At 49.5% G+C, this 60,948-nt stretch overlaps 2 protein-coding genes and 1 long non-coding RNA gene across 3 annotated transcripts; 2 read left to right on the top strand and 1 right to left on the bottom strand.

Annotated features, from left to right (window-relative positions):
• Window positions 1-10,301: 10,301 nt before the first annotated feature.
• On the bottom strand, window positions 10,302-20,923 carry LOC124085968 (uncharacterized). Its single transcript, XR_006849649.2, has 3 exons — window positions 20,727-20,923; window positions 15,938-16,031; window positions 10,302-11,743 (listed from the first exon to the last, which is right to left on the bottom strand). It is a non-coding gene; the product is annotated as an uncharacterized LOC124085968 (long non-coding RNA).
• Window positions 20,924-21,871: 948 nt separating this feature from the next.
• Window positions 21,872-25,093, top strand: Sox12 (SRY-box transcription factor 12). The gene has a single exon (XM_046433879.1). It carries the CDS (start codon window positions 22,247-22,249, stop codon window positions 23,204-23,206), a length of 960 nt encoding a protein of 319 aa, XP_046289835.1. The 5' UTR covers window positions 21,872-22,246; the 3' UTR covers window positions 23,207-25,093.
• A 13,895-nt stretch (window positions 25,094-38,988) lies between these two features.
• Nrsn2 (neurensin 2) lies at window positions 38,989-45,338 on the top strand. The gene is made up of 3 exons (XM_046433816.2): window positions 38,989-39,094; window positions 41,708-41,902; window positions 43,800-45,338. Exons 2-3 carry the CDS (start codon window positions 41,714-41,716, stop codon window positions 44,223-44,225), a joined length of 615 nt encoding a protein of 204 aa, XP_046289772.1. The 5' UTR covers window positions 38,989-39,094; window positions 41,708-41,713; the 3' UTR covers window positions 44,226-45,338.
• The last annotated feature ends 15,610 nt before the right edge of the window (window positions 45,339-60,948 follow it).

The raw sequence follows: 60,948 nt of genomic DNA, 5'->3' as shown, positions 1-60,948 counted from the left end.
TTTTTTTGGTTGGTTGGTTGGTTTGGTTTGGTTTCTTTGGTTTGAATTCAAGTTTTTTGCTTTGCTTTGGTGCGTGTGTGTGTGTGTGTGTGTGTGTGTGTATGTCTGGACCCCAGGGTGACACACACACACACACACACACACACAGTGGGCAAGCCTGTTCTTCCACTGAGCTCCACCCCCAGCCCTAGGGGTGTGTTTTTAAGATATCCTCTGAGATAGCTTGTGGAGAATGAATGGGTCAGAGGAGAGTCCCAGTGGAAATGGCGTACACTTTACCCAGTAAGAATAAGGGGATACCTTGGAGCTGGAAGGTGGAGATGGACGGAGAAGCCGCAAGAAAAAGAGATGTTTAAAGATTTATGTCAGTTAGACCTAGAGTTCTATGTGTCATGGACTGAAAAAAATGTTAAATACCAAGGCTGACCCCAGTTTTTCATCTTGTGCAATTAGATAGTGGGGTCTTTGCCTGAGATAGTGGGCAGAGGAGAAAACCTAGGTTTGGGATGAAGGTCTTGAGTTTGATTTTGGACTTGAGTTTAAGGTCTCCATAGAGGATGTCTAAGAGGAGGTGTGAAGTAAGAGGCTGGATACATGCAAATCTTAAATTCCCAGAAGATTTCTGGGCTTAAGAAGTAAACAGGAAAAAAAAAAAAAAAAAAAGAAGTAAACAGGAATCGCACAGCAGTAGCTTTTAAACTGTGGCACCATGTCCCCTGGTGAGATAGGCATCTCGTGTTGCAGCCCTCATTCACATGCATGTGTGTATTGATATCTAAATCTGAAATCAGTTTCTTGGAGCAGTATTTATGCTGCCACGTCACCTAAAGGGTTATGGGAGAAAGCTAACACCAGCCAGGCTCATCCCTTGAGCACCTCTGACACGGGAGGGTTTTCCCTGTGGAAAAGGATATGATGACAACATAAGGGACAGCCAGGAAGGGAGAAGGACAACAAGAGAGTGTAGCGACAACACAAACCCAGGGAGGACAGTTGCAAGTGGGAGGGGTTGACAACTGTGTGGAGGGTTGTGAAGGTCAAGTAAAATTGACTTTGAGAAAGGTCAAGATCAGTACTCCAGAGTGTGTGCTGGACTGAGTAATGGGAGGTTCTCCGTGAGGGCCTTTAAAAGCAGAATGACAGCCAGTTGTGGTGGCACACACCTGTAATCCCTGAGGCTTGATAGGCTGAGGCAAGAGGATCACAAATTCAAAACCAGCCTCAGCAAAAGCGAGGCGCTAAGCAACTCAGTGAGACCCTGTCTCTAAATAAAATACAACATAGGACTGGGGATGGGGCTCAGTGGACAAGTGCCCTTGAGTTCAATTCCTGGTACCAAAAAAAAAAGTAGAGTGATAGGGGAAGGAAGCAATTTAGGAGCACATGAACTTCCTTATATGTTAGTTTTTGTTACTACAACAAAATGCCTGAGGCTGAAACTCTATAATAGAGAAAAGAGGTATATTTATTTCACAAGTTTTGAAAGCTAAAAGTCCAGGATCAGGTGGCCCCAGCTACTCAGCCTCTGGCAAGATCCTCATAACAGATGGCATCATGGTAGAAGTGCATGTGAGAGACAGAGATCACATGGCGAGACAGGAAGCCAAAAAGACTTAGGGAACAGTCTCCTTCATTTTATAACTGTTATCCCAAGGACCAACGGAGGTTGCAGAAGAACTACATTAATCTCTTCCCAGGGCGGTACCCACGTGACCTAACCACTTTCTACTTGGCCCTATCTCTACTACCCTGGGGACCAAGCTTTCAGCACATGAACCTTTAAGAGAGACTCAAACCATATCTAAACCGTAGCATTCCTAAAATATCACTTTGATCATGTGTTACTCCTGCGTCATGTTCTCTGGGATTCTTTCTTGCTCTGAGAACACAGGCCTGGTACCCATTCCCTCCACAGGAGGCTACACTCCTTTCAGGCCTTTTTTTTTTTTTTTTTTGGTCCTGGGGATTGAACCCAGGAGCACTTTACCACTGAGCCACATCCCCAGCCTCGCTGAGTTGCTGAGTCTGGCCTCAAACTTGTGATCCCCACCTCAGTATCCCAAGTCATTGGGATTATAGGTCCGCACCACCTCGCCAGGCTCCTTTCCAACCTTGTTCTCAGCCAGAGTGCCCACCACATCCCTTCAAGTCCTCCAGGTATGGCTGACCAGGAAAACCAGGAAATCAGGTTGGGAATGTGCAGTGGGACAAGACCAAGCTAAGGGCGAGCGGCGATTAGACTAGACCATATTGAGCCGGGACAGGAGTTCAATGGAGGGCACCAAGCATATGCAAAGCACTGGATTCATACAGACTCTCTGGCTTGTCAGTGTAACTAAGAAGATTTAGGGGAGGATGTGAAAATAAACAGAGATGGTTTATGGAGGAGAATGCAAACTTTGCAGAGTTTTAAAATAAAACAGAAGAACATCTTCAGAAACGAGTTTGGCACTCTCTTATCAAAATTTAAAATCCACAAGATCTTTAACACAGTAATATCATTTATATGAAATGAATCTATAGTTATACTTGGATGTGTGCACAAAGAATACGTACGATGGCGCTGGGGTAGGGCTTTGTGGTAGAGCACTTGCCTAGCATACTAAGGCCCTGGGTTTGACCTCCAGCACAGGGGGGGGAAAGTGTATGTGCTAGAATGTTCACAGCAGTATACTCAGAGAATAAAGATCTAGAAATAACATTGACTGTCAATAAGGAACTGTTGGATTAGCTATGGCATATAAAAAGTTTTGGGGCTGGGGATATAGAGTACTTGCCTCACATGCACAAGGCCGTGGGTTCAATCCCAGCACCACACACACACAGAAAAAAAAAAAAAGAAAAGAAAAGAAAAGAAAGAAAGAAAGAAAAAAAGAAAAATAAATAAAGTGAGCTACTATTTACATTTTGAAATGATGGAATAAATATATATTCTTACATATAGAATACTCTGGAAAGATATTAATAAAATTGATAATTATGTCTTCTGAGACCTAGATATTTGGAGTTTGGGGTGAAGGGTAAACTCACTTCCCACTGTATATGTCCTTTTTTCTTTGTTTTTTAAACTCTTTCATAAGTCCTACCAGCAAAAAAAAAAAAAAAAAAAACAATAAAAGCAAACACAAAATCCAAGACTTAGAAACTCCCACAATTTTTTTTTTCAAGGATGGGAATCCATTTTCTCTATCTTTAAAGATAAGAACTTTGATGGAAAAGTTTATGAAACTATAAGCAGCCAACTCACGGGTCTCCCTGCTTTCAAACTAGGTCTCTTTCAATCCAGGGAAATGGATCCCTAAATGAAACTTGATCACATGACTTGATTGCCTTCAAAACCTTTGTGTCCTCCCTGGGCCTCCTCTCTGGTCAGAACTCACCCCCTCACTCTGGGTGGCTTCCATCTGCTCTAGCCAGTCATTCCTGCAATTGGACCTCCCTCCCCCACACTCATGGTTAACCCTTGCCCGCCCAGGGGCTCAGCTCTAATGCCAGCTTCTAGAGTCTTCTCTAGTCTTCTGGACCAGTACCCCTCCTGCTGTCCCCTGGCTCCCTGGCCCTCCCTCCATCCAGCAGTTCTTGCAGGTGTAATGATGTGTGTATTTATGCCATGCTTTGACATCTGCCTCTGCCTCTCAACATTGAGCTCGTTGAGGGAGGGATCAGGTCTCTTTTCCTCATGCAGTTAGTACTGTGCCTGGCACATAGCAAAAGCCCAATAAGTATTTATTGCATGAATCATCTAAAGATTACTTGGCTGGTAATACAGATCAGTGGGCCAGGCACAGTGGTGCATGCCTGTAGTCTCAGATACTCAGCATACCAAGGCAGGAGGTTCGCAGGTTAGAGGCCAGCCTAGGAAACTTAACATGACCTTGTCTCAAAAAAAATAAATAAATAAATAAAAAGGATTGGGAATGTAGCTCAGTAGTAGAGAGCCCCTGGGTTCAATCCCCAATATACAGATGAGGTCATGCATCTAGTTTAAGGACCCTCGGTGTGCCCTTTACACACCCACCATGGACGCTGTAAACTGAAGGGCCTATTTACTCATCTCTAGAAAGCAAATCACTGAATTAGTCTTCCCACCTTTGATAAGGGTGTCCTTCAGCTCAGAGGTCAGGCCCTCAGTTAACCAGCTCATCCTCCTCTATTTCTCCTGCTGTCCCCTGGGTATAAAATCACTGAAACTCAACCTTCATGTCCCTGACACTTTGAGGCACAGGAGAGAAGCAACAGTCTCCTGGGTTCTATTTGCCGGAGTATGAAGCCAGGCTTCCAGACTCCCTGAGGCAAGAGTGGCCCTGCCCTGAGTCACCCACCATCCCTCCCCACAGGGCGAGGATTCTGCAGACACAAGAAGAACTGTCCATCCAGAGTCTGTGCCCACCCTGTCTGAGACCCTAACCCCCTTCCAAAAGGCCTTCCTGGTTCATCTCACCTGAAGGCAGTCTGTTACTCCAGATGGACACCTTATAGCTCTGAGCCTTAGGCCTCATGGCAGCTGTTGACAAGAAATAACTTGGATGTGGCAACAGGGGTGTCCACTCACACATGCTAGCTCCCTCACTGACAGAACAGGAAGCAGCTGGACAAGGGCCAGATGCAGGATAACTCTCCTTGGGCCAACACATTCTGGCACAGAACTCCAGGGTCCTAGAATTCTAATTTGAACCTGGCCTTCTAGGGTGTTATGAAGGTATATCCATCAAGAAGAAGAATAGAACGTATCTCACTGAACACCTGCTAATCCAGTCAGGGGTTAGGGGGTTGAGGGGTTCTCTTGAGAGTGGTCTGTCATGAAAGCCAGTTTGGCTCAATCTCTTGCATATCCCCCTGTGAGCCCTTAAGGGAGAGGTTCCACTAATAAAAGTCTTCACCATTTACAGGGGAGAAGAGACCCAACCCTGCACCTCTTAATCTGCAGACTGTGAATTGAATAAATCTTTATTCTTTATAAATTACCCAGTCTGTGGTATTCAGATATAGTAACAGAAAAGGGACCACCTAAGTCTCCAACTATACACTTGTCCTTAGCATCCCAGTGCCCCTCTCTGGTTCCGTCATTCCTTGGCTCAAACCACATAACCTTTCTGGGTCTCACTCTACTCAGCAAGAATATGGGTCTTGTTAGTGTACAGACAGATGAGGATGGTGGGAAAATGAGGTTAAGAAAATAATTCTTGGGCTGGGGATGTGGCTCAAGCGGTAGCGCGCTCGCCTGGCATGTGTGCGGCCCGGGTTCGATCCTCAGCACCACATACAAATGAAGATGTTGTGTCCGCCAATAACTAAAAAAATAAATAAATATTAAAATTCTCTCTCTCTCTCTCTCTCTCTCAAAAAAAAAAAAAGAAAGAAAAAGAAAATAATTCTATGAAATGGACCCACTGTGTTGACCCCTACATGCTTTCTTGACCAAAAGCAGTTTACCTGCAGCCCTGCCTGGTTCTAAGTGGACAGGATATGTCACATTCTTCAGCAAACTACCTGTTATCTGCAAGGAAATGCAGGCAGGAAATAACATTGATAAGAGAAACCCAAGTTACTTTGAAGGGAGAGAAAGTTGTGACCCTTTTCACAGACCAGATTCTGGAAGATAAGGGTAATTCCTCCTAACCATAAAACCTGTAAAAATGATTAAGAATCCAATTAGAGGGCTGGGGTTGCAGCTCAGTGGTAGAGCACTTGCCTGGCAAGTGTGAGGCACTGGGTTCGATTCTCAGCACCACAAACAAATAAATAAAATAAAGGTCCATCAACAACTAAAAAATATTTTTTAAAAAGAATCCAATTAGAACTGCTTAGTATGGGCCAAAGTGACACAGAGTTGTCATGGCAGTGGGGACTTGAAAGCCTGATGTCATCTTGCTGTCAGTCTAAAGTCAAGAGGTGGACTTGGGCAGGACTCTATGGAAATTTCTCTGGGATCCCCAATAAAACTGGAGTGCAGGAGAGACATGGTCTCTCTCTCCTCTCTGAGAGGACTTATTTTCTCCCTTTAAAGTATCCCCTTTCCTTTTCCTATCCTTTCAATAAAACTCCTGTTACTCTGAGCAACATGTCTGAAATCTTTCTGATTTGATCACAAGAATCAGGACTTGAAGGGGGGTCTTCATGCTGCCTCAGTTCCTCAGAAGGCCCCAGCTCTGTAACGGTCTCATCAGGACTAGTGAGAAGATGAAATAAAACAATTCATGTAAAGGGCCTGGCAGAAGGCCAGGTCTTCTGCCTATAGTAGCTCCCATCATTATTTTATTATTTATTTTATGTCTTTGGTTATTACCTCCCATGATTTTCTCTGACATCCAAACAGGTCTTTTGTAGGCTTTCCACACCACTTCTGCCTCCTAACAACCATGACATCTCTCCCATTTTCTCTGCCTAGACAAATCCTACCCCTTCTTCAATTATAATGGCTACTGTGGATTGCACACTGTTCCAGGCGTTGTATTAAGAAACTTAGTGCATTAGCTCAACGCAGTTCTGACACCAACTCAATGAAGTGGGTACCATTTGTTACTGCCCAAGCACAAAGACTTGGGGATCTAGTTGAAACACTGGCGCTGAGCAGAGCCAGAGGGCTGTTAGGCAGGGAGGAGCCTGATTGCAGTCAGGCCTCCCAAACACCAGGAGAGACTCTAGGGCTGCTGGTCGTCCCCACCGCCTTCCAAGGCACCAGCTACCCCTCCTCCGCCGAGCCCCTACATCCAAGGCTGTCAGACCCCGTTAGCCTTAGGGGTCAACTGGACTTTCAGCCACAAAGGGAGGGCAACTGGTCTCAGCCCACGTCATGTCGCCCACTTCATGGATCTTCCCACTCTCTCCCCTCTTCCTTCCTTCATTTCTTCTTCACTGTAAGTACTGGACACCTAATCAGGGCCTGGCTTTGTGGTCAAAGTGTTACCAGTGGAGAGGTTGGGGGAATGGGGTTACAGGTCATCATTCTCCTTCGGAGAAGAAGCCCCTTTCCGTTCGGCTGTTTTTTGGGAGAGCATGCAGGCCGGGTTTGAGACCTGCTTCAGAGGTGGCATTGCTAGGTTGGTTTAGTCCAAAGCAGGCCAAGTCCCCTTAACTCCCAGCCCCCACGCCTCTGCCACCGGCCGTCGAATCCAGGCCGCCCTGCCCCCTCCGGAAGGGGGAGTTGGGGGCGAGCGCCGAAATCTGAGCGCTTCTTTCAAGCCTCGGTTGCCATAGAAACCGGCCGCACAGCCTCGGCGGTCCATTACACCACCCTCCAGCGTCGCAGCCAATAGGCTCCAAGCTCCATCCCGGCGCTCCGGAAGGTCACCAATCAGCAGGCTTGGCTGAGAGCCCTGCCCTCGGCCCAGGGACACCACCAATGAGCATCGACCCTGCCCTCCCTCAATCCTCAGTGTAGCAAGGAGGCGCGGTGCTCTGGCTCGCTCTCCCTCTCCCTCCCTGTCTCCTCCCTTTCCCCTCTCTCTCCCCTTTCTCTCCTCTTTCCTCTCCTCCCTCTCTCCTCTTTATCTCCTCCTCTCTCTCCCTTTGCAAGGAATTCTCCAAATTAGAAGGAACTACCAGTAACGCCTTTGTCAGTTGCAGCCTGCATAATCTTTGGTTGGTAGTTTATATAAGAGCAAAATTGTTTCAATTATACAATATATGTATTCTATTAAGGCAAGTTTAGGCAAGGCAATGAGTATGTAGGCAAAGGAATTGTTATAATCTGTTCGATGTGAATTTCTTTCATTATAGGTATTCTCTTTAATTTTTTTGTTGTTGTTGTTGTAGATGGACACAATGTCTTCATTTTTCTTTATTTTTTATGTGGTGCTGAGTATCCAACCCAAGGCCTCTCGCATGCTAGGCAAGTGCTCTACCACTGAGATGCAGCACCAGCCCTGGTATTTTCATTTAGTTTAAAATGAACGATGGAATTGGTCATCTTTCCTTGTTTGTATTTCAGATACAAATTAGAGATCCTGAATTTTTTGACCCTGAGTTCTTAAGACATTAACCTAATTAATTCGTAGCTGACTTGTATTGAACAATTTAACTCCTGGATTCAGAACATATTAAAGCTGTTGAAATTTTTCTTAAACCATGGAAGGAATCTTTTTTTTTTTTCAGTTGCAGTTTTGCTGTGTTGCTCAGGCTGGCTTGAACTCAAAATCCTCCTGCCTCAATCTTCCTGGGATTTTAGGCATAAAAAAACCTTCTTGGGAAAAAAAAAAAAACCTTCTGTTTAAGAAATTCTGTTTTTGAGGTAGGCTGCATTATATCTTTGTCATTCTGAAGTGTAGATAAAGCAAATATGCTTTTGAAACCTTATTCTATTAAAAAAAACAGTTTTAGATTTACGAAAATTGCTAATTACAAAGTTCCCATATACCCTACCCTCCCTCTTTCCCCTATTACCAATATCATGCATTAATATGGTACATTTCCATTAAGAAACCAATAATGATACATTATTAGAATGCATAATTCACCCTTAATGTCCTAATGTCCTTTTTTCTATCCCAGGATCCATCCAGCATGACATACACCTCACATTTAGTTGTCTCCTTAACTTCCTCTTGGCCATGGCAATTTCTCATCCAAGTGACCTATCTTTGTGTGTGTGTGTGTGTGTGTGTGTGTGTGTGTGTGATTGAGGATTGAGCCCACAGGAGCTGTACTTCTAAGGTACATCCCCAGCTCTTTTTATTTTCAAGACATCCTCCCCCTAAATTGCTGAGGCTGGCTTGGAACTTGTGACCCTCCTGCTGCAGCCCCCCCAGTAGATGAGATTACAGATGTGGGAATGCAGGCCTGCTTATATTTACAACTCTAATCCATTATTTTTTTTTTTTGAAAGAGAGAGTGCGAGAGATACAGGTAGAGAGAGAGAAGTTTTTAATATTTATTTTTTAGTATTTGGCGGACACAACATCTTTGTATGTGGTGCTGAGGACCGAACCCGGGCCGCACGCACACCAGGCGAGCGCGCTACCGCTTGAGCCACATCCCCAGCCCTCTAATCCATTATCACATGGGCCATTCTAAGCCTCTTCCCACTTGCATATCAGTGAACTCCCATCCCAACAGTGGAAATGGTGAGTCCCATCACCCACCAGCCATTTGATCATTTGTTTATTTCCAGTACATATGCTGAGCAGTGTCGAAATCGTTAATGCATGCCCATGGGAAATTTTATCAAGCACAGCCTTGTATATACTTTCTTTGGCCTCTGGTGTTGCAGATGCCACTCATTTCTAATGTCACTCAGGTCAGCACCTTCTCCTCCACACCCTTCAGTGATATTGTTTCACACATTTGTAACAGAGTTTAGATTTTGGAGGGGTGCGCTCTGTCACTGAGCTGCAGCCCCAGCCTGTTTTGTCACATTCTGCATTCAATCTTGGAATTCTCCAGATGCATTAAATGATTTTCTAAAAATTTTACATCTTTTAAATGTTAAGATTCATCTCTTTGTGCTGTAAAACTGAATGAATGACTAATGCATACATAGCCACAATTATAATATCTTACAGAAGTTTCACTACCCTAAAAAAAAGTCCCCTGAGCTTCACTTATTCAACTCTCTCCCCCAAGAATAACATATCTTTTTACTATTCTCTCTAGTCTTTTTTTTGACAGGGCCTTGTTCCAGCAATACTCCTTCCTCAGCCTCTCAAGCTGTCACATAGCTGTGACTATAGGCAGATGCCACTTTGCCTTGCTTTTTTTTTAGACAGAGTATTTTTGTTGTTCTTCTTGGTGTAGTTGTCATCCATGCCACCGTGATGTAGGGCCTAAGCTTTCTCATTTTGAAGTAAGAAAACTGAGGCAAATAAGTAGAATTAACTCCCTAGAAACTCATAATATTGAACAAACCAGTGGAAAGTTCACATCTGTGGAAGCCTTGTGCTTCTCTGAGTCTCCAGCTACATCTCGTGTATGGCCACCCAGTATTGGACCAGGGTTTTTTAAATTTTGGAATTCCATAGAAACGTTTTTTTTTTTAATTCTTCCCCCACTAATAAAATAAAATAAAATGTTGTTGTTGTTTTTTAATTTGGAGACAGATAAAAGATTATCACCTTTTTATTTTGCCAACCATAGACCAAAAAACCCCTCCATCTTCCATAAGTGCTAATAGAAATATAGCACAAGCCACAAGTGGAAGTTAAAAATTTCCAGAGTGGCTGGGGATGAAACATGGGGGTTCAATGTTTGTTTAGCATGTGCAAAGGCCTGGGTTCAAGCCCCAGTGCAGCAGGAAAAATTAATAAACAAAAATTCCCAGGTGCCCCATTTTAAAAAGTAAAACAAAGAGAAACAAACAAATGAAATTTAATTTTCATATATTTTATTTGCTTTATTAATCATTACTTGCTAATGACTACTATTAATTACATGTAAGTTCAGTAAACGTGATATATATCCAAAATATATTCTCAACGTGTAATCAATAGAAATATATAAACAGAACTTATTTTTTATTTATTTATTTATTTTTGTACCGGGAATTGAACTCAGGGGCACTTAACCATTGAGCCCCATCCCCAGCCCATTTTGTATTTTATCTAGAGACAGGGTCTCACTGAGTTGCTTTGCCCCTCACCGTTGCTGAGGGTGACTTTGAACTCGTGATTCCCCTGCCTCAGCCTCTGGAGCTGCTGGGATTACAGGCGTGCGCCACGGCTCCTGGTTATGTTACTTTTTTTTTAATAATAATATGTGAAAGCCAATGTGTATTCTGCACTACAGCATCATTTCAATTCATACTAGCCACATTTCAAGTGCTCAGTAGCTACCTATGAGGGCTAAGGGTGTAACTCACAGAAAGAGTGCTTCCCTAATGGTGCATGAGACCTGGATTCAATCCCCAGTGCTGCATATAAATAAATATAGCTATTTATTTATATAAATAGTTCTATACTATCATTTAATAAAAAGAAAGGGTCTTATAACACACTTATTATCATAGCCTCTGAATTTGTTTAAATGAAGAAATTTAGATGAATTTAAGAGAAAGAGAGAGAGGGAGAGAGAGAAAAGAGAGACGGACCAACCGACCTTGTCTTTTCATTCTGAATGTCTCTGAGGAAAACACTGGTTCACTTGTTTGAAGATGGGTCCTTCTGGAGTTAGACATAGTTGGAGGTGGGGGGGAGTCTAGCTCACCTGAGTTGGTGTCTTCTTTCCTTCCCTGAACAGATATATTTTTTTCTACCAGGGATTGAACCCAGGGATGCTTAACCACCGAAGCACACCCCCAGCCCTTTTAATTTTCATTTATTTATTTTTTTAAAAATAATTTTTAGTTGTAGTTGACACTGTACCATTATTTTATTCATTTATTTTTATGTGGTGCTGAGGATCGAACCCAGGGCCTCGAACGTGCTAGGCAAGTGCTCTACCGCTGAGCCACAATCCCAGCCCCCCAGCCCTTTTTATATTTCACGTTGAGACAGAGTCTATACCAGTCTATGCCAAGTTGCTCAGGACCTCACTAAGTTGCTGAGGCTGGCTTTGAACTTGTGATCCTCCTGCCTTAGCCTTCCGAACCGCTGGGATTACACGTGTATACCACCGTACCCAGAGACTGAACAGATATTGAGAGCCTACATAGTGCCAAGCTCCACTAGGTGCTGGGAATACAATGGTGAGAGTGGAAACCGGGTGAGTCCTCTGGCCTTGTGGCACAACTGAAGTGGTAACTGCAGGAGTCCCTTGATGCTCTGCAGTGGGTACCCGGTGGGGCTGCACAGGCCTTGACAGGGTGCACTGTCTGCAGAGAATTACAGAGAATAATAAAAGTGATTGAAAGTTAGTCTGCTTTTTATTATCACCATGCAACCACAATTCTAAACCATGTTGGTGATAAAATACTCCTCCCCAAAGAAGATCAAGTTGTTGGTCTAGCTTGAGTTTTAATGATATATTTGTAAGCTTTAAATCAGAACACTTTAATTACTTATGCAGTAATAAGCCTTCTACAAGGAAGTTAATTCAAAGCATTCCCAGTTATACAGTCAGCCCTAACACCCAGGGAGCCAGAATCAACTGTCTGCATTCATTTTGAGAGTAAGTCCCCAACAGTTCAGAATTGTTCAGGCCGTCTCCTGCACAGTCGTGTCTCCATCGCCTTTGGTACCACACATGTCTGTGTTTAAACAACAGATCCAAAACAATGACAGCACAGTGACTTTTGAAAGAGCAGAACTTGAGTTGCCAATACTGTCATTTCATGTGACCACTTGGAAATTTGCTATTTAAAATTTTAAAACAGGGCTGGGGTTGTGGCTCAGTGGTAGAGCGCTTGCCTAGCATGCATGAGGCACTGGGTTCAATTTTCAGCACCACATACCAATAAATAAAATAAAGATCCATCAACAACTAAAAATATTAAAAAATAAATAAATAAATAAAATTTTAAAACAGTGAAAAGACAAACTCGAAAATGTGGTAACTATGACTTAGTAAGATCATACTATACTATTACTGTTTAGTAAACTTATGCTCTACTATCAAATTGGAATATATTTAATATTGAAATTGGCTCTTATTACTTATTTTGCAGTGCTAGGGACCGAACCCAGAACCCTGAGTTACTACCCCCGCCCAGCTCATTGATTGACTGATTGATTGATTGTGGTACTAGGGATTGAACCCAGGGGCACTCTACCATCCAGCTGCATCTCTAGCCTTGTTTGAGGTAGGTTCTCACCAAATTTCCCAGGCTAGCCTCAAACTTGCAATCCTCCTGCCTCAGGCTCCTGAGAAGCTGGGATTACAGGGTTGTGCTACCTGCCTGTCTGGTACGGCTCTTTCATTTTGTTTTTGTTTTGCTGGGAATTTAGCCCAGGGCCTTGTGTGCATGCTAGGTAAGCACTCAGCCACACCCCCAGCCCTAGTGTGTGTGTGTGTGTGTGTTCCACTGGAGACTGAATTCCGAGCTTCACACATTATGCTAGGCAAGTACTCCATCTCTAAGCTATATCCCCAGGCTGCATCTCTTATTTTTCAATTGATATTTTTCTCACTTGCTTTTAAAGTATAACATAATTAATGAATTATTATTGCAACAGGCCACCATGTGTGTATGTTTTACAATTTCTTCAAATAAATACATTAAGGTAATTGAAAAGTATTGATCTATTAGCTCTGTTCTGCTTTTTGCACTGTAATATTTATTTTTACTGGCAAGAGTCTATATACCAGGCTGGGGCTGTAGCTCAGTGGCAAAGTGCTCACATAGCATGTGTGAGGCCCTGGGTTCGATCCTCACCACCACATAAAAATAAATAAATAAATAAATAAATAAATATATCGTGTACGACTACAACTAAAAAAAAAAAAGTCTATATACCAAGTTCAATAAAAGGGTTCCATGTATATTTCTTTTCTGGTCATTATCACTAGTATTAATTCACTGTATTTCATGGCTGTTCCTGAAAATAATATTATTTAGAGGAGGTGGATGTTAAAAAAAATTATCTGCCCAGGTGTCAAATGAGCACACATTCTAAAGAAATATGGAAAGCCTGGCACAGCACCAGGAGCCTGTGAACCCATCTACAGGGGAGGCTGAGGCAGGAAGATGGCTTGAGCCCAGTAGTTCATGGCCAGACTATGGCAACATAGTGAAAGTATAGAGAGGGAGCAGGGCTACCCCAGCTACTCAGGAAGCTGAGACAGGAGGATCCCAAGTTCAAGGCCAGCCTGGGCAACTTACTTAGCAAGACCTTGTCTCAAAAAAAGGACTGGTGATGTACCTAAGTGTGGATTCAACACCCTGTACCATACCAAAAAAAAAAAAAAAATAGGAAGAGGAAAGAAGGGAAGGCGGGCAGGAAGGAAGGAAGATGTAAGTTGGAAAGCTTTAAGGAGGCATGCTGGGCTGGGCGTGCCTGTGGTAGAGGCCAGGTTCAGCATACAATGCCAGACACTGTCCTCGGGTTAGAGCAATAAAAAAAAAAAAAAAAAAAAGTCAAAACTCTCACCCTCTTAGAGCAGACACTCTAGTGGAGAGAAGACAGGCAGCAAGCAGCAAACAAAGAAAATAATTCAGAATATGACAAGTACTATGAAGAAAAAAGAGTGGTGAGAGAATTATACAGGGAAAAATGAAGACATCTGATAATATCAAAAGGGGTTCAGAGGTGGATGAACACTGAGAAAGCAAAGAGGAGATACTGCATGAAGTATGATATCCTTTTGCTAAAACTAAAGACAACACTTTAAAAAAAATTTTTTTTAGTTGTTGATAGACCTTTATTTTTATTTATCTATATGTGGTGCTGAGAATCAAACCCAGTGCCTCAAATATGCCAGGCAAGTGCATTACCACTGAGCCCCAGCCCCAGCTCCAAGACAACACATTTTTAAGAAAGTGTGTGTGTGTGTGTGTATGTGTGTATAATTTTTATTTTTGTACAGGGGGTACTCTACTACTGAGCCATATCCCCAGCCCTATTTAGTATATTTTTTAGAGCTAGGGTCTCACTGAATTGTTTAGTGCCTTGCTTTTGCTGAGGCTGGTTTTGAACTTGTGATCCTCCTGCCTCAGCCTCCTGAGCTGCTAGGATTACAGGCCTATGCCATGGCACCAGGCTAAGAAAGTGTATATTTTTAGTGAGAGGGAAAAGATGGGGGAGGGGAATTGATTTCCATGCATATATGAGTTTGTGGAGATGAAATCAACTACTATGTATAACTATCAAGCTCTAATAATAATAAGTGTATATTTTTAAAGTAAGTGAAAGAGGAAATTGGTTTTTTTTTTTTTTTTTTAGAGAGAGAGAGAGGAGAGGGAGAGGGGGGGAGAGAGAGAGAGAGAGAGAGTTTTTTTAATATTTATTTTTCAGTTTTCGGTGGACACAACATCTTTATTTTATGTGGTGCTAAGGATCGAACCCAGGGCCCTGCGCATGCCAGGAGAGCACGTTACCACTTAAGCCACATCCCCAGCCCCAAAAGAGGAAATTGTAACCTCATAAACTGCTGGCTAGAATTTAAGATGATGCAGTTGCTTTGGCAGGTGCTCAAAAGGCTAAACAGAGTTACCATATGACCTAGCAATTGCACTCCTAGGTATATACCCAAAGGAAATGAAAACGTGTGACACACAAAAACTTGCATATGAATATTCATAGCAACATTATTCACAATGGCTGTAACGTAGAAACAACACAAATGTTCATTAACTGGCTAACTGGTAAAGAAACTGTGGTATATCCACACAATGAAATATTATTTGGCAAGAAAAGGGAATTCAGTTCTGATATATACTACAACACCATAAATCCAGAAAAGAGGATGTTAAATGAAAGCAGTCAGTCCCAAAAGGCGACAACTTGCATGATTCTGTTTACATGAAATGTTCAGAATAAGCAAATCCATAGAGACAGATAGTAGATTAGTGGTTGCCTAGAGCTGGGATTAGAAGGGCTGCAGAGCAGATGGGGGAGTGACTGCTAATGATGAAAGATGAAAATATTCTAAAATCTACTGTGATGGTTACACAACTCTGTAAATATACTAAAAGCCACTGAATGATGCACTGTAAGTGGGTGAACACTGTGGTATGTAAATTATATCTCAATAAAGCTGTTATGTTCTTTAAAGATGTTAAAGAAGATTTGGGGTAGACATTGCCTCAGGTAAGGGGAGGCAGATGGCAAGACAGGAAAGGAGTTAATGGGAGAAGGAAAGTTACGATGATGTTTCAGTTCTTGTATCGAGTGTCTGATTTATATTTATTATATTATGTATAAAATGAGCCAGTCATGGCCAACAATGAGAACATATCAGAGACTGAGCAATTCTGTGTTCCTGAGAGGAAGATGGGGGAACAGCAGCAGAGAGTGGCCAGAGCAGATCTCTCTGGGGAGCCTGTTTGAGCTGAGTCTAAAATGAGGAGGTGCGCGAGCCGGGTAGGAATGAGGTGGAAAGTTTTCCAGGCAAGGGAGACAGCACGTACCAGGGCCCTGAATAGGCCAAGCCTGGTGTGTCTGGGATCCTCCAGTTTAAATGTGTACGTGTTGAGGCTGCGGAGTCTCTTCAGTGCATTTATCCTAAAGAAATAACAGACAAGGGCACAAAAATGTGTACATAAGGGTGCTCTCTGACCTATTGTTTATAACAGTCAAAAAGGAGGAAAACCATCTAAATCCCTTTGAAGAAGGGACTGACTGCATCCCTCAAATAAACACTAGGTGGACCTGGAAACAAACCTAGCCACAAAATGGAAAGAGAAGAGCTGTGAGGAGAGCAGGTTACTGCAAACCACAACAGCATCAGCCACTGGTGTAAAACAACTATACATGTACCGTGGGTTATAAGCATTCACATTTCTGGCAATTTTCATTAATGTTTATTTAAAATATGCCCTTGCGGCTGGAGTTGCGGCTCAGCGGTCAAGTGCTCACCTTGCATGTGCAAGGCCCTGGGTTCCATCCTCAGCACCATGTAAAAATGAATAAAATAAGAGTATTGTGTTCAACTACAACTAAGAAATAAATAAAATAGTGCCCTTTTTCTCGAGTACAGATATTTTCTCAGATGTTCACTTTTACTTTATATAAATCAGTATAGTCTGACTTTATTTACTAAAATACAGCATTGTAAAAAATAACTTTTCTTTTGTTTTTTTAATGTGGTGCTGAGGATCGAACCCAGTGCCTCACACATGCAAGGCAAGTGTACTACCACTGAGCCACAACCCCAGCCCCTAAAATATAGCATTTTTGCAATAACAAAAAATAAAGACACTTCTACATAGATAAAATATGAATCAAGCTTTAATACAAAGTTTTCATATTTGTCAAAGCACTTTAAAATGGCTTGGAGAACAAATTCACTATACACACACACACACACACACACACACACACACACACACACACACATATATGAGAATTACAGGAAAACCCAGTGAGGAGTTTCTAGCCATATGGAAAAATGAACAAGTTATCATTTTAAAAAATTTTTTAGTTGTAGATGGACACAATACCTTTAATTTATTTATTTATTTTCATGTGGTGCTGAGGATCAAACCCCACTAAGTGCCTCATACTTTCGAGGCAAGTGCTCTGCCACTGAGCCACAATTCCAGCCCCAAGCTACCGTTTTAATTGGAAGTTATGGAAACAAAATGAAGACACCTAAACAAAAGATGTGCCAAAAGAAAAAAATAACTGGAAAAAAATACCAAATTGGGCTGGGCATGGTGGCACACACCTGTAATCCCAGCTATTTGGGAGGCTGAGGCAGGAGGAGTGCAAATTCAAGGCCAGCCTGGGCAACTGAATGAGACTGTCTCAATAAAAGCTTGGGGGTATATTTCAGTGTTAAGAATGCTTGCCTGGGGGCTGGGGATGTGACTCAAGCGGTAGTGCGATCGATCGTCTGGCATGCCTGTGGCCTGGGTTCGATCCTCAGCACCACATACCAACAAAGATGTTGTGTCTGCCGATAACTAAATAAATATTTAAAAAAAAAAAAGAATGCTTGCCTAAAAAATAAATAAATAAATAAATAAAAAGAGTGCTTGCCTACCATGTGAGAGGACCTGGATTCAATCCCCGGTAACCCCCAAAACGAAAACAAACAAAAAAAACCCCAATTATTAATAAGTGGGGCCCGGGCTGGCTAGTGGCTCAGTGGTACAGTGCTTGCCTAGCACGTGTGAGCACTGGGTTCAATCCTCAGCACACATAAAAATAAATAAATAAAATAAAGGTATCACGTCCATCTACAACTAAAAGAATATTCAAGAAAAAAAAAAATAATAAAGTGGGTATTTCTTGGCATTAAGACAATGGATCCCACCAAATTCTTTTTCCCCTAAATTTGGAGAAGCCACAAAATGCTTCCTATAAATGAATGTTCCTAAAGGTGAATGTTCTGAACTTAATAAGGAAAAACAAACAATTATTTGCTGAGGTTGCTAAGTTTTATGGTAAGAACAAACTAGCTATCCATGAAAATTGTGAAGAAGGAAAAGAAATTCATGCTAGTTTTGCTTCTACACCTCAAACTGCAAAAATTACACCCACAGTGCATAAGTGCTTGATGATAAAGGAAAAGGTATTAAGTTTGTGTATTTAACAAATACACAGGAAAAAATATAAATGCAGGGTTTGGTACTAACCACAGTTTTAAGCATTTGCTGGGAGTCTTGAGGGGTATCCCCTAGGATAAGTGGGTTCTACTATATCTACTGGCTACATAATATATTATTCACAAACTTAGAGGCTTAACAAAGCAAACACCATCTCAGTTTCTGTAGATCATCAATCTGGAAAGAGTTTAGCTGGGTGTTCCAGCTAAGGGTCTCCCAGGAGGCCACAGTGAAGATGCCGGCCAGGGCCGAAGTCCTCTAAAGGTTTGACTTAAAAAGGGGCTGGAGGATCTATTCCAAGATGGCACACTCACATGGCTGTTGGCAGAAGGCCCCAGTCCCTTGCCACTTGAGCTTTCGCACAGGGCTGCTTGAGTGTGTCCTCACAACATGGCAGCTGGCTTCTCCCAGAAAACACAATACAAGATAGAAAGCAAGGAGGAAATCACAAAACCTGCGCCCTATCACAGATGTCACACAGCATCATTTCTGCCACATTCTATTCATCAGAAGCAAGCCACTAGGTACAGTTGCACTTCACTGGGGGAGGGGAGGAAGAATTAGAATAGCAAAGACTGTACACATATTTTTTGTTTCAAAAAATATGTGATCTTTCCCTTTCCAAATTTCACTCCTCCAATCCATCCACAAGATATGAAACCATCTACCTAATGAACAACTCTGATTATAATACCCTGCAACTAAGAAACTTAGTCCCTGACTCCACATAATTTTCTAAGGCCTAATCACCATATTACCCTGGGGCCCCAGGTCTTTCCAGTTGCTCCTGTGTATGGCTGGTACAGAAGGTCTCTGGTTTTGTAGTCTTTCCATGCCTGGAATATCCCTCAATACCTTACCCCTATTTCTTTCTCATTTCCATCCCCTTGCATTTGCTCTTTCCTTTGCCTGGAATGTTCTCCCTGCCCCAGATCTTTTTGTAGATGATTCCTTATCTTTTTTGAGATCTAAACTCACCCCTAATCTCCATCATCCCCTCAATCTCAGTCATCCACTCTATTACCTTGCTTTATTTTCTTTATAGCACAACTAAGTGAAAGGGTTTTATTTGTTCATCTGGTCCTTTCAGTTATCCCCAAGTATCTCTTAAGTATCTACAGAGCCAGATGTGGTGGCACATGCCTGTAATCCCAGCAACTAATAGGCTGAGTCAGACGGATTTAAAGTTTGAGGTCAGCTTCAGCAATTTAGCAAGGTCCTAAGCAATTTTGGGAATCCCTGTCTCAAAAAATAAAAAAAAATAAAGCACCTCTGGATTAAATCTCTGGTACAAAACAACAGCAGCAACAAAAACCCACCCCAAAACAACCAAATTCTATCTTGCAAACTTCCGTAACCCAACTGGGTTCTGTAACCCTACTGGTTAGTCTGTTAAGGGAAAATTAAAATAAAAAGTGTAGATATATCATCCTCATTGAACTCTCATGACATCTTGTCTGTGTGAATGTGTCCTGGTGGCCACACAGCAGGGATGTTTTAGGGGCCTAGACTGACAAAACTTGAACAATCTGGAGCTCCCCAACATCCTTCAGTGGGCCTACAGAATAGTAATATGTGTGTTCGGGCTGGGGATGTGGCTCAAGCGGTAGCGCGCTTGCCTGGCATGCGTGTGGCCTGGGTTCGATCCTCAGCACCACATACAAACAAAGATGTTGTGTCTGCCAATAACTAAAAAATAAATATTAAAAAAAATTCTCTCTCACTCTCTCTTAAAAAAAAAAATGTGTGTTCAACAGAAAGATACACCACGTATGGAACAAGGGAGGGAGGAAAGATTGGTGGACTAATGGATGTCTCATCTTTCCAGCTGAGAACCCTGGCCAAATCAATCTAAGTCTAAGAACTATCCAGATACACTGGAATAATAATAGTGGCAGCTAAGGGGTCAAGGAAAGCCTGCTGGAGGGCCTCCTAAATACTGAAGAGAGGGCTCTGCACAACATATGTCATTTATTTTTTTAAAAAATTAATATTAAGTGGAAAAGTTTTAGAAACTTCAAGAAAGTTTTATTTTTTTTCATCACTACTATGATACCTTTTCTGAATGTTAAATCCATCCCCATCCCAACTTTTTTCTTTCTCATGCTGCTGGCAGCTCTGCGTTGCTGTTCTTGTGTAACTATTGGGAAATCTAGTCCCAGCGAACTTTAACAGAACACATAGTAGACATCAGGGGTGTGTGTTTACATCCATTAATCCTATTTGATCTGTAAAAACAAACCTAGGAGGGAAAAACTGCATTATCTGTATTTTAAGGATAAGCAAAAGGAAGCACTAGGACCTGAACACAGGTAGTCTGACAACCATTTGAACAATGAACCGCCCAGGCTGCAATCCTGAAGATTCAGATACAGGGATTTCCAGCTCTTAATCCCAACAAGGTGGAGAAAGCATGTGGGCGGAAGCAGAGCCTTCTAACGAACGCACGGTGCCTTTAAGAGTCGCCCCCTCCCACCGGAGATGCTCCAACTACCCACCCGAGCACCCAGAGCACCGCCCCGTCCCCCGCGCCGCGGAGCCGCACCTCGGCCCACCCTCCCGGCCCCACACCCTCAAGCTGGACTCGGTCTGGGCTCGCCCAGCGGGGTGAGCTCTACCGCCAGAGGCGCGTCCCCGCCAACCGTACCCCAGGAGAATGCCACTTCTGAGGCCCTAATTCCGACCCCTGCCAGCTCCTGCTTTCCAGGATAGAGGCCTCAGCGCCCACTCCCACAACTCGGTGAAGGTGACCTCCCCCGGGGGTGGCACACGCGGGTGGGGCCAGCACCCGCTCTCACGTGGTGAACCGGCCGCGCGCAGCCCCTCCCAGCCACGCGCTTCGGGCCTGCGGCTGGGCCACGCCCCCAGGGCAGACTCCGCCCCGCGCCCCTGCACGCGGCTCGGGGCCTGGGCGGGGCGCCGTGCCCGAGGCCCGCACCTCGCCGGCCGCACGCGGGGCGCGACCTGGGACTTGGGTATCTACGCGTCCTCGAACCTCGCCTCAGGCCTGGGAAAAGCTCAAGCCTGTTCAGGTCCAGAACACCGATGGCCGCGGCCCTTGGTGTGCTACAGAGAGCGCTGGGACGTGGAGCCCAGGATTCGAGTGTGCGTGTCCGCGGGGTTTCGTCTTTCGGAAGCAGGCGTCCGAAAGATCCTGTGGCGCCTCAGAGGAGAAAGAAGGGGATTCGTTCACTGGGCCCGGAGGCACTGACTACGCCCATCTGTCGGCTGCACCCAGCTATGTGTAGTAGCAGGGGCTACGTCAGTGACAGGGCAGACCTATACCCCTACGCTTTTTTGAGTCTTGGTCTCCCCAGATTCTCTTCTGGGGCGGTTCGAAAGCTGTCCCCCAATGAGAAAGGGGACGGGAGTCCTACCTGGCGACAGGTGTCACTGAATAAGCTAAAACTGCAAAGGCAAAGCGGAGCGAGGTCAGCTTTGAGAGCCAGATGGAAAACACGCTCGGCGTCCCCCCCCCCACCTTCCCTCCAGCCCCCAACCTAAGAAAAGAAACAGATCTCATCGGTCTCCCCCAATCCCAGGCGCGAGACCGCCCAGCCCCGCATCCCGAGTCCCGCCCCGCTCCCGCGGCCAGCGATTGGGAGATGCAAATACAGGGTTCTCTGCCCGGCAACGGGTGACGCGACGCTCGAGCGCGAGGCGTGGCCCGGCCGCAGCCCAAGCGGGCACCTCGGTGTTTACACGGGGCGGCCCCGCGCGCGCCGCAGCGGCCCGCAGACGGCGAGGGGGAGGGGTGGCGCGCGCGCCGGCGGGGCCGCGCGGGGAGAAAGACACTGGAAGGCGGCGGCGGGGCGGGGAGCGGCGCGCTCGGGCCGCGGCGGAGCCCGAGGCTGCAAGAGGAGCCCGCGGGGGGCTGGGGGGTGCAGTTCCTCCGCCCCCGCAAAACAATGTGTGGCGTGCGGCAGGGCGCAACTTGCTCGGGGCGGCGGGGGCGCGCCGAGCCCGCCTGAAACCGCGCCGCTGACCTTCTTCCCCCCGCCGTCCGTTGGGCCCAAGCGCCCAGCTCCTCGCTCCCCAGCTCGCGGGGGCCGGGCCGAGCCGCGGGGCGGGGCCGCCCCTCCGTCGCTGCTGCCTCCTCCCCCACCCCCAGCCGCGGAGGATGCGGACGGCCCCCGGCGGCGTCTAGCGGCCCGGGGCCCAGGCGCGATGGTGCAGCAGCGGGGCGGGCGGGCCAAGCGGGACGGCGGGCCGCCGACCCCGGGGCCCGGGCCGGCCGAGGAAGGGGCGCGCGAGCCTGGCTGGTGCAAGACCCCGAGCGGCCACATCAAGAGGCCGATGAACGCATTCATGGTGTGGTCGCAGCACGAGCGGCGGAAGATCATGGACCAGTGGCCCGACATGCACAACGCCGAGATCTCCAAGCGCCTGGGCCGCCGCTGGCAGCTGCTGCAGGACTCGGAGAAGATCCCGTTCGTGCGGGAGGCGGAGCGGCTGCGCCTCAAGCACATGGCGGATTACCCGGACTACAAGTACCGGCCGCGCAAAAAGAGCAAGGGGGCTCCCGCCAAGGCGCGGCCCCGCCCCCCCGGCGGCGGCGGCGGTGGTGGCGGCGGCGGCGGCAGCCGGCTCAAGCCCGGGCCGCAGCTGCCGGGCCGCGGGGGCCGCCGAGCGGCGGGAGGGCCTTTGGGGAGCGGCGCGGCGGCGCCAGAGGACGACGACGAGGACGACGACGAAGAGCTGCTGGAAGTGCGCCTGGTCGAGACCCCTGGGCGGGAGCTGTGGAGGATGGTCCCGGCGGGACGGGCCGCCCGAGGACAAGCTGAACGCGCCCAAGGGCCGTCGGGCGAGGGGACGGCCGCCACCACCACCTCCCCAACACCGTCGGAGGACGAGGATCCAGAGGAAGAGGAGGAGGAGGCGGCAGCGGTGGAGGAAGGCGAAGATGAGACGGTGGCGTCGGGGGAGGAGCCGCTGGGCTTTCTGTCCAGGTTGCCCCCGGGCCCCGCCGGCCTGGACTGCAGCGCCCTGGACCGCGACCCGGACCTGCCGCCCGCCTCCGGCACGTCACACTTCGAATTCCCGGACTATTGCACCCCCGAGGTTACCGAGATGATCGCAGGGGACTGGCGCCCGTCTAGCATCGCCGACCTGGTTTTCACCTACTGAGCCCACCGTCAGCGGGGCGCGCACGCCCCCAAACCAGCTGTTTACATACAGGAATCAGGTATTGGGGCCCCTCGGAGGCCGAGGCTGGCACCCTATCTCCCGCGCAGCCTCCCCCCTCCTAGACGTGCCCATCCCCCCCATCCAGACATACCCCTCCCCCGCAGACACTCCCCAAGGCAACCCAACCCCCCTTCCTTCCCCTGACATCCAAGCCCCTCCCCATCTTGTCCCCTCCCGCACAGCCACCAGCAGCCAGCCCCCCTCCGATACACCTCCCATCCCTCTTACAGACCTGAACCCCTCCCCCACTTTGCACACGCCCCTCCTCGTGGCCGGAGGACACGCCCCCTCCCTTGCTCGCGAATCCCTCCGCCCTCTGCCTGCCTTCTCGGTTAGGGGGCGATGCGACCGGGCAGCTCCGCGCGTTCCTCTCGTGCCCCTCCCCCCAGGGGGGAGGGGTGCACTCCTTTACTCGGGGAGCGCTAGGGCCCGCCCCCTCCGCTTGGACCATCCCCTTGCGCATGCTTAATGCTTCTTGGGAGGAGGGGGCTGGTCCCAGTTGAGCTGCTAGCTTATGTCTCCTGCTCGGTGGAGGAGGGCAGCGAGTGTAGAGCTATCCTAAAAAATCTTTGATCCTGGAGCCTGTGGCTTCGTCTCAACCGACGGGGTGTCACTGCCTTAATGGGAGAAGCACTCGGAAGGGAGAGAAAGAAACTAACTGGCCCTAAAGGGTTGCTTTGGGCTTCAAACTCTTTTAAGTGGCATAGCCCCTTTTCCCTGTTGTGGGCACCCTCGCCTATCACCTCCTCCAATTGCGCGATTGCCTTTACAGCCTAATGTGGTCCCCAGAAACGACCCTTTTATTTGTCCCAACTGGAAATTAAGAATGGGGTCTTTCTCTGGAAATCCACCTAGAGAGGGACTGTTCATGATAACTCAGAACCAAGATGCCTACTAGTCTGGGGACAGGGTTCTTGCTGCTCCCTTCCCCGTGGGGAAGCGCCCTATCATCTCAGGGCACCCTCTCAGCTCCTTCCTAAGCCCACGGCCCCTTCCTAAATCCATCCAGATCCACCCTCAACAACCACAGCTGCAGTATTCAGTGGGAGAAACTAAAGCACGTTGGTGCTAGGGGGTTGGGACTGAGGCGTGACAGCAGATGGAGTGGCAGGAAAGAGACCCACGTCTAAACAACAGCTTGAGAGAGACCGCCGGTCGGCCGGAGACTGAGGATGGGTTCAGGGGAATGGAGGTGGGCGTTTGCGTCTGTTTTCCACGTGAGAAACGGGGTAGGCGCTGCTGTTAGGAGGAAATTAGGAAGTTGTGTCCTGTTCAGGGTGCCCTTGGGAACCCTGCCCCCATCCTGTTACCCTCTCCCCTTCTCCCCCTCTCGAGCCCCGCCCCTCCGGCCTCCCCACACCCCCTCCGCCCTCACTACCTGTATCTCACCGGCGTGGGTTCACCCTCCGGGTGCTCACACACTCTCATTCACACACACAAATCTCAGGAACAAACGGTCCCAGAGTCCTCCGGGACCCCTGCCCAGGGTCTCCGCAGGTCTCTGCCCCACGCGTTCCCTTCGCTGACAAAGCCACCAGCTGCCTCCTTTAAGCTTGGTGCTCCGGCTCTGGGCCTTTCTTGCGCTCTTTCTTTCTCTCTTTCTCTCTCTCTCTCTCTCTTTTTTTTTTTTTTTTAAGAAAACAACAACAACAAAAAAGACAATGAAAAAAAAACAAAACGTCATGTGAGTGAAGAGATGTCTCTGTCTGTGGTCTTGGAGAACTAGTCTCGTAGCTGAGGGAGGGGTCCCTCGTCTGGGGCACTGGCACCCACAGCAGGACTTCCGCCAGTCTGATGCCAGGACTGAATAAAGTGTATTTGCCCCGACCTCGCCCTGTGGCTCTGCATGTCTGTGCTTTCCTCAACCCTCCCCCAGTTGGCCAGATTCACCTCCATAGGATTCATTCCGTACAGGAAGAGCTGGTTGTCTCATGGTAAGCACCTGGTTTCTCTGGGCCACTGTCTCCATCTCAGGACTCCCTGCCTTCATGAGGGACAGCAGACACGTCCCTCCAGTGGCCAGGCAGGTAACATCAATGAGTGGGTGAGTCTGGGTGGGCACGGACATCATGACCTAATTCAAGGGTGGCCACTCCCGGTTGTGGTGATGTGGGAAAGCTGTCTGTAGCCAGACTTTTCAAGAGAAGCTGGAGATGTTTCTGAGTCATTTCAAAATGAAAGCTGGCTTGACTTTGTAAAAAATTACTGTGGGCCAGATGCAATGTATGTGGACAGGTCACACCTAAATGGGTCAGTTTGACCTTGCCCTCAGGATTAAGAAGCAGGTTGGCCCCGGCTGCCTGTGCTCAAAGCCCAGCTCCAGCACTGAACGCCTTCGTGACCTTGAGCAAATTAACTTCCTCTCAGCTCTTTGGATTTGTGGAAGGTGAGGATAACCCTGCTACCTGCCTCTCAGGATGAAGCAAGGTTTGCTGTGAGGAGCATTTGCCAGGCTTTGGTCCCGAGGGAGAGCCCAAGGGTTGGGTGGCAAAGCGACTTGCAGGGGGCCTACAGCCAGCAGAGGCCAGAGATTTGCTTCTGCTTCCTGGCAAAGTGTCCAGAGGCACCGCCTCTCCTCCCGGTGGGAATCCCCAGGGCTATTAGGCTGCTAGCTGGGCCTGGCTCACAGCCTGCAGTGTAGACTGAAGGAGCAGAGGGCAGAAACTGCAGGTCCTCCCCTTGAGGTTCTGACTGGTGTTGTGGAAACTGAGACCAAGGCCTTTCCCTCCTTTGTCCTCCTGAGACCCCTGCCACTAATTCTTTTTTCATCAGATCTAGTCAATTTCTAAGATCAGACAAAGCTTTTTTTCCCCTGAAGGAGCCAAAACTGGGTGTGGGAATCACCAGTGCTTCCTTAGCCTTTCTGGCTGGAATCGAGCTGGGAAGAAATCCTGTAGGAAGAGGAGCTTTGGGGAGACAGGCAGGAAACCTGCTTGGAGGCCCCTTCGAGGAAGGGCTTTCCCAGCCGTGGGAGGTAGAGTCAGTGGTCTCCACGGGTCCACTCCTTCAGGGTCAGAGAAGTCACACCCTTCCTGGGCAGCCTGCCCTGGGATCTGAGCAAAGTGTCCTGTATATGCCTGGCCATTTGGGTCCAGTGCCAGGCAGACACCAGTCCCCACCCCAGAAGAGCCAGGGCTTTATCGGGCCTGCAGCACAGTTTGACTTCTTCCTGTGCCCAATCCTCTTCTTTTCACAGGTATTATTTCCCTAATAAACATCTTGCACCCCAAACTCCGTCTCTGTGTGTTTCTGGAGGCACCTGTCTGCAGTTGAGGGGTCAAGGGCTGGACAAAGGGAATTGGGCCACTGACCCAGCAATGGCAGCTGGGCACCTTGGCCATCCCCAGTTTCTTCCTTCACCAACACCATCAGCACCAAACCCACAGGTGCCCCCTTCCAAGTTTGCCCACCAGTCAACCCCCAATAGAAGCCTCAGCTCATAAAATCCCAAAGTCCCTCCCCAGAGCAGGAGGGAAAGAGATGATCAAAAAGGTGTCTGTCCTTCGTAATTGCCTGGGAGGGAAGTCAAACACCCGACCAGAGACAGTGCCCAAGCTGTGGGCCTGGGCAAGTCTCCTTCCCTCAGTGGGCCTTAGTGTCCCCTATATAAAGTGGGCAAGGGCCGACTCCACACCACCTCTTACTCTGGTTTCTTCCATTTCAGATGCTAAAAGGCAGGGAAGACACCAGCTTACAGGGACTCTGGGGACACCTAGCGGCAGAGAGGAACAGAAAGCAAATTCTGGGCTGCTGGGAGAGGGGCGTTGGGGTGTGTCCCACAATAAGGAACTAAATCCATTCAAGCAGTCACTGAGTCACTGCTGGGTCGAGTCCCTTCCCTCGGCAGTTTCAGCCATTTTAGTTCCAAGGCTTAAAAACACCCGTATGTTAACATTAGTTACTGTGTCACAAGTTGCCAGAAATTTAGCAGCTTAAAAACAAGGTGCATGTGGCTGGGGTTCTGATAAAGCAATAGAGCACTCGCCTAGTATGTGTGGGGCCCTGGGTTCCATCCTCAGCACCACATATAAAAAGTAAATAAAGGTATTGTGTCCACCTACAACTAAACATACATACGTATATATATGCCTTTACTGTTTTCCAGTCCGGGTCAGGTGTCGGGCTGCCCTAGCTGGGTCTGCTCAGATCTCAAGGCAGCTGCCTAGGTATTGGCTGATGTGCATTCCTTTCTGGTTCTCAGCATCCTTTTACCAACTCAAGTGATTGTGGGCAGAATTTGGGTCTTTGTCTTAGGACAGAGCCCCCTGGCACTTTGCTGGCTGTCAGCTGGTGCCACCCTTAAGCCCTGAGAGCTGCTCACAGTGTCTTACCACATGGCCCTGTCACCAGGCCTCTCACAACATTGCCCTTTGTCAGAGATAGCAGAGAATCTTTCTGCTGTTTGGAGTCACCTGCCTCACAGAAGGTTTTAAGATGGTTTGTTGTTTGTGGTGGTGGTGGTGGTACCAGGGGTTGAACCCAGGGGTATTTAACCTCTGAGTTATATCCACAGCCCTTTTTATTTGTTATTTTGAGACAAGGTATCACAAAGCTGCTTAGGGCCTCTTTAGGTTGCTGAGGCTGGACTCAAACTTGCAATCCTCCTGCCTCAGCCTCCTGAGTTGCTGGGATTACAGGCATGTGTCACCATATCCAATATAAGATCATTTTTGGAAGTCTACTGGTGCTGGGCATGTGACACATGCACATGCTAATGACTGAGAAGACTGAGATGGAGGATGGCAAATTCTAGACCAACCTTAGCAACTTAGTAAGACCCTGTTTCCAAAAAAAGGATTTAAAAAAGGCTGAAGATGTAGCTCAGTGGTAGAGCACCCCTGAGTCCAACTCTCAGTACCAAAATAAATAAAGAGACATCCTTCATGCTAGATTTCCCCACACTCAAGGGGAGCAGGTTATGTGGGGCCTGAACACCAGTGGCTGGGGATTGAGGGCCATCTTAGGATTCTGTTTATCAGCCGAGGATTCCTGAGTCTCCCTACCCCCATATTGCCAGACCCGCGGCCTTGTGTGACCACTGGAGGTCTCATCGCTGCCTCAAACTCCACACGTTTAAAAATGCTCATTTCCACAGTGACCCCAGCCCTCTCCCCGCCTTGGTCTCCAGGTCCAGCGTGAACTACAAGGCCAGCCTTTGCACTGTCGACTCCTCTTTCCCTCAGAGCTTCATATCCCCTAGATCTGTCGGTTCTCCCTTCAAAATGTGGCCGGAGCCCTCCCACCTCTGAGTCCTTCCAAGTCCTCCTGGTCCAGCCCTGGCCTGGTGTCCTGCACCAGCCGCCTCTTTGGCCCCTTGCCTGTCCTTGTGCCCAGTGTCTTGTTTCCCAGGGCCACCCGTGGGGTCTGGCTACCTGATGAGTCAGACCCTGTCCTGGGCTCCAGTCTTTGAATGGCTCCAGGTCATCAGTGTGGCCTGCTCGGCCCTGACAACTGCCCTGTGGCCCCACCTGGAGCTCTGACCTGGAGCTGCCATCGGACCACTATTCCCCTCTCATGGTGCTCGTCACTCTGTTGTCAAAACCGCCCCAGAATCTTGAACATAATGAAAGGGCAGCTGTTCCCACTTGGGAGTTGGGGGCGGTTTGTTATTGCCTTTAAACTTGACACGTTTAAAATTAAAGAGTGGTTACTGGGACAGTCGGGCAAGGCGGGCGAGGAGAGGAGGCTTTCCACACTCCTGCGTAGTCAGGGAAGACCAAGGACAGCCCAGGCCACCAGGGCCTTGAAGGTGTTTGGATCTTGTCCTGGGTCCCCACACTGCAGCCTGAGGGTCTTTTTTGACCCTGGCTGAAAACTTTTCACCCTCAGGATACCTCTGAAGTTCCTGACCTTGAGGAGTTCCAGGCCTTTTGCAGTTGGCTCCTTCTCTGTCTGGGCTCTCAGACTCCAGGTCAAGCCGATTGGCTCTGCTTTCTGAGGAATTGGAGGGGCCTTGGGCTAATCATGTTGCTTTCTTGTTCGTTTGTTTTTAGTTGAAGATGGACACAATACTTTTATTTAATTTATTTATATGAGGTGCTAAGAATCGAACCCAGTGCCTCACATGTGCTAGGCAAGTGCTCTGCCACTGAGCCCCAGCCCCAGCCCTCGCGTTGCCTTTGGAGGCCTCAGTTTCCCCAGCTGTACGAGTGGGTGGTTGGACTAGAAGTCTCCAAGAGCAACCCACCCTGGCACTCTCAGATCTATGAAAAGGAGGGAGAAGTGTGTTTGTGGGCAAACCTGCCGTCTAGCTGCTTCTGAGTTGCCTAGCAATGGATCAACCCTCTCCCTCATCCTTGGGGGTTTCTTAGCAACCCAGTTTCTCACCCTCGGCTGCTTTCAGGATTTCCTTTTAACTAAATGTCAAGTTCTGCTCGTTCTGCTCGTTCTGCTCCAGAAAATCTGAGGCCAAAGGCCTCTATGGAGGCCTGGCTACAAACCTAGCGTGGAAAGAGGCCTGGCTTGGAGGACAGAGGAGGATTTGCTGTGTGACTTGAAAAACCTTTCTGGCTTTTATTTCAGACTGTTTTTACTTGTCACATGCTCCTTAGGCTTTCTCTCATCTCTTGTATATGTTTGGTTTGGCTACTAATTTATTTACTCCTGCAGTAAAATTTTACTAAGCACCTACTATGTGCCAGGCATTATCTTAGGGATTGGGGATCCATCAATGAAAAAGACAGATGCAGTCCCTGCCTCTTGGAGCTTATACTCTAGTGGATGGAAAGACAGTGAATAAATAGATAAATAAATACAATGGTGTCATGACAGAGGTCACAATGGTACAGAGTGAAGAGTGGTCATATCAGTCAGGATAGGCTGGGAAACCAGAGCTGTGCTGGGGAGAAGTCCTGGTTCTGCCTTTCTCCAACCCCTATGGTGCCTCTCATTGGCTGAGCTGAGCTGGAAGTCAGTGAGAGAGGATGGGCAGCCCCCGGGTCAGCTCTGCACAGCAGGGAAAGAGTGTGGAATCCACTGGAGGACAATAGGCCCAGGAGGACCGCTGGCTCCTTGGGAGGTGCACAGCTTTTTCAATCCACTCCCTACTTACTGGGGACACCAGGATCATTTCTGAAAAATATTTTGATAATTTTTAAAAATTTTTTTAGTTGAAATTGGACACAATATATTTGTTTTTATTTATTTATTTTTAGGTGGTGCTGAGGATTGAACCCAGGGCCTCGCCCATGCTAGGCGAGTGCTCTACTGCTGAGCCACAACCCCAGGCGCAATTTCTTTGAAGTTGTGGTAAAATGGGTATAGCATAAAATTCACCATCTAAACCATTTTTAATGTTTTGGTTAGTGCATTATAGTTAGACATCATTCATTTCCACATATTCATAGATGCATGCAATATGGGGTGCTCAATTTCAATCCCCAGTACTTCCCCTTCCCTCCCCTCATTCCCCATGTTAACCATTTTTTTAAATATTTATTTTTTAGTTGTAGTTGGACACAATACCTTTATTTTGTTTATTTATTTTTATGTGGTTCTGAGGATCGAACCCAGGGCCTCGCATGTGCTAGGTGAGCACTCTACCGCTGAGCTACAACCCCATGCCCCCACATTTTAAAAAATTTATCTATTTATTTATTTTGGTACTGGGGATTGAACCCAGTGCCACTTTACCACTGAGCTTTTACACCTCCAGGCCTCTTTCTTTCCTTCCTTCCTTCTTTTTAAATTTTGAAATAGGGTCTCATTAAGTGGCTGAGAATCTCACTAAGATGCTGAGGCTGGCCTCAAACTTGGGATCCTCCTGCCTGAGCCTCCTGAGTTGCTAAAATTACACGCACATGCCACCACACCCAGCTCACCCTAGCCATTTTCAAGTATATAGTTCAATAGCAAATAAGTTCACATTATTGGGCAAGGAGTGGCACCATCCACCTCCTGAACTCTTTTCATCTTGCAAATTGGAAACTCTGTACCCATTAGATGCTAAATCTCCTTTGCCCACCAATCCTGGTCCCTGGCTTTCTGCTTTTTCTATGAATTCTATATGAATTCTCTATGTTGTAGCATGGGTCAGAATTTCCTTCCTTTTTAAGGCTGAATAATACTCCAGTGTATGTAGAGGCCAATTTTGTTTATCCATTCATCCCTTCATGGATGCTTGGGATGCTTCCATTTTCTGGCACTATGAATAATGCTGCTGAGAACCCGGTTTACAAATACCTTTTCAAGGTACATGGCTTTCAAATCTTTTGGGTATGTACTTGGGAATAGAACTGTTGGATCATAGGTCATTTTATTTTTAATTTTCCAAGGGATCACCCTACTGTTTCCAGAGCATCTGCACCATTTTACACTCTCACCAACAATCCTCCTGCCTCAGCCTCCCCGGTAGCTGGGACTGCAGGTTAGCTGCCACACTAGCTGTGCTTAATCAATACATTGTCCTTAGGTCTGCTTTAATGCTTTGCTTTCATGCCCTAAACCTCTCTCTCAATCTAATGGCAGTAATCAAGAATAACAGGTGGCAAAGTCACACCTTTAATGGGATCTTGGCCCTGAATCATTTTATCCATGTGAGAAGTTTTACAGGGAATTTTTCGCTCAAAGCCTTTTTAAAATCCAATCTCCTACTTTAATTGATTTCAGCCCTGAGGTACTTTTTTCCAGAGAGAGGAAATTTTAAAAATTGGTGTGAAGGTCACACCCTTAAATTTAATCTTTGCCCTGAAGTATTTTAATGAATTGATAGATTTTACTATGCTCAGCGTGGTTTTTTTTTTCCTTTTTATTTTTTATTTTTTTAGTTCCAGGGTACTTTACTACCAAGTCATATCCCCAGCCCTTTTAATTTTGAGATGGGGCCTTGCTAAGTGGCTGAGGCTGGCCTCAGCCTGTGATCCTCCTGCCTCAGCCTTCCTAGTGGCTGGGATTGAGATGGCAGGTATACACCACCACGCCCGCACGCTGGCTTTTTCTGTCATTCTGTGTGTGTGTGTGTGTGTGTTTGTGTGTTTTACTGGTGATTGAACTCAAGGTTTTATACATGGCAAGTGCTTGACCGCTAAGCTCTGTCTCCAATCCTTTTTTTTCAGTTGTCAGTGGACATTTATTCATATATGGGGCTGAGAATCGAATGTCACACATGCTAGACAACCCATCTCACCCCCACTCCCAGTCCTTTTTATTTTGAGACAGGGTCTCTCTAAGTTGCAGAGGCTGCCTTGGACTTTCCATCCTCCTGCCCCAGCCTCCGGGTCCCTGAGATTACAAGATGGTACCACCACGCCAGGCTGCTCAGCACCTTTTTAAAGCTCATCCCTTTCTATTTGGGATCTAGAAGTATTAGACCAACTTTTATTTTAAGACTCACTCCCCCCACCCTTTTCTTTTTTCTTTTTTTTTTTTAATCAGGGGTTGAACTCAGGGGCACTCAACCACTGAGCCACATCCCCAGCCCTATTTTGTATTTTATTTAGAGACAGGGTCTCACTGAGTTGCTTAGTGCCTCACTTTTGCTGAGGCTGGCTTTGAACTCGCGATCCTCCTGTCTCAGCCTCCTGAGCTGGGATGACAGGTGTGCGCCACGCACTTTCCTTTTATTCCTACTTGTAGACCACATGGCAAGTGCTCTACCGCTAAGCTTTGGCCAGGCTGGTCTTGAACTCTTGGGTTCAAGCAATCCTAAACTCATCTCTACCTTGAATTTTTTGGTTGGTTTTTGACCCTGGGGATTGAACCCGGGGCCTCAAATATATTCAACAAGCAACTCCACCCCTGAGCTACAACCCCAACCCTTGAATTTATTTATTTGGTAATGCAAAACCCAGGGGCACTCAACCACTGGGCCACATCCCCAGCCCTATTTTTGTATTTTATTTAGAGTCAGGGTCTTAGGGCCTCACTAAGTTGCTGAGGCTTGTTTTGAACTCACGATCCTCCTGCCTCAGCCTCCAGAGCTGCGGGGATTACAGGCATGCGCCACCGCACCCAGCCTCTAAATATTTTGACGAACTCAGCCAAAGGTGCCCATGTAGTCTGCTTTCCAAGGTACTACAGTAAAAATTTTATCAAATGCTTTTGCCTGACAAAGATTCCAGCCTTTCTGCCCACCGCCAGGGCAGCAGTCTGGGCTGCACATTTTGGTTACATAAGTGTACTTCTGGTACCAACGTCTATCAGTCAGGGTAGGCCAGATGTGACATAGTAACAAATGAACTCCAAAATAACAGTGGATTAACACAACAAAGCCTTCTTTCTTCCTGCAACTACTCTGATGTTGTGACCCTCCAGAGCAGCTGTCCTCCACTTGGTGACTCAGCAGTCCTGTCTCCTTCTCTCTTCTAATCCACCATGGCCCCCACAATTGTCAGGGCCAGAGGAGAGATAATGTGTGTGTGTGTGTGTGTGATGTTCTGGCTCTTAAATGCTGTTACGTTTTACTCTTTATTTATTTGCAGTACACTGAACTATATCTCCAGGCCTTTTTAATTTTTATTTTGAGACAGGGTCTCACTAAGTTGCTCAGGCTGGCCTCAAACCAGTAATTTTCCTGCCTCAGGCTCCCAGGTCACTGGGTTTACAACTGTAGAAGTTTTAAAATATGGCTCCCAAATTATTTGACATTTTTCCTGCGGAGGGGTAGGGAGCATGTCTCCTCCACTTGAATGTAGCTTCAGTGACCAACAGACTAGGGTAGAAGCCTCAGGAATGGTGGCACACACCTGGAGTCCTAGTTGCTTGGGAGGCTGAGGCAGGAGGATCGCAAGTTCAAAGCCAGCCTCAGCCAAAGTGAGGCCCTAAGCAACTCAGTGAGACTCTTTCTCTAAATAAAATACAAAAAAGGGCTGGGGATGGAGCTCAGTGGTTGAGTGCCCCTGAGTTCAATCCCTGGTACCAAAAAAAAAAGGGCAGGAATCTCACTGGGCAAGAGTTCCAGGAGGTTTTCCAAGGGGGCAATGGGACCTCGCTGCGCCTGGGTGGGCTTCTTGACTTGCATCACTGAAAATAACTTTCGGATTGTTGAAAGCAAGGCCCAAGCAAAGACGTACTAAAGGACAGCAAAACTAAGGCACGCACACCCGAGAGGCAGGCAGCTGACACCGCCACCTCTCAAAGAAGAGATGACGGTGATGCTCCCAGGGTTGAGCTCCTGACTATACATAGGGTTTTTCTAAGAAAAGTTTAGGTTTCCAGGCAAACTTTTGTGAAAGTCAAATCCCATGTCAATCATTTGCTATTTGGGGATCATAATGTTTCTTTCTGGTTAAACTCTCTAGCAAGAAATCAGCTGGGGGACCTTGTGTCGCTCTTTGACTCTAGTGACATTTAAATTGGTTGTTTCTGTTCTGATTGATCCAGTCCGAGCGTTCGCTGGAGGTTTTGTTCATCTAACTAGAGACAAGCAGAGGATGACTGAGGCTGCGGGCTGAGCTCACAGCCCACAGCCATTACCCACTTGCCAGCCGTGTGACTGAGCCATCTTGGAAGTGGATCTGTCGAGTCCCAGATGAAGCCACCCAGCTACTGCCAGGTGGAGTGTTTGGGGCCTTCCTGCAGAGGCCTGCCCAAGTTGCAGGTTTGTGAACAGAATAACGATTGTCCTAGTCTCAAGTCACGTGTTTTAGAGTAGTTTGTTATGTAGCAGTAACAACTGGAATAAATGCTTTGGCCCAGAAATGACCTGCATTGTAGCTTACCAGTTCTGACCAGTAAGCCACACGGGTTTCCTAACTGTGAAGGGTTCAGAGATATATGTGGAGAACAGAGAAATGTGGATAGCGGTTTGTGTCCATCACAGTGTCTGAATCAACCTTTGAGGGCTGGGGTGTGGCTCAGTGGTATAGTGCTTGTCTAGCATGCATGAGGCCTGGTTTCCACCCCCAGACTGGAAATTAAAAAAATAAAAAAAGCTTTGATAATGTGACCTACAAGCAGAGATCTGAATAAAGCAGGAAGCTAGCTATGAGCTGGGCACAGTGGCTCATGCCTATAATCCCAGCCACTTGGAAAGCTGAGGTAGGAGGATCATAAATTGGAGGCCAGCTGGGGCAACTTAGTGAGACCCTGTCTCAAAATAGAAGATTAAAAAGGCTAGGGGTGTAGCTCATTGTGCAAGGCCCTGAGTTCAATCTCTAGCACTGTGCACACAAACACAAACACAAACACATAAACACAAGATTCCACTGCTGTTATGATTTGGGTCTTAAATGTCTCCCAAAAGCTCATATAATGAAGGTTTGGTCCCCCGGGCAACAGTTTTCAGAGGTGCAGACTTTGGGAGGTGGCTGGGTCATGATGGCTCTAACCTTATGAACATCATGAATAGATTAATCCACTTATGAATTCATAGCTTAATGGGCTTGGGGGAAGGGACTCTGTTATAAACTCTCTCTCTCTCTCCCTCTCTCTCTGGACTTTCTGCCTGCTAGTAGGTGAACAGCTTTCCTCTACCACACGCTTCTGCCATGATGCTCTGCTTACCACAGGCCCACAAGCAACTGGGCCAAGCCCCCATGAACTGAAACCTTTGAAGCTCTGAGCCAAAATAAACATTTCCTCCCTTCAAGTTGTTTATCTTAGGTATTTGTCACAGTAACAGAAAACTGACTTAACACAATCACTGCCATCATCAGATTGTTTTTTTTTATATGTATTTTTTTTTTTTTTAGTTTTAGGTGGACACAATATCTTGATTTTACATTTATGTGGTGCTGAGGATTGAATCACTGAGCTGTATCTCTTGCCAACGACCACCTCCCTCCTTCCAGGGCCTCAGAGGACAGGGGATCCCTCCTTTAGCTCGAGGTCGGCCCATTTGCCTGCACGGTCGACCCCGTTTCTTCCCATCACCTCCAGAACCTCATCCACCCTTCTCTGATAACCACTGGCTCCCTCAGGTCCTCCCCACACATTTTCTCCAAACTACTCCACATAACAGCTCCCATCTCCTCGCTTTCCTGTCCCCTCACCTCCCAAACCACTGCAGTCTGCCTTCCTCCCCTCCACACCCTACACCCTCCTGATCCCCACTGATCTTGTTGCCAAATCTAAGTCCTCTTGTCCTCCTCTGCGCCTCTACCACACTTGGCAGGGCTGATCAGGCCCTCCTTGGAAATGTCTCCTTGGTTTCTGTGACACAGGGTGCCCCACCCTTTCAGATGCTGCTCCCCCCACCCTCTGCGGCTCTGTGGATGCTGCTCTGGCTCTCCTCCTCTCCTGATCTCTTCAAATGGTATGACCCTTTTAAAACAGGTCCAAAATGTCTCCCATTGAGTAATACGTCTATGTCCCTTCCCTTTGAATCTGGCCCCACCTTAGTGACTGCTCAAATGACAGACCACCATGGACCAGGCTCCATTCCATGGTGACTGCTGAAGCTGGGTCACAAGGGCAATGTGGCCTGGCTCACTGGAGCCCGGAACCAGGGTGGGAGAAGTTTCACTGCCTGAGGCCACCGTGCTGTGCAGAAACCAAATCAGCTCCCGCAGGGAGACCTCCTGGAGAGGCCTGGACTATAAAAGAAAAGAGAGAGAGATGCTCGGCCACCCCCAGATGCTCCCGCTGCTGGCTGCTCCAGCTCTTACCACAAAAGCGACCCCAAGGCTGAACCACCCAGATGAACCCTCCTCACACTCCTGACCCACAAAAACCGTGAAAGATGATGGAATGGTAGCCTCTAGTGTGGTCTGTTCACCGTCTTGTAACCAGAACAGAGCGGTCTCGATTTGTTCCCGCCACTATATTAGGGGTGACTTAAGCCACAAACATTCATTTCCCAGTTTGGCTGGCTGCAAAGTCCAAGATGAAGGTGCCAGCAGATTCACCTGCTGCCAGGTGAGGGCCTGCCTCCTGATTGGCAGACAGCCCTCTTCTGCGGGTAGCCTCTGAGTCAGGCAGCAGAGGGAGAAGCAGGCTCGGCCTGTCTCCTCAGCAGGGGCTCCAATGACTCTCAAAGAGCCCACTTCCAAATGTCACCATGTTAGGACTTCAGTCCATAGCAGAGGGGTGCCTGGCTTCTGACCCAAGTTCCCTTCCTTTGGTTTCCCTGCAGTTCATTTTACCCCCCTGATCAGATCACATTCCTTTCCTCTTTTTTAAAAAAATATTTTTTTAGTTGTAGATGGACACAATACCTTTATTTTCTGTGTTTATTTTTATGTGGTGCTGAGGATCAAACCCAGGGCCTCCCACATGCCAGGCAAGCGCTCTACCACTGAGATTCAGCCTCAGCCCACATTCCACCCTCTTGACAACCTTCCATGGCTCCACAGTACCCTCAGATTGTAGTCCAAAATTTTTCCCTCCAGGGCTTGAAACCCACAGTCTCACTTCTGCCTGCATCTACAGTCCAGCGTGCACACACACACACACACACACACAATGAGTAAGTCCTTCAGTACAAAGCTTTTAAACACATAATGAACATCAAATGTTGCAACTATTATTAGTTTGTGTTCAGTAAATATTTATTGAGCTGTCTATTCCATGCCAAGCACTATGGGAGGCTCAGAGATACTGTAGTGAACAAGAAAGATGTGGTCCTATCCTTGAAGGGCTCATTCATTCCCGTTCCCCTGTCCCAAGGCACACAGAGAGACAATGCACGCTCAAGACATCAAGGCATGTTCCTGCAATGGTGTCTGATGAAGTTCAGGCAGGTACCATGACTGTCCCAAGACCACACACCAAATGTGGGACTTTCCCAAGACCACACAGCAAATGCTTGAGCACATAACAAGGCCTGAAGCTGATGCAGCTGTCTGGGAGGTGGCAGCTGGCACACACTGCCCAGGGCAGAACCAAGTCGGATGGGGAGGGAGGGCGGGGCTCCCTGCCTTACTGGCTCCTTCCGGAGCGGATAGGGCAAATGGCCTCTCTCCAAACACCTCCTCCCCACCTCTAGCTCCTCTAGGCGGGATGGAGCTCCAGCTCCATCCAAGTCAGAGGGACTGATCCTTAGCCGGGGGTGGAGACTCAAAGAGGAAGAGGCCAAGCACAGGGGCACTGTCTGTAATCCCAGCAACTCCAAGGCTGGGGGAGAAAAACGCAACTTCAAGACCAGTCTGGGCAATTTAGGGAGAACCTGCCTCAAAGCAAAAAGTAAAAAAGGCTGGGGATGTGGCTTTAGGGGTTATGCGTCCCTGAGTTCAATCCCCAGTACCAAAAAATAAACAAATAATTAAAAAATTAAAAAGGATGGGAGTGTATGCAGAGCAGCGGTAGGGTACCCCCGGGTTCAATGCCCAGGAGCGGGGGCGGGTTGGGGAGAATGGAAGGAACCCACGGGATTCCACGAGAGGTGAGGACTCCTGAGAGATCAGGGACTCGGGTGCCCCTGGGAAGGAGGTGCCCAGGGAGAGAGGCGGGGCTCTAGGAGGGAGCGCGCTGAGATGGGAGGGGGCGAAGGAAGTGGGTTCAGCCAGGAGATGCAGGTTTCTCCACTCCGGTGGGGAGCTTCACGAGAGGGGTGGAGACCCAGAGGAGGCACTGAAGAGATGGAGACTCAGTGATGGGTCTTCAGTGAGAGGAGTGGGCAGCTGAGGAGTGATGAGAGCTCAGATGAGGAGTTCGAGGGACCGCAGGAGGGGCCGAGGTCCAGGCAGGCGGTGGGCTCTGCAGAAGGAGCCTGGGGTCTGAGGGAGAAGGGAACTGGGAAGGGTTCAGGGCTTCGGGGAGCTTCCAGCAGCCGCAATCTGCAGACCCAGCCCCTAGGGCGGGCCGGCGCCCCCCTCCTCTTTCTGCCCCCGTACCGCCCCCCCGCCCCCCGCCCCCAGCCCCGGACTGCGGCGGCGCACGCGCGGACCAGACCCGCTTCGGCTCTGCTCATCTCCAGCTCCTGTTGGCTCGGCGGAGACTGCTGGTGGATAGGTGAGCTCAGCCCCTGCTCCACTAGCACCGACCCCTATCCGGCCGTCTCCCGGGTTCCAGAGAACCTCACCCTCTAACCGCATCCTCAGCCCGGCCGCGTCTGGCTGGGTAGGACCGACATCTGCGCCCTGGTCTTGAGCTTCGGGAGGTGGGGGGTCCCAGGGAAGTATCAGGGGGCAGACGGCAGGAGCTTCATCACGCCCCCACACCCCAGGGTCGGTAGCTGGGCGGAGGCTTCAACGGCCAAGATCGCCCCCCAACCTCCCTCCAAAAACCCATTCCTAATCCATTCTGCCTCAGTTTCCCTCTAAGGGAAAGGACGCAGCTAATTTCACCCAGGGGAAGGGTGGTCGAGTCCGAAAGAGCGATGCTGCGGGCGGGGGGCTGATTTCCCCAGCCATCCCTCCAGGAGGGTGCCCCTTCTGACCGCCGGGGCAGCGTAGGGTGCTGGAGTGGGCGGGTCTGGGGGGTCTGGGAAGGGGAACTGAATAGGGCCATCAAGATGCGACAGATTCTATCCATCTTCAGGCCCTCAGACTTGTCACCTCCGTGTACGTTTCCCTTCCCTCGCCTCCTCCACCGCAGTCTCCCCACCCTCGCCCTCGGCCAACGCAGCCCCCTCCTCTTCCCGCGGCGTTCCCACCAATTCCTCCCCGCTGCTGGCTGGGGACACCTCCCTAGCGGTTCCCATGGCAACCCCCGAGGATCCTCAGCCTCCTTTCCCTCCCAGCCCTCTCTCTCCAGCTAGACCTCCTCCTCGCAAGCCTAAAATGGGAGGGGGAGGGACCAGCGGAGGGGAGGCACCGTCAAGGTCACCTTCCTTCTCTAGTATCTACAGGACTGAGTGATTGTATAGATTTGGGGGCGGGGGGAGCCGTGAATTAAAGGGAGGAGCTAACCCAGGCCCACATTCCTCGATCCCCTCCCCGCCCCATCACCTGGGGTCTTCAATTAAAAGTCCCTGTTCTGAGGCCCTAACTGCCTCGGGGCCCCATTCATTCTCCCTACACCGGCCTCCCTAGCGGGGGCGGTCACCCTGTTGGCCACGCCCTCGCCGAGCCCCGCCCCCTCGCCAGATCCCTGCTTTCCATCCAGACTTCTCGCCCTTTCCTTCTTCTGTTGCTTTTCGGCTTTTGGTCTCTGCTATTTCTCATTCTCTGTTACTTTATTTTTTTTTTCCTTTCCCCCCCTCTTTCTTCACCTGAATTGTAACTGAGGAAGTTTGACAGCCGCGATCTATGGACAGGCAATCTTGGCCGCAAACCCTCGCTCTGTGTGGCTCCGCGGGGTCCCGAGGAAGCGCCCCTGTGTGTGTGTCTGCGTGTGTCTATAACGTGTGTGTCCACGTGCGTCTGTGTGGTCGTCTCTGTGCCCGTCTGGGCCTCGGTGTGGTGTCCTGGTGGTTTGTGCGTGTGCAGATTTCTCTGTGCTGTGTGTGTATATGAAAGTGCTGGTGAGTCTCCACGCAGGGACTGGAGGGTCACATTTGATTGGAAGTGAGGGGGCCCTGGATTGGTCTACCCGTCTTTGGTTTGAAGCTGCTCTGAAGACCCTGGTGGGGGTGGGAGGGCAGAAGGCTGCACCTGCAGGCTCCAGTTTTAGCCTTACCTGTGCTCACACAACTTCCAGGAAGCCCTGGGTTCAATTCCCCCGCAACCAGCCTGGGGCACCTTCCCCTCCTGACACCTGTGTTCCCTTTTGTGAAAAAAAAAGGTTCTTAAATAGGGTTCTCTGGAAATCAGCAGCCCTTAATCCTAAGAGCCCCTAATCCTGAGGGCCCCGAGTTCCCCTCCTGTGAAGCCGAAACTCCGCGGAAGTTGGAGGCTGTGTAGAGGCAGCCCTGGGAGAAAACTTGTAGCTTGGAGACTCCGGGCCCCACTGGACAAGTGTTGGCCATGACAGTTGCCCCTCCGAGGGGCCCAGAAGAGGGGATGAGATTTGGAAGAGGGGGAGATAAGGATCTCTCACTCCAGACACTGAGCCCTAGAAGTTCAGGATGGACGTAATAACAAAGAAATCCTAGTCATAATCATAACGGCTACCTTTACAGCACTAGACACGATAACTAAGTGAAACAGGTATCATTGTTAGCTCTATTTTACAGATGAGGAACCCAAGGCTCAGAGAGGTTAAAGCACTTGTCTAAGGTCACACAGTGAGGTAGTGGTGGGTCTGGGGTTGTAGTCCAAGTAGTCGGGCACATGGATGGACACCTGCACTGTAGGGCCCCAGGCTAAGCGCTTCTGTCATTGGTTCCTTCATAGATACTTAGGGAACACCAGCTAGGATTCCAGAGGCCCGGCCATGCTAGAGGTGAGGTGTGGAGAGCGGGAGGATGGCTGAGCGCAGCTATTCAGGAGGCGGAGGCAGGAGGATCCCAAGTTCAGGCCCAGCCTGGGTAACTTAGTGAGAGGTTGGCTCAAGATAAAAAAATAAAAAGGGCGGGGGATGTAGCTCAGTGGTAAAGGGCCCCTGGGTCCCATCTCCAGTACAAAAAAAAAAAAAAAAAAAGTGGGAGAAGTGTGTGGGATACAAGGTTGCAAAGTAGGAGGGCTACCATGGGCAGCTCCCACTGACCCTGTCTCTGTCAGCTGCCCCTTGCCTGCCCCACAGGGATCCATGATGCTGAGCTGCGGTCGTCCCTGCACCTGTGGCCATGGCACCGGTGTGGAGGAAAGCAAGTGGTATGGGGTGCGCTCCTACCTGCACCTCTTCTATGAGGACTGTGCGGGTACTGCCCTCAGTGATGACCCTGAAGGGCCACCTGTCCTGTGTCCCCGCCGACCCTGGCCCTCATTATGCTGGAAGGTAAGGGAACAGGAGCAACTCCTGTGATTCCTGTGGCTACATGGGGGAGGTGGGATTGGATTTGAGGTTCAGAGAATAGAAGTCAAAGGAACCGTGGAGAGTTAGGGTCTTGCACATTCAAGCAACAGGAAACCCAAGTGATAGCCAGGCGCAGGGGGCCACGCCTGTATCCCCAGCGACTCTGGACACTGAGGCAGGAGGATCGCAAGTTTCAGACCAGCCTGGGCAACTTAGCACTATCCTGTCACAAAAAACAAAAAGGGCTGGGATGTAGCTCAGTGCTAGAGTGCCCCTGAGTTCAATCCCCATTACTGGGAAGGGGGACCTCAAATAGGTTTGAACAGTAAAGTGTGCTCATTGCTCATTTTGTAGAAGACATCGGAGGTTGGGTGCCTCTGGACAAAGTCTGATGCGGGAGTTCAAACCATCAATCATGTGGAGGATTTTGCATTTTCTCTTAGTCTTTGGGCTCCCGGTGGTGTCCCTCTCTATAGCCCATGAGTTTTTCGCTTTCTCCACATGTCCCCCAAATAACTACTATTGTGCTGGCCTCAGGCCTTTAAGGAAAGTCAGAGTCTCCTCTGTATTTCCTTCATAAAGGAAACAGTGAAACCAGCCAGAAGTTAAAAATGCAGCTGGGCACATGCCTGTAATCCCAGAGGCTCAGGAGACTGAGGCACGAGGATGGAAAGTTCAAGGTCAGCCTCAGCAATTTAGTGAGGTCCCTAAGCAACTTAGAGAGATCCTATCTCTAAATAAAATATAAAAAGGGGGCTGGGGTTGTGGCTCAGTGGTAGAGCCCTTACCTAGCATGCATGAGGCACTGGGTTCCATCCTCAGCACACATAAAAATAAAACAAAGATCTATGTCCACCTAAAACTAAAAAATAAATATTTTTAAAAGGGGGGGGGGGCTGAGGATGTGGCTCAATGGTTGAGTGCCCCTGGGTTCAATCCATGGTAACAACAACAACAACAACAACAAAGCATTACTGTCAGGTGTAGTGGTGCACACCTATAATCCCAGAGACTCTGGAGGCTGAGGCAGGAGGATTGCAAGTTTGAAGCCAGGCTGGGCCACTTAGCCAATACTCTGTCTCAAAAAAAAAAAAAAAAGCTAGGGATGTCACTCAGTGGTTGAATGCTCTTGGGTTCAATTCCAATATGGAAAAAAGATTACCATTTACATTAGTATGGGGAGTGGGGAGAAATAGGAATATAGGTGTAAATATGACAAAGTATGTATAATATGAGGAAAACTACAAAACCTTATGAAAAATATCAAAGAACTGGCCAGCCATGGTGATAAGTGTGTGTAATTCCAGAGACTTTGGAGGCTGAGGCAGGAGGATCACAAATTTGAAGCCAGCCTCTGCAACTTAGTGAGACCCTGTCTCAAAATAAAAAAAGGGCTGGGGATTTAATTTAGCAAAATACCCCTGGTATGTATGTATCTCTCTCTCTCTCTCTCTCTCTCTCTCACACACATACACACACACACACACACACACACACACAACATAGAAGAACTAATAAGCATCCTGGTTGTTTTCCCTGAGTAAGGGAGGTTTTAGATGAGATCTGAGGATGCGTAGGTGTTAACCTAACAGAGAGACAGGGCAGAAAGGACAAGGGGATAAAAGGGGACCTGAATAATGATGGAGGGGACTCAGGATTGGTCAGAGAAAATCACTGCTAGCTGGGAGTTGGGAAGGCGATTGATCTGAGGCCTCAAGATTCCAAACGGAGCTGCTCCTGTCCGTCAGAGCCCAGCAGGTATGTTCTGTGATCCCGCCTCTTGAGGTTGGATCATGGAATCACTATTAAATCCAGGGGAGCCAAGGCGATCCTGGCCCCCGGGGACCCTGACTATCTCCTCGTCTGTCTGCCTCTCCAGATCAGCCTGTCCTCAGGGACTCTGCTCCTGCTGCTGGGGGTGGCAGCCCTGACCACTGGCTACGCAGTGCCCCCCAAGCTGGAGAGCATCAGCGATGGTAAGTTCCCATCGTTGGATCAGCGGGCAGCAGACTACAACCAGGCCCTGGGCACCTGCCGCCTGGCCGGCACAGCACTGTGTGTGGCGGCCGGGGTCCTGCTGGCCATCTGCCTCTTCTGGGCCATGACGGGTTGGCTGAGCCAGGACACCAAGGCAGAGCCCTTGGACACCGAAGCTGACCACCACGTGGAAGTCTTCAGGGACGAGCCAGAGCCCCGGCTGTCCCCCATCTTCCGTGATGCCAGCGGTCAGTCGTGGTTCTCGACCCCCACCAGCCCCTTTGGGCAGTCTTCTGTGCAGACCATCCAGCCCAAGCGGGACTCTTGAGCTGCCCACGTGGAAGCTCAGGGAGGAGCAGACCCTTCATCCAGACCCAGTGCACCTCGCCTTCCCAGGCCCCCAACGTCCCCTTTCAGCAGGGCCGCTCTATCCAAGCCCCAGAAGGCCCAGCTCGAGGTCACCTGGAGCCCAGATCCCAAACTCCTTCCCCAGGAGACGGGTCCCAACTCATCCAGATGCCACCCCTTCTCAGACCTCCCAGACGACCCCCACCCCTCCTTCCCAAGACCCCTCAGGGGCCGAGAACCTTGCCCTCAGCCTGTCCCCGCTCTTTCCCCCGTGGCCGGGGCTAGCCGCTTGTGCTTTCAGACCATCAACACTTGCCTCTGGACCTGGAGGGGCCTGGGCCAGATTCTAGAGTTCTGTGACAGTCCCATTCCCCCCAGGATGTGAGCACTGCCCTCCCCAGACTAAGGCCAGGGGACGGGGAGGGGCGTCCTCCTGGCCAGGATGCTTCAGAAGGCGTCCAGGTTGCTGGCTTGGACTTGCCTTCCAGAATGAGGTGAAGACACACCTCGCACACCTTGTCTTCGCCCACATTTTGGCATCAGAGCCCCACAGTCCACCCCCACTTCACAGAAGAGGTGGCTGTGGGAGGCAGAGAGGTGATCTGTCAAGCAGAACCAGCCTTTTCAGACTTCTCTCAGGCCAGCCGTGGGCCAGCTGTGGTTCTGCAGCTGGAGCAGTCTCACACCTTCCTGGTTCCCAGGGGAGTCCCAGGATGGTGGACAGGTTTGGCCCAGAGCAACTAGCCAGCGGCCTGATGGTTCTAGATGGCTCCGAAATTATTTTGGACATGGATTTAAATGCCCCTCAAAGTCCGCCCCCCAGACCCCAATGCCCACTGGCTCTGGCCCTGACCTTGACCCTGATAGCAAATGCCCCTCCCTGGAGGCACAGCCCCTCCCTCCTACAGGATCCTCAGCCAGAGGTGTCATCTCCTTTCTCTGCCACTAGGGGGGGCGCCGAGACCGCTGGAGGACGTCCTCCGCCCCTAGTCTCCGGGTCCCGGAAGGCTTCCGGGGAGGGTCCCCAGGCCTCCGCCCGGTCCTGCACCCATTCCATCTCACCTTCCCCTTCAATAAACAGCTGGGATGGACACTGACTTTGCTTCTTTTCTCCGGGATCACCGGGTCGTGGGGGATCAGGAGCGCCTACTGTGTGCGGGAGCTCAAGTCCACTGTTTCTCTTGCTCCTCAGGAAAACCCTGGAGAAAGGGGTCGTTTTCTTCCTTTTCCAGGTACAATCACCAGTGGTCAGAGGGATGAAATTGTCCTCCCAGGCCTTCCCAAGGGAGATTTAAATGCCAGGCTGGAACCTCGCCGACTCCGGAGGCTGAGGCAGGAGGATGAAGTTCACGGCCAGCTTCAGCAATTTAGGGCTGGGGTGTAGCTCAGTGGCCCAGAGCCTCGGGGTTCAATCCCCAGCACCCCCCGCACCCCCACCCTGCAATAACGAAGCTAGCCCTGGCCCATCCCTGGAGGGTAGAGCTCCCAGTCCTGAGGAGGAAGGAAATTTGTCATCCCCAAGGGGGATGCAGGGGAGGGGCCCTGGGCACCTGTCCCCTGGCGGGCACAGCACTCCGTGGAGGGGGAGCTGGAGCCGAAGAAGGGTTGTCTCCGGGGCTGTAAGACCCACTGAGGGGAGGCCCTGCCCAGGGCCCAGGCCCCGTTGTCAGCGCTCTCCAGAATCACTTGACCCTGGCAACAACAGGTGACGGTGACCTGTTGTTCCCGAACTGGGCTCCTCAATTCCCAACCCCATCCACCTGGAGGCTGAATTCCAGCTCAGTCCTCCCCAACCAGCCTACACCCCCCCACACACCCCCACCCCCGCCTGCCCAGCCTTGGGCCTCCACCCAACCCTTCCCACAGCCCCAGTCTTCCTCGAAGCCTTTGCTTCCTCACACCCTGAACCAAAGCCTCTGCAGGTCGTCAGCTGACCACCCTGCGCCAGCCCTCCCCTGAGCTGCGCCCTCAGCTCCCCAGCTCAGCCACCTGGCCCCTCGCACACGCATGGCCCCCAGCTTCTCCGCGGCCTCCGGATTCCACCTTGTACACACCCAAGCGCCCTCGCCACGTCTGATCCCCAGAGCAGCCTGACACGTCTGGGTAGGACTTAAATTAGGGCAGATTCCTCGCGGCTCCCACTAACTCAGGGTAAGACCTGAAGCCCTCCCCGTGGCAGTGGCCGGCAGGGCCTCCTGTTGCCCCCGGTCCCACCCCTCCCCGTCCTCCTCTCCAGGCACTTGAGCCCCCTGTTGCTTCAACTTCAGGCCCTGCGCGGGCCCCTGCCTGCTGGCATGCTTCTCACAGTCAAGGCCTGGCCTCCCTCAACACTCTGCTCAGAGGTCACCTTCTCAATAAGCAGCCTATCTGACAATGTGGCTATGTCCCATTTCCCCATTCCCTGTGCACACTGGCTATTGGCTTTCACTTTTTTATAGCTTTTATCATCGTTCATTACCTGTCTACCCGTCCCACAGGAGCCCTGCAAGCACAAGACGCTCCACGCGCCTCCCCTCCTGATGCAGCTCCAGAGCCTCAAATTGCATTGAGCAGGGGATTGAACCCAGGGCACTTTACCACTGAGTTACATCCCCAGCCCTTTTTATTTATATGTTGGGGATTGAACCCAGGGCTCTGTGCATAGGAGCAAGCACTTTACCAACTGAGTTATATCCCCAGCCCCCTTTTTATTTCTTATTTTGAGACAGGGTCTTGCCAAGTTGCCCCAGGCTTGCCTTGAACTTGTGATCCTCCTGCCTCAGCCTCTGGAGTAGCTGGAATTACAGGCATGCCCCACTGTGCCCAGCCTCAGAACAATTTTGTTTAATAAATCATCCCTAGTTTTGTAGATGAGGACATTAAAGCTCAGAGACATTGTGTAATTTGCTCAGGGAAGCACAGCTCATAAGGGGCAGATCTGGGATTCAGAGTACACAGTTGGTGTCACACTATACTGTCCCTTGGTTTGCAAGTTTAAAAACATATCCAGGTATTTTCTGTCAGGTGGAACAGAGTCAACAGTGTGAACTGTTTGTTGTTGTTGGGTTTTTTTTGTTGTTGTTGTTTTTGGTTTATTTGTTTCGTTTTTTGGTACTGAGGAAAGAAAGAGAGAGATGTGAGGACATTGCATATGCACAAAATTTCTTTTTTTTTTTTTTTAAGAGACAGAGAATTTTTTAATATCTATTTTTTAGTTTTTCGGTGGACACAACATCTTTATTTATTTGTATGTGGTGCTGAGGATCGAACCCAGCGCCCCGCGCATGCCAGGCGAGCGTGCTACCGCTTGAGCCACATCCCCAGCCCGCACAAAATTTCTATTGGTCTTTTATTTATTTAGATGCTGGGAATTGAACACAGGGCCTCATGCATGCTAGGTAAATGCTCTACCACTCAACTACACCCCTAGCCCTTCACCCTTTTGCTTTTTTGTTAATATAAGGATTTTTTAGTTATAGATGGATAATTTTCTTTTTTTCTTTTCTTTTCTTTTCTTTCTTTCTTTCTTTTTTTTTCCCAGTGCTGAGGATTGAGCCCAGGGGCACTTAACCACATCCCCACATCCCAGCCCTATTTTGTATTTTATTAGACACAGGGTCTCACTGAGTTGCTTAGCACCTCACTTTTGCTGAGGCTGGCTTTGAACTCCCGATCCTCCTGCCTCAGCCTCCTGAGCCACTGGGATTACAGGCCTGCGCCACCAGGCCCAGCCCATTTTTCATTTTGAATCTTGTGAGTGTTTTTTCTTTTAAAATAATTAACTTCAAAAATTTAAATAATACAACTAATTAAATACATTTAATACATGAGGGAGAAGAGATAAATCTTCCTAATAAAAGTGTTCCAATTAATAAATGTAGAATTTAGAGAAATAGGAAAATCATCATTAGAAAACCATTCTACCAAGAAATGACAAAATAAATAGGTAATACTTTAGGGTGAAGTGATATATTTGCATAGCCTCAAAGTATTAAGTATTGAATCCTCAGTACAAAAAAAATAACAATAGTAAAAAATTGTGTGTGTGTGTGTGTGTGGTTTTGTTTTGTTTTTGACACAGAGAATTGAACCCAGAAGTGCTTTCCCACTGAGCCACATCCCTCAACCCGTTTTAATTTTTATTTTGAGACAGGGTCTTGCAAAATTGCTTTGGGCCCTCTAAATTGCTGAGGCTGGCCTCAAACTTACAATCCTCCTGCCTCAGCCTCCTGAGCTACAGGAATCACAGGCCTGTGCCACCACCCTCAGCTAATAATAGTAAAAGTTTAAAATGCAATTGCTCTGCTCATGGCCGAATAGCAGAGGGATCAAGAGTACCCCCCACCAAAATGTGGAAAAAATAAAGAATGGACCAAAAACAAATGAACCCCAAAATGGCTTCCCAGAGACAGTTTCCAGAATGTGGCATGCATTTCAATCCCCTCTGTCAGTACTCGATGGAACAAATAGGCAGAAAATCATGAAGGACGTGGACGATTCCATCAATGCTGTCGATCACTCTGCCCTAAGTGACTTCTCTAAGAGAGATCACTCAACAACAGCAGGATGCACAAGGCCTTGGTGGGTTGTCCTGGAGACCTGGGGAAGACAGAGGGCGCGGCTGTCTCAGGGCGCCCTCTGGTGTCCTCGGAAGTGGTTGCAGCTGGGCGGTCTGGAAGCCTCATCCGCCTGCGAGAAGCTGTTCCCTGGGGCCATGGGGGGCTCCCTCTCCTCTCTAAGGTGGGGGAGATCTGAGAGAGGCAGAGTCAGCCAGTGGGGTTCACCTTCTGCCCCACTTCTCTTTTATCCAAGAGCCTGAACCCCCACAGCACCTGGAGGCCTCCCTCCCTCCTGCATACCCTCCCCCGTCCCTGCTGACCCAGAGAGAACCTGGCACCTCACCCCAACTGCAGCACAGAAGGGGTGAGCTGGGGCCACTGCCTGGCCTCCCGCAGGGCGTGCTGAGGGCCCCAGGGCGAGAGAGACAAAGCAGTTCACCCGAGGAGGAAGGTGTCCTGGGAGGTGGGGAGAGAGGACAGCCAGCCAGCAGCCAGGCAGGCCCCAGAATCTGACACCAAGTCTTATTCCCTCAAGGCACTGTGTGAGCCAGAGGAATTTCTTAACCTCTCTGAGCTTCTGTTTGGATTTTTAAAAATTTTGTTTTGTTTTTGTTTTTGTCTCTAAAATAAGGGTAGCAAGAATATGAAGCTCTATCAATCAATCTCTCTCTCTCTCTCTCTCTCTCGTACTAGAGATTCAACCCAGGGACACTTTATCACTATTACATCCCCAGCCCTGTTTATTTTTATTTATTTTCTATTTCGAGACAAAGTCTGGCTAAGTCACCCAAGCTGGCCTCCAAAATGAGGCCTTCCTGCCTCCGCCTCCTAATCTCTTGCGATTGTTTAAAGACCTGGTGGGCTTAGCATAGTGTCCGGCACATGGAAGTGTCCCTAAAAGCTATGAAAGAGAAAAGCTGAGGTTCAGAATAAGCAGACAACACCAGGTTAAAACTCTAGACGACTCAGACAGGAAGGACCTTGCCCTCCAGGGACTTCAGGGTCTGGCGGAGAGGACAGTCCTGCCAACTGACAATGGAGACAGAGCAGGGTAAACACTAGGATAGAAGAACAATGTAATGTCACCTCACAGGGACAGGGACATTCAGAAAGCAGTACATAATAGCGGTGTGCACAGCACTTTCGGGGCTGGGCTCTGTTCTCAGCACTTTCTGAGGATCTGCCTGTTCAGGCCTCTTAATTCCCATTAGCTTCAGTTCACAGAAAAACTGAGCACAGAGTGTTTTCGTGTTCTGTCCAAAATTGTGCAGTTGGCAGAGCTGGAATTTGAACCCAAGCAATGCAGGCCCAGAATGCCCCATACCTCTGGAGGGTGCAGACGCGGCCTGGCAGACTCTGCCCACAGAGCTGCCTGAGAAGGGGGGAGGTCATGTTCAGAAGCACGCGCGCGCACACACACACACACACACACACAGGCAGCTCCTGGGTGTCTTTTCCAAGGAACCAACTCCTGCCTGAAGCAGGGTCTCAGAAGCTCCCCGGGAACAGCCATGCACTGCTAGACCCACACAGGCAGCCTCCTGTGGCGCACAGATGCATGCATTCCTGTGTCAACCGACAGGCCCGCAGGCAGGGACCTGTGTGCACATGCACACCAAGAGGCACACAAACTGTTACCGTGAGGGTGACAGCCGCTGACAGGCTCACTGGGTAAGTGCTCTTTCTCTGCTATTGACTGAGCAGCTACATTTATTGAGCACTTACCTTAGGTAAAGATAAGGCTTGGAGAAGTGAGGTGGTTGACCCAGGGTTACAATCTAGTAGATGGCTGAGGTTCAAACTGGCCCAAGAGCAAGGCGTAGTGGCACACACCTGCAGTCCCAGCTCCTCGGGAGCTTGAGACAGGAAGATAGCTTGGGCCCAGGGGTTTGAGGCCAGCCCGGACAACACAGAGTGATGCTGTCTCAAAAACAAACAAACTGGGCACAGTGGGGGCACGCCTGAAATCCCAGCAACTCAAGAGGCTAAGGCAGGAGGATCACAAGTTCAAGTCCAGCCTCAGACATTTAGCAAGACCCTCAGCAACTTAGAAAGTACCAAGGACTAGGGATGTGGCTCAGTGGTAAAGTACCTCTGGGTTCAATTCCCAGTACAAAAAAATAAAAAAATAAAAACCAGCAGGGTGTGGTGTTGCACCCCTGTAATCCCAGTAACTCAGAAGGCTAGAGTAGGAAGGTTTCAAGTTTGAGGCCAGCCTTCGCAAATTTGTGAGCCCCTGTCTCAAAATAAAAAATAAAAAGGCTGGGGAGGTAGCTCAGTGGCAAAGTAATCCCTGGATTTCATCCCAAGATACAAACAGGGCTGGGACATGGCTCAGTTGGTAGAGTGCTTGCCTTGCATACACAAGGCCCTGGGTTCCATCTCCAGAACCAGGAAAACAAACAAACCGTACCACAAATAAACCCCGGTCCTACGTATATTTTTTGGATTGAACCCAGGGGCATGTAACCACTGAGCCACCCCCTCCTTTTTTGAGACAGGGTCTTACTAAATTGCTGAGGCTGGCCTTGAACTTTTAATCCTCCTACTTTAGCCTCCCAAGTCCATGCACTGCCGGGCCCGGATGGTCCTATGATATTAAACAGGGCCATGGGCCTCCACCGCTGTGGAGGTGTATCCCTGCACTAGATGTGCCATGCATGGCTGGATTCCCAAACTGACATTCCCTGTGGCCTTGACATGCCATGTCCTTGGCCAGGCCACATGCTCACATGAGCTTGTTGACAGGTGTGCACCACAGATGTGTGTGGCAAGGGGACCAGTGTGACCCTGGCCTTGCTCCAAGTCTCACCTGAGTTGATGTCAGCAGGACTGAATTTCCTGTCCCAGCATACTGAAGCCAAGCTCTGGGCACCGGGCCATGGGGGACCTGGTGAGGGTGACACTCACAGGATTTCATAAGCATCTGGCCTGGGACAGACATGTGGCCTAGAAGGAGGGAGAAACACAAGATGTCCTCTGTCCTTTGTGTACCTGGGCAGGGTCCATGGACCAGGTTTGAATGGGGAAGAGCTGAGAGGACTTGGCAGCTAATATGAGCTAGAGGAGGGGCCGGGAGGAAGGGCAGGTGGGGCTGCAGCTTTGCTAGCTCCAAGAGGCCCTGGAAGAGTGAGTGTGAGCTGAGTGCAGTGGTGCCCGCTGAAATCCCAATGGCTAGGGAGGCTGAGGCAGGAGGATTGCGAGTTCAAAGCCAGCCTCAGCAATAGTGAGAGGCTGAGCACCCCAGTGAGACCCTGTTTCTATTTTCTTTTTCTTTGTGGTGCTGGGGATTGAACCCAGGCCTTGTGCATGTGAGGAAAGCACTCTGCCAACTGAGCTATGTCCCCAGCCTGAGACCCTGTTTCTAAATAAAACATGAAACAGGGCTGGGGTGTGGCTCAGGGGTTGAGCGCCCCTGAGTTCAATCCTGGTACAAAGAAAAAAAAAATGTAAGAGGGTGAGAGTGGGAAGAAAGGAGGAATGGAGGCATGGGTCCTTGTGCCCACCAGGCAAGTGCTCTGTCCCTGGGCTCCACCCCCACCCAGGAGTGAATAAATAAGAGAGTGTGGAAGCCGGGAAGCAGTGCTTCATTTTTCCCAGATCTCCAGGGCCCGCTCTGGCTGGCCTGTGGGTCCCAGGGACTTGGTGAATGGCAGGATAGCAGCCTTGGGAGACACCAGTCGGGCTGGTCACTAGGAGGACCAGTACAGGCAGGATGGCCCCTCCGTGTAAGCAGGGCTGTGAGTGGTGTGTCTGGGGAGCAGGTGGGGTGAGCGCAGGGCCCAGGCGTCTGCCACAGTGTTCTCAGACTAGCTTCAGTCATGCCCCCGGGAATCCTTGCAGCTCAGGAGGCTGAGGCAGGAGGACGACAAGTTTGAGGCCAGCCTCAGCAACTTAGCGAGGCCCTAAGCAACTTAGCAAGACCCTGTCTCAAAGTAGAAACAAATAAAAAAGGGTTGGGATGTGGCTCAGTGGTAGAGGGCCCTGGACCCAAACCCCACTACGGCATTAAGAAAATAATAATAATCACCAGCTTTGGCCACTGTCCAAAGCCTCCATCAGTGCAAACCCCCACCCTCGCCCTCATTCCCCTTTCTCTAAAACCCAAAGTCATTGTCAGTCTCTCTGTCAAAGGTAGGGCTAAGGACCGGGTTCCCTGGCTGCCTGTGTAGCCAGAGTGCTTTTCTCCATCGCTTTTCCCATTTGGTTTTGACTGAGAAATTCTGCATTGAGGAAGTGACCTCAGGGTTCTCTCCACCACCTGGGAACCTGCAGCATCGCCTGCAGCAAAAGACTGGCCGGACCTTGGACCTGCCGTTCCTCTAGCACATCCCTACCACTGCGGCCTGCAGAGCGGCACAAGCACACGAGGCAGGTCCCTCTGAGTTGTCGTGGACCAGTCCCAAGACAAACTCTGAAACAGGAAGGGAAAAACGCCATCTGAGCCAAGGTGGTGGTGCACACCTAAGATTCCGGCTGCTCAGAGGCTGAGGCAGGCTGATCACCAGGCCCCAGCCCGGCCCTTTTTATATTTCATTTAGAGTCAGGGTCTCACTGAGTTGCTTAGGGCCTTGAACTCTTGATCCTCCTGCCTCAGCCTCCCAAACTGCTGGGATTACAGGCACGCACCACTGTGCCCCCCTTGAATGTGTTTTTTTTTCTTTTTGTTTCTTTTTTTTTATATTTATTCTTTTTTTTTTAAGAGAGAGGGAGAGAGAGAGAGAGAATTCTTTTTTTTTAATATTTATTTTCTAGTTTTCGGCGGACACAACATCTTTGTTTGTATGTGGTGCTGGGGTTCGAACCCGGGCCGCACGCATGCCAGGCGAGCACGCTACCACTGAGCCACACCCCAGCCCTGTTTTTTTTTTTTCTTTTTTTACCTACAATATTTACAAGTTACAATGCATTTATCAGGAGAGAACTCCATCACGAGTCCAGGAACGCTGACGGACTATGAATCCAGGCATATCTTCCACCACCCAATCCAATCATTGAACATCTGCTCTCTCATCTCCCAGCCTGTGCCTCTTTCAGTCTATCCGACCCACAGCTCCGGTGATCTATTTTGGACCACTTCTCAGTTTAATCCCTCCCAAGGCCTCTCCCCTGACTCACCAGAGTCCTTTCAAAGACCTCCAAAGTTCACCAGGCACAGTGGCCCACTCCTGTAATCCTAGCAACTCTGCAGGCTGAGACAGGAGGATTGCAAATTTGAGGCCGGCCTCTGCAAATGAGTGAAATCTTGTCTCAAAAAACTAAAAAGGGCTGGGGGTGTGGCTCAGTGGCAAAACACCCCTGGGTTGAATCCCACCCCCATGCCAAAAAAAAAAACCAAAAACAAAGGCCTCCAAAGTTCCAGATCTGAACCTCATCACCTCTCTGGCTGTCTCTTATCCCCCACCACTCCACTAAAACCTCACAGACCTACCTCCTCCTCCCCTCACCCCTCTGTGGACTCCCCCTCCCCCTTCCCCCTCCCCTCCCCCCTCCCCTCTTCCCACCCTCCACCCTCCCCCACCTCCCCCTCCCCTCCCCCCAACTCTCCCCCTCTAGTGTGTACCATGATTCATTTATTATGTTAATTGCTTCTAGTACCATTTTTTGTCTGCTCCCCCTCTGTCATTTCCCACCTTTAGAACAGTGCCTGGCAAACAGCAAAGACTTAGTAAATGAATGAGAGTGTGAGTTGCATGATGGACAGTGCACAGCTGTGTGGGTGGGTGATGGACAGATGCCTGTTCAGTGGTGTGAAAATGGAAGCGAGAGAGATGAGAGAGTGGACAGGAAGTTGAATGGATGGGGCGAAGGATTGTTCTGGGTGAATAACAACATGGGCCGATAAGGGGTGGGCACGCGGGCTGCAGGAAGGGGTGCACTCAGCTCCTGTTCTCGGGCACTTAGCACACGCCGGGTACTGATCGGGTGTTGGAGCCAACTGGGAGGCGCTGCACCTAATGGAGTTGAGGGGGAGATACTCACCGAACAAGGGTTATAAAATATGTCTGTGCTTTCAGCTACGATAAGTGTCATGATGGGGAAGAACGGTATCGTCATCTGCCCTAGCTGGCAACCTAATGCGGGGTTCACAAAAATCTGGCTATTCCAATAACTCAAGACAACGACAAAGAAAGTGGGAACACACAGAAGTACCTTTTCAATAATCCAGGGACGGCTCTGCCATGTCCCTGGAAAGAGCCAGCCACTGGAATTCTTTATTCTTATATAGGGGACACACAAGGGGAGGCTCCATGGAACATTCTATCCCCCAAAGGGCAAAGGGGTAGGATTACAAAGGAACAGGGGAGTGTAACCCCCAAAGGTGACGCCTACACCTGGAGCCACACCTTGTACCCGAGCTGGACAACGCCCAAGTCACTAGGAAACTGTAACTGGTCAGAGCCCCCTGCGTCAGCGGGTTCATCCAGGGCAGCTCCCGGTGGCACAGGATGCTCTGGAAGAGGAAAACAGTGGGTAAGTGGTGGAAATCAGCAGGTAGGTGGAGGTGGACAGGACCTGGGCTGGACTGCCTCACCTACAGGTGCCAATGGGCTGGGGCACCATGCGACATTTCCAGACCAGAGCCTCTCCACCACACAGCTCTGTCTTCAGGGACCCTGTCCTCGCTGTCCCTGTTCTGACTCAGCACATGCCCCAGCCCAGCCCCAGTGGCCCTGCCGCCTCCACGTCCAGCGCCCCCCCTGCTGGGTCAGTCTTGGGCTACTCAGCAGCGCTCCAAGTTCACGGCAGCCCCTGGGCCATCCTCCGCCTGAGGTGGGGAGGGGACTGGAAGGAAGGGGAGCAGGGACCAAGCTCCGATGACTGGGCCTGAGCACTGACCCTCTGAGTTCTAGAAAGAGTGTCTGTGGCCGTGCACACCTGCGGTCTCAGCTACTCCAAGGCCCCCGCAGGAGGATCACAAGCTGGAGGTCAGCCTCAGCAGCTTAGCGAGACCCTGCCTCAAAATAAAAGGGCTGGGGATGCAGCCAACGGTCAAGCGTCCTGAGTCTGTGACGCAAGTATCTGGGACTCAAGGTGGAGTTCATCTGGGACTAGAGTCAACGTTATAGATCAGACACAGCTAAATTGTAACAGTCGGGCGACGGAATTGGAGTTCAGAGCATGGATCCAGATGGGAAAAGGTGGTGCCAGGTCAGTGACCAAGTCAGTGCTGAGTGGGGCAGGAGGCAGCGGTTAGCATGGCTGATCAAGGGCATGATCAGGGCTCACACTATGTCCAAGTTTTCAGGTCCGAGGATAGTCCGAGCCCAGTGTCAGGCAACAGGGCTCAGCCTATGAGCAGAGTGAAGGATCAGGGCTCAGTGTCCAGGACACTGGCCTAGTCTCCTCTCTGTAGATGGAGCTGCCTCTGGATCCCCTGAGGGGCACCTTCCCGCTGACCGGAAGCCTTTGCACTGCCAGCACCCCTCAAACCCTCCCCCCCATCCCTAGGTCCTCCCCAGGGCACTCCCTGAGTGCCAGGCCTGGCTCTGTGTCCTCAGGGCCCATGCTGGCAGCGAGGGGAGCAGGTGGGGGAGGGCTGGGGCAGAGCTCCCGTGGGATCCAGGACGTGCCTTGCGCAAGGTTTTCTGATGCAACCGGCTGGACACACTGCCCACCCCCCGCCTCCCGCTTTTCTCAGAAAGGGAAGGGCTGGGCAGTGGCCTGGGCTGAACACAAATCATTCTCTTCCTCCCGGCCTCTGATAGCTCCAGACCTGCAGCCGCGGAAAGGAAGGCGGGGCGGGGGTCGGATGACTCAGCAAGGGGGCGGGATTGGGGGCTCCCCCCCCAGCTGGAAGGCAAGGAAGAGAAGGTCCCCCAAGTTTGAAGATCCCCAGCCCCCACCGCACCCCCACCTCCAGCGCCCCCCCCCACAAGGCAGTAATTATATGGCTGAGCCCAGGGAGGGACTTGGTAGCTGCTCAAGACCCCCGACCCTCACAGAACCAGGACTGTCCTGTTGCTGCCTTCCTGCTCCCCCACTCAGGGGCGGGGAGGACCCTTCACCCTTGAGCTTTCCCTGGACTCTTCCCTCGGTCTCACTGAGGCTCTTGAAATAGTGGATCAATGTGAGCTTTGGAACCACACCAACCTGGGCTCAAACACCACCCACTTTCTGTGTGACCCTGGGCAGGTGACTTCTCTCTGACTGATCGCTTGTGCAAGTCATGAATCCATCCTCAGTGGGCAGGGCTGTGGGCGGATTATGTGAGGAAGTGCCAGAGGGTATGTGCCGGGAGAGGTGCCCACTTCTCTGGCTGTGTGTGGGGGGAGGTCAGTGCAGCAGCCTGGACCCCCAGGAAAAGAGTCATTAATGGAGTGCTCAGTGAACTTGAGTTCAATGCCAGGAACCCTTCTAGGTGTAACAGTGGTTACCCTTCACCTTCTGAATGCTCTAAGGTTTATTTATTTATTTAGGTACCAGGGATTGAACTCAGGGACACTTGCCCACTGAGCCACCTCCCCAGCCCCAAATTGTTTTTTATTTAGAGACAGAGTCTCACTGAATTGCTTAGCACCTCCCTTTTGCTGAGGCTGGCTTTGAACTCACCATCCTCCTGATCTAAGGTTTGTTTATTTATTTTTAAAAAAATCCTTATTTCATTTTTTATGTGGTGCTGAGAACCGTACCTAGTGCATGCTAGGCGTGCTACCACTTGACCCACATCCCCAGCCCTTATTTATTTTTTAAATGTTTTTTTCTCTCTTCTTCCCCCTCTCCCTCCCTAACAAGATTAGGGAGGCAGTGTTCTCTTTTCTTCCCCCAGTTAACTCCCCCAACACACTCACTACTGGAAGGAGATGCCTGCTGAGGATCTAGGCAGAGAATATCTCTCAAATTAACAAGTGGACCCTAACATGCCATCAGGGTGCCCTGGCACCCCCTACTGGAATGTAACCCTTGAAAAATTCCTTTAAAACCTCCCTGTCCCTTCTGATCCAAAGAGTCACAGCCATTGGGACAGGAGTCCCCTGTGTTTCTCCTTTGCTGGCAAAGCAATAAATCTTTTTCTTTTTTCTCAAAACCTCATTATTAAATTGGCATTGATTGGCATTAGGGACAGGGACCCAGCTTTCGGTTACATAGGCACTTGATCTATATCAGCCCATGGGATCATTTGATTCAATAGCCATTCCCAGTAACAACAGGCAGCAGTTCAGTGATTCTGTAGAAGGATAATACTGTGTTATCCATCCCACTTGGGCCTCGAGTAGCTATGTGACTTGGCAGTGTCACACAACAAGGACAGGTGCCCCAAGGCAGCAGACTAGAAATCACGTGAGTTTTGAGCCAGACAGACGGATTCTGGATCCCACTGATCCCTTCCCCGTAAGACAAGGATGTCACCTCCTGAGCCTGACTTCTTCTTGTCTCCAGGGATGGAAGCACCAACTTCGTGGGGAGGGTTGAGGACAACGTGACTTGACGATGTGGGGCCACACAGGGCCATGCTCCGCCCACAGGCACAAGACCCCTTCCCCCTGAAGAAACCCAGGCTGCCACTGGGTCACTGCTAGGCTGGGCTTCGTGCATTTCCCGACCCAACCCGTGTCAGCCTGATGATGAAGGACTTCTGCAAAGCCCCTGGTGACTGCAGAGCAGGGGGAGGTGCCCCGTCTCCTAGCTAAGGGCTCCCCAAGAGGAGCACCGGCCCTGAGGTGCGACTCTTGAATCACCCACCATCGTCCCCAAATTGACTGGCTCCACTCCGGTAACACATTTCTGTTATCAGCTCCAGGTTTTCTCTTTAACCAGCCCCGCCCCTCCCCCCTTCTTCTTCTCCCCTGGGGGCTGAGCCCAGGGGCCCTCAACCAGGGAGCCACAGCCCAGCCCTTTTGATTTTTATTTGAGGCAGGTTCTCACTAAATTGCTGAGGCTGGCTTGGAACTTGAGATCCTCCTGCCTCAGGTTCCCAAATCGATGGGATTACAGGTTTGAGACTGCTGGACAGAAGTTTTGAATCATTGACCCCACGTGGAAAACTATCATTTGCCATAAAAAAGAAGTCAACAGGCAGGCAGGTGTGGGGGCGCATGCCTGTAATCAAGGGCTTATTTTCTTTTTTAAAATATTTTTATGTAGGGGCTGGGGATGTGGCTCAAGCGGTAGCGCGCTCGCCTGGCATGCGTGCGGCCCGGGTTCGATCCTCAGCACCACATACAAACAAAGATGTTGTGTCCACCGAAAACTACAAAATAAATATTAAAAAAAAATAAAATATTTTTATGTATTTTTTGTTGTAGATGAACACACAGTATATTTATTTATTTTTATGTGGTGCTGAGGATCGAACTCAGTGCCTCACACTTGCCACATGAGCGCTTTACCACTGAGCTACAGCCCCACCCCCTGAACCAGGGCTCATGTATGCCAGGCAAGTTCTCCACCACTGAGCCAGATCCCCAGCTTGAGCAGATTAGATTAAATAGATAAAATTTCTCTTTCCTTTCCTTCCCTCCCAGTGTTGGGATGGACTCCAGGGCTGGTGCATGCTGGGCACCTGCTCTACCCCTGGGCTACATCCCTGGCCCCTAAAATAATTTGTTTCTTATTACTTATCTTCAATGTACCACTAAAAAAAATAAAATAAAATTACATAAGCAGCTTGGATTTTGCTTCTTTTAGGAAATCCTGGTATAGAAAATTTGGATTTGACAGCTGTAGCTGAGACAGGCCCTCTTGGGGGCCGCGTGCTCACGTGAGGTGATATTCCGGGGACCACAAATTCATGTGGAGTTGCAAAGATTCTGAAATTTCCCAGCACAGTGTGGGGAGTGGCATCAGCTACCCTAGATTCAAATCTCAATACTGCCAAGCTGGGTAAGCCCCTGACCTTGACTCCTCTGGTCTGTAGAATGGAGGTGATAGGCCCCATTTCACAGCTCCTTAAGTAACTCACATTTCTGCCTCAGGCCCATTGCACTTGCTGTTGTATGTTTCCCTCTCACACCTTTGCACCACCCATCCCTGTTTTTCCTTAAAAATCTTAAACATTACCTTTCTGATGAGCCCTACTGAAAATAGCAACTCTCAGTCATGATACAGAATAAATCTATGCAATTTTATTTTTTCTTTCATGTCAAAAAAAAATCCACATAGTGGAGCTGGGGGTGTTGCTCAGTGGTAGAATGCTTGCCTAACACTCAGGAGACCCTGGATTCAATCCACGGCAACACACACATACACACACACACACACATTCTACTTTTATAACTTTTTAAAAATGATCTTGGTTATTGATTTTATGTTTTTGATAGTGATTTATCTCCCTATTGATTTATAAGATCTGTGAGGGTAGAGATGGTCACTATGGTCACCCCCAGGCCGCAGCATTTAGGACAGAGCCTAACATAGCACACAACAAAGTTAGGAATGTCCAAATGAACCAAGCTGGCTTCAGAGAAGTGCTTGCAGAAGTGCTTGCCTTCTCTGGCCTCTGACAGCTGTGGAATCTTCGGCCAGTCTTGGAGTTCTGGTGTAGAAAATAAGTTCACTCACTCCTCCCCAGCAGGGGAGCCCCCGGGTTAAATAAGATCCCAGAATCCTGGTATGCCCAGAGAGCTCTGAGGCACAAATGAGCTGGTCTGGTCCCTGGGGTCTGGAGCCAGGGAAACAAAATGACTCTGTCCTACCTCCTGTGCAACTTTGCCTGGAGGAAGTACTCTTTGATACAGGTGAGCTCAGGTATCAAGATCTAAAAGGAATTTCCAAGAAAGGCACTGGATCCCTGGGGCTCAGGAACTTTCCACCAACAGCTAAGGCCTGGGGGGCAAGCCCTGTTTCGGGTCCCTTCTCCTTGTGAGTCTCCATTGTTTCCACTTTATTTATTGAGCACCTACAATGTGCCACACATTGTTCCACACGTTTTATGTGCATGAAGTTATTAGTCCTCAGGAAAAACCTATGAAGTGAGTTCTGAGTCCATTTTTTTTTTTTGCAGAAGGAAACTGAGGCAGGGTTTTAAGTGGCTTTTCTTTGTAGCACGCTGGGTAGGAGCAGAGATGGCATGCACACTTAGGTGGGATGGCTCTAGGGGGCTTCCTCTAACCGCTGGGCTGGGCTGCCTCTATCTAATGTATGCTGGGAGGCTCTGCTGGTCTCAGACCTCTCCAGGACAGGCCACTGGTTGCCTTGAGCCCAGAGTCAGTCAGTTCTTAACGC

The sequence above is a fragment of the Marmota monax genome, unplaced genomic scaffold (genome assembly GCF_021218885.2).
Source record: "Marmota monax isolate L192 unplaced genomic scaffold, Marmota_monax_Labrador192_F-V1.1 WCK01_AAM20220418_F8-fsc00014, whole genome shotgun sequence".
Classification (NCBI taxonomy): Eukaryota; Metazoa; Chordata; class Mammalia; order Rodentia; family Sciuridae; genus Marmota; species Marmota monax.
This window is presented reverse-complemented; position numbering and strand designations above follow the sequence as displayed.

Excerpts from the sequence above, each read along its gene's own strand:
- Sox12 (XM_046433879.1), top strand. The coding sequence starts at position 22,247 with ATGGTGCAGCAGCGGGGCGGGCGGGCCAAGCGGGACGGCGGGCCGCCG.
- Nrsn2 (XM_046433816.2), top strand. The coding sequence starts at position 41,714 with ATGATGCTGAGCTGCGGTCGTCCCTGCACCTGTGGCCATGGCACCGGT. Across the intron at positions 41,903-43,799 it reads GGCCCTCATTATGCTGGAAG|ATCAGCCTGTCCTCAGGGAC; the intron begins GTAAGGGAACAG and ends CTGCCTCTCCAG.